At 38.7% G+C, this 72,089-nt stretch overlaps 1 protein-coding gene across 2 annotated transcripts; it reads left to right on the forward strand.

The window, feature by feature from the left end:
- Positions 1–13,310: 13,310 nt before the first annotated feature.
- On the forward strand, positions 13,311–43,584 carry SP3 (Sp3 transcription factor). Of its 2 annotated transcripts, XM_083864707.1 has the most exons (8): positions 13,311–13,332; positions 13,667–13,791; positions 13,969–14,085; positions 24,181–24,271; positions 24,377–25,546; positions 34,019–34,211; positions 39,857–40,053; positions 41,817–43,584. In XM_083864707.1, the coding sequence occupies exons 1-8, from the start codon at positions 13,326–13,328 to the stop codon at positions 42,131–42,133; spliced, it is 2,217 nt and encodes a 738-aa protein (XP_083720833.1). In that variant the 5' UTR covers positions 13,311–13,325; the 3' UTR covers positions 42,134–43,584. The 2 variants fall into 2 exon arrangements, with proteins under 2 accessions (XP_083720833.1, XP_083720832.1); XM_083864706.1 differs by having other exon boundaries at positions 24,181–25,546.
- Positions 43,585–72,089: the final 28,505 nt, after the last annotated feature.

Genomic DNA, 72,089 nt, shown 5'->3' on the forward strand with positions numbered 1-72,089 from the left:
CTGTAACAAGGATCCTGCTGAATGCCCCTTCCTAGATGCAGGCAGGCTGCTGGAGCAGGGCATGCCCGCATGATCCGTCACACAGCCTGCAGAGTGGGAATGCCCTGGCACCCCTGGGAGCCTGGGTGTATCTCAAATGTCACCCAGGGCAAGTGAAGAGAAGGTCTGTGTGGCCACCAGCTCAGCCTGTGGGGGCATTTTGATTTAATCACATCTCATATATGGCCAGGGGTATCATTGTATTTTTCAGCTTTGCTTTTTCCAACAGTTTTAGGTACCTCATGTGGGGAACGTAGTATCTTTTAAAAAATACATTCTATATTTGGTAGTGAGCGAATCAAGGCATGAATGTGTCTGAAGGAGAAAGGCTTTTCAAGCAGCATGCCACTGGCTCAAAGGATCCCACAAATTCTGCTGGGCCCTGCCTCTGAGTCGTGCTGCCCTCTCACCAGCCTGAGCCTCAAGGAATCAATTCGGGAACTGCTTGAGACTCTGCATGATATTCTTCAGTGGTCTCTTTCTACTCTAAAAGGAAAATACAGGGAAATGTCAGAGAGAATTAACAACTTAGATGGGCAGCTGGCAAGGCTTGAAAATCATACAGAGGTGATTGAGAGAGGAGCACTGTCCCAAAGGAAACAGCCACTAACATTGCACAGGTGGTGGGCTTGGAAAAATTAGTTTTGGGGTTTTATTAAGTACAGCACAACCTTAAATAAAAAGGTGGAAAGCCAGATCTAATTTGTCTTCTGTCAGTATATTGGCAGTAGAATTAATTGACAAAATGTTGGGAATGGCCTCTATTAGCATCCATGCTGAAAATCTCAAGTTGGCTCTAACACCATGGGGCTGTCAAGAGACACTTCTTACACACAAATCTGTGTGAAACGGTCCGAAGCAGAGAGCAGGAGCAGGATCTGTGGGAGCTTTGCAGGATTTCAGGCTCAGGCTTTGAGGCACTCGAGGACACTGAGATGCTGCTAAATTCAGAGCCTTTCTCACCATTAATGCCTCAAGTTGCTCTTCTGCATAACTACAGGTGCATGGTACGGGCAGAACCTGGGCTGGTCGAACCTGGGAGCTGTGTCTGCAGCTGGTCTGCTGCTTCCAGGAATGCCAACTGATGCTGTGTGGCAGCATTTGGCAAATTGTGAAGGTATTTGGAAAATCTACAAGGGAAAGGAAAAGTGTTTTCAAAAGAGCAGAATGGTGCACTAGTTAGATTCTCAGTCAGAAGAGAGGACAAGGAAGAATGTTGATCCATTCTTCTTCTTTAATATAGAAAGAAGGTGAAATAGAGGATGGACTGGGATTAAAAAATGGGAATTTATTTCTTGGTTCTGCCATGAGATTTCACATGTAACCTCTGGCAAGGTTCTTGATGCTCTTGCACATCTCACTCATATCTCTGAAATGGGGATAATCTCTTCCACGATCAAAAAAGATTTTTATGAGGAGAACATCCTCAGTGGTTTGAGTCCTCAAATGGGGAGGTAGAGCCTGAATGAAGATTCCTTCTATTATGGCCACCGCTGAGTTAGATAAGAAACAAGTGAGGATTTCAAACAGTTTTGGAGTTGAACAGTGTTGGTATCCAACAAAGAGCAAATGTTTTTTATTGAGAGATAAGGATATTTTGTTTCTCATGGTGTAAACACAAAAATATTGGTCTTTGTAGATTAGCTGCAGCAATGAAAATACTTTATATAGTCACTAGTTGGGAGTTCTCAGACTTGGTTATACATCCTAAATAGTCTGGTACAGGCTGGAATAGGGAGTTGAATTAAACACAAGATACTGGGCAGTGAGGCTTTTTCACTTAGGATAAAGCCAGTTCTGTTCTCTGTGAAGCCTCTGCTTATAACCCTCACACTGATGACCACATAGCAAATGTGGACAAACCAATGAGCAAACAGGAGAAAGGACTACCAGCTCACTGTCACGTTGGTTGCCACTGACTTTTGATGAGAGAGTGACTACCTCTCTTCCCCCATGGGAAAACCTTAATGTACTTTAATTCCTATTGCTTTCTATTTGACAAAAGTGGTATCTAACTCATAGTTTACAGAAGTCAAAATTCGAGGCCCTTTATTCTGACTTTGACCAATAAATTTCTTCTCCCCATGGAAAGCCTGGGGGCAGATTACAGTTTCACAGATAATTTGTAAACCCCTAAAACTGGTGTGGAATTTTGGTTTGGTTTTGTTTTCCTGTGGCCTTTAGAAACCTGCTTCCCAGCCTGGCTCCTCCATTGCCTGAAAATCATGGGAATAAGGAAATGCTTGCTGACTTCCAAATTTGAATTACACCAGAACTGTGAGAGTCCAGGTCCCAGAATCTCAGAAATCAAGCGTGTGCTTAGCTTTGAGTTTCTGCAGGGTCCTACTGCTCTGGGGCCTTGACTCTTTAGGGAACAATAAATAAGAAAAAGGCATCTCTCTCTCTCTGGACTAGAAATAACTTGCAGATTTAATTGACTTGTTTTATTCTGGATGTTTATGCTGAATTGTCCTACTACAGAAATTGTATAATGCATCCAGGAAATAGAATTGCTCCAATGACCAACTTGAGTGTCACATTAAAAAAATCAATGAGTACTGCCAACTTTCTATGGTTTTATAATACTGTCCCTTAGACTGTTAAAACTGGAGTCAACTTGTTAAATAGTTACTTATTTAACAAACATGCTGTTTTAACTTCCTCCCTATACCCTTAAGTAATGAATGACAAAGCACAAAAAGAAGTTTACTCACCTAGTTTATTTTAGATTAGGAAAAACAGGGACTGGCAGGTATAACATACTGAATAGAATGGGCATTTATATTCCCATAAAATTGCAAAATGTAGCTAGTTTAGATGACTGTAAGACTTTAGAGTAGTAAAGAATTTAGAAGACTTTATTGCTCCAAGCCCCAGAGATTCTTATTGCCTTGCTAGGTCATTATTATTCTCTTAGCAACAAAAGATTAAAAAAAAAGTTCATAAAAAAATCTCAGGATAAGATCACAGACATAGCAGTAAGAATAACAACGCTACACATATCCCTTTGTCACTCAGTGACAAGAATGGGCACCTCTGTTTTCCTGGAGTTAATATTTTTGGGAAGAAGAGGGGAATTGCAGGATTTAGCTGTTGAATCCTTTAATTGCCTTTCCTTTGTGTGGGGCATGAAGGACAGTGAATCAGAGCAGTGCTAGATATGGCCACAGGCATCCAAGGCAGCCTAAGTGCATCGATTGCTTCAGCACCAACAAGCAAGATTGCTGAGCTTGGCACAAGTTTCCATGTTACACAATACGAAGAATAAAAAGTTCCTGGATTATGTTTTTAGAGATGTAAGCATGCTTAGCAAAGGAGGGTCTGAGGTACACGGTGCAGAAGAGAGGGACAGATAAAAGCTGAGTTACTGTGACTAGAACATAAAAAGTCAGGCAGTCATCCAGAATGGACTGTGAACATTGGAGTGCCAGAGTTTGTCCCTGGATGTTTTACTGATGGGTGACGAACACACAATCCTGGGGTGAAGTAAACAAACCTTGTCAAGCACTCCCAAGCTATGAAGGGGGAGAAATGTGGCTGAGATGAGCACTCTAGCAGGTAAGTGGTATCTGGAAGACTGTGTGCTCATTGATACATGGCGCAGCACTGGGCTTGGACTCTCACTATCAGTTTCCTTTAGCATCCAGAGAGATGTGGCACTGGCAGGAGTGTGTCTGGCAGAGCTGGGGGCTTTGAGAAGGGTGAGCAGTGCCAAGAACCCTGACTGAACTTCCCTCAGCTGTCTTTTGCATGGATACCACACCTCTATTGCAGAAAAACCAGGAACATTTAGAGGCCCAAGATGTGTGCCACTCACCAAACTTTTAAGAATGGCTAGACCCATGGACATCAGTAATGTGACAGATCAGAAAGTGGGATGAGAGGCTTTTTAACAGCACTGGTTCCTGCTACCTTTAGATTAAGCTCAAGGCTGCCAGGGCATGAAGTTTGTCTCTACTCTGCCATGAACTGGAAGATGCTGTTTTCTCTTTGTCTAGTGTGCTGCACATGTAGATTCTTGCAAGGGCATCCTATGAGACCTTTAAGAACAAAATCTGGTTCTTCCTTTCATGCTGGGTTTCAGCTCATTGGGTTTGAGAAATCTGCATTAAAAAAAAAAAATCATTTTCCTCCAAAGTCAAAGGGCAAAAAATGGAGTATGTCATCATCAAAGCTGGACAGCAATGGATTAGAAATCCAGCACAGACCAGCAGTCCTGTGAGCTGCAGATCTGATGTGGCTTGGCTTCCCTTGGGCAAATCTTGTTTGGATTCAACTAGGTCTATATAGCTGGAAGCTCTGACTGCAGCTTTTCCTGTGGGTGGGTATTCACAACATCTTTCATCTTTGCAGCTTTCTTGGTGTTTAATAAGGGTTTAACTCAAACTTCAGTGGGTCTCCTTTTACTTAGCAGCTTGTTCTTATGAAACATATAGGAATGTAGCATTTTCAGCCTTTTCTTGCTCTGTCAGATGTGGTTAAAATTGGCTACTGTTTGTTCTTGTTCCTTCTCTCTTGCACAACACACAAGTACGTACATGCACGTCTGTGCGCACGCATGCGTGCACACACAGATTTGTTATACATATGAAGAGATAATGATCTCAACCCCATTTTAATTTCTGTAGGAATCCAGGCTAGGAAAAAAAGTATTGCAATGCTACTTCTTTGGGAGAGGAAAAGGGGAATGAACTAATTTTTTTTTTCTATGCAGTAGACAGATTATTCAATTACCACTTTGCTTAAACGTGTGTTGCTGAAAATCTGGCACTATGATTGAAAAGTAAAAGATGCAGTGGGCTCTGTGTCCTGCGACTGCACAGTCGTGCTTGTGCACGGCATGCACGCTTTGCCTCCAGTGCCAGAGTGGTCCTGCTGAGACTGGAGGAATGCATGGGGAATGGAGGCTTGCCACAACATCCCGTCTCCATTATGTCTTTTGGACCTCTGCCACAGAAAAGAAGGAATTTTATCCTTCATTTGTAAGTAATTAAGATGATAGTGGAGTTTGAATTTTCCAACTTTGTGAAAACAAACTAATAGCAATGATCCACTTCAATAACTCAGATACTAATTGACACAAGAGACAGAAACAATACATTAAAAAATAATTAACTTTTGTTAATTAATTTTTAGGAATAGGAAGGACACCTGCAGCATGTGCAGATGTTTGCAAGTGTCATTAGACTGGGAAGGTTGTGCAGTTATTTGAAAATTAAAATAGGTCAAAAGGACCAGGAATGATCTGCAGCATCGTTTGAGATGTAAAGTATGTGACTGCTAGTGAGCTGAAATAAAGGTGATGAAGATGTGCATTTTTAAAGGATGTTTATAGAAGCCAGAGGTTAATTAGCAGTTAAAAAGCATCCACTGGTGTTTTATGTGAGCACCACGAGTGTGTTAATTATCATTTTCAGCCTCAAATATGCCTCTTTCAGGCTTAAGCTGAAACAGATTGATGATTCTTTTACTGAGGTATTTCTTAGATAAATTTTAATTAGTAAATTTCCCCCCTCCCTCCAAACAGGTTTCTTCTATGACCAGAACTGGAATTTCATCTCACTCGGCTTTTTCTTCCCTGGTATTTGTGATGCAGTTTGAGTATTACCTGTGGTAGAGCAGGAAGGTAAAAGATAAAGGAAATATATTTGTTACCAAGTCTTGTCCAAATTACAGATTTGGACTTTGCAGAAATGTAGACACAGAAAAATGTGAAATAACCCCTAGAACTTTCCAGCTCAGTTTTTAAAGTTAGTGAGTAGAAAGGCACAAACCTAATTTGTTCAGTTCCCCTTAATGCTTTTGTCTAATAAAACGATGCTTCTAGGAAGACCACAGAAGTTTTATGTGCCACTGTGAACATGCCAGAGCTCTCTTCAAAAACTGGGGTTCCTCACAGGAAGAGTGGATGGACCAGTCACCTTGGGGGCATTTAAGCCCCCAGACTGAGATGTGCGTGTAATCCCCTAGCACTTAATTAAAGCAAAATGCTGAGAACCTCTATGAGGTCTGGTTGTTCTTTCCATCAGACACCTCTCAGAGAAGGTTCTCATGTCACAGAGTCTGCGGTCCAGCCCTATTCTGTAGGTTGCTACCCACAACTCCTTTTTCAGAGATCCTGTCAGGGATTCTTTTTTTGTTTTGTTTTCCCCTGAGAACAAAAAACCTACCTCACCTGAAGATATCTAAGAATTCAGAATTTACATACAGGTTTCCAAATGACCTTACAGGGACACTCATTTCATCTCTCACTGTTCAGCCCACACTGTGGCCTTCTGGCAACTGGAACTGAGACTTACCAGAGAAAGCTTGGGATGTGGTCTGCACTACAGCCCTAGACTTCCTTCTCCTAGAGGGAGCCACAGAGTCTTGCTTGCTTTTGTTTTGGGAATGCGAATTCAGACTGAGATTCAGGAAAGTAAAGTCACTTCATTCCTCCAGAAGTACTTCCTTTCAGAATTTGTAACTCATGCTATTACGTTTTCAATTTTTCAGCAAACATAACGTGCACACATATAATTTGCTAGTCTCTTTCATTTCACTGGCCTACTTTTCTATCAGTACTATTAAAAATAAAATGCCAAAATGTGAGAAAGAATCACACTAGACAAGAAATACACAAGATTTTTTTCCATTCAGGTGACTTTATCTATGTATCTCTTTAATTACTTCCATTCCAATTTTGTGATGAGTTATGGAGGAAGATTCTTAGATGCTATATTACTGATTCTGCAAGTTACAGTTATGCGGCCTCTTCCTCTGAACAATTTTTCTAACCTTACCTAATGGATTTACAATTTCCCCCCAATTATTTCTGATTAGATGTTATCTGTTGTGATGACCTTGAAGGGCAAGAAATAAGTCTAAACAAACAGGATAATGATGGGGCCCAAAGACTGTAAGTTTTAGGAAGCTTGAAAAAAGACATCTATTTCTCATTTAGATGAGCTGAAATGAAAGAATGATTAACTTGCTAAATGGCAAGTTTTCAGCTATGTACTTATCTGCTTTTTCCTGTTGCCTCTTCCCCAGTGGGAAGGAGATTAGATGACTTTGTTTATTCTTCAGAAATTTTGTAAATTAAATATATTCTTACTTAAATGGACTGTGCTGCCAGTTGAATAAAAACCACACATTTTACAAGGAAGATTTAACTAATATACACTTTATTTAATTCTTTACACAGCTAAAACCAAGATAATGAAATAATTGGGAAAAAAAACCCAAACCCTTGGGCAGTTATACCAAACTTTGTTCCCTATTGTAGTGACATAGTTTAACACGAGGAAGTTTTTTCTAACATTATTAAGAAGAACCTCTTTACTGGTCAAATACTAGATGTCTCTAGTGAATTTGAAAACTTGCAAAACATATAAAATTTAATCACCTGGGGAGAGTTACAGCTGTAACAAACAAAGAAGAATTTTTGATAGAAAAGAAACATGAGTTATTTTTGTCCCAATTGCTCAAAAAAATCATAAATACAATGACTAGGTTGAAAGTGATGTTCCAGAGGTCTGTCCTCACATACTGGTGCACGTAGAGCTTGAACAGGCTTTCTGTTGTCCCCATTCCCTGAAGATCAGTCATCTGTGCTGGTGAAGAGTCACAGCCTTTAGATTTGTGCACTGAGTTGTTAGGCTACTTATTCACAGGTTCTTCCTCTTACCGGACAGCGTGTTTCAGACCTCCAGTGAAGTGCACGAAGAGCCTGGAGCTGGCACATTCCTGCTGTGGCTGCCCATGAGTTTGCTAGGCCTGCCTTTATCCCATCTACAGCTTCTACTGGATGTGAGCAGACCAAATGTCAAATGTCTCCCCTGCTAACAGCTGGATCCAGGTACCACAGATTTCTCTTTGACCTTTCTTTAATGGAGTTGTTTCAAGCAGAGACCAGTATTTTTAGAATTGCTTCCTCATTTGAAACAGAAAAAATGCTCTCCTAAAATCCAATTTCGCTAAATATTATTTGTCTTTCATATGGTTACACTTGGATACCATCACACTTATGCAGCAGACTATACAAATCCCTTGGTATTTTAACATGCTCTCAGGTACCATTTGTACACAAAACATAGCCAAAAGCAAGTTGCTGTGCTGTCCAGTAAGTTTGACACCCTGAATTAATCTACTTGCAGCTGCCGAAGGGAGTCTTATATCTCCTCATCTACTCCCACCCATGGAGCTCTGTTGCTCCCTCTGTCTAGTTTGACTCAATTTAGCTTGCAGTATCAAAAGCATATTTTTGCAGGATTTATTTTCTTGTAGTGATGTCCAAGAGCTGTCAGGTTGGCTCAGGTTGTGGGTAGACCACACCTACTGCTAAAGCCTGCTTCCCTCCAGCAAGATTTGTGTTCTTGTAGCCAGAAGAACAAGAAGGTGCTTTCAGAAGGATGATGACACAATGCCAGCCAAGACTTTTCTCTAACTACTGCTGATTTTATACCAGGCAAGAGCTCATTTCTCTACTTGATGAACTTGAGTCATGCAACTACCTCAACTACTATGTGCTGACTCACGAAACCTCGCAGGTCAACTTCCTGTCAGTCCTGCCTGTGGCCCTATGTAAAGATGACCCAATATTCTTAATGGACCCATAAGGGATGTAGAAATTTAGAGTGCAGTATCCAGGACTGGTAGCTACACTCTTGTTCTTATCACTAAGACTTAAATTGCAAAAGCAGGCTGAAGTTCAGAATGAAGTTGAATTCTACGAAGTTTAAGAGGTCTGATTCAAAACCTTGTCGTTATCCTGGGTTTTGTAAATGTAAATGTACCATGTAAATATTTAGCACTTAAAAAACATATGGCTTTCCAGATTCTACTGGAGTTTTAAACGGACTACTAAGAGAGAAGAAGGTACCTCATATTCAAAAAGATACCTCTCCTGAATGGTTAGATTTTTTGGTGTTCTAGTTCTTTTCTAAGGTATGAGATTGACAGATAATCCTGCTCACTGTCCTTCCAGTAAAGGACACATTTTAAGGTAGATTGTTGAATGGAATCCCTACTGATTCTTCACAGGCATTTCAGACCCAGCCTTTCAAAAAGAAGTGACCTGAGCCTGAGTCCTCCTGGTGTTACGTTATGTCACGGCAGAATGCATTCCTGTCCGTCTTGTCCAGTTGCATTCTAGGCTTCAGCATGGCAAAACCACCACTTGACAGTGGAATGGGGTACCACAGCTGTGAAAATTGAACTGGACCACATACCAACAGGCCTTCAATAATAAATTCCTTTAAAGAAATACAGGGCTACCCATTGCAGGGACCACTAAAGACGGAAATAACACGTCATAGCTCAGAAGTTTCCAAGAACTACAGAGACAGAAAAGCTATTTCCAAGTATAGCAGACACTGTGCTGGACAGTTGTTGCGTTAAGACAGTGCACTTCCTTCTGAATCTGTACTGAACTGACACTGATCTCCAAGATTTAAACCAATGAGATATGAGATGTAAGTTACAGTGGACAAATACAGCATTGAGCTTACAACTGAAATACAGGGCAGGTATTAAGTTTTAGCGTTCTTTCCAAGTTGCACATTGTTTCATCTGTCAAAACATTCTCTCAAGTTTCATCAGAAGCTGGTAGACATTGTTTCCTCTCCCATACTATTTGCTACTTACCCCAAAGGCTTCATCTTAGTTCTGAAACTACCACATTTTGGTATCTGGTAAGGGTATTCTTATTATTTATATTATTATTTATTTATAAATATGTATTATTTTCTTTGTATCTACAACACAGCTCAAATGACAACACACCATTTTCAGCAAACTGATTGAGAATTCATCCCAGGACCTGCAATTAACCAGGAATTACCTAGAAGCAGGAGGCAAGGTCTTAAAGAGAGGAGGCTCTTTAAGAATAAACTGACTATGGTTAGTTTATTCAGATCACATACAGATACAGTACATCTGGTGGGCAAGCTCAAGAAAAAGAAAACAACGGCTCCTCTAGTTGGGCATGGAGCTCAGTCCCTGGGGATACTGCCAATCCCCACTCTGCAAGAAAACCAACACTTACAGGAACTCAGATGTCCAGTTCTGATACAGTATCTACTTCACGTATCTCGGATTTTTCTAATTAGTGTCTTAATGCTAGTACATTGATAAGCAAAAAAAAACCCTACTAATAATGTCTTTTCTCATTTTCTTTTTTTTTTTTCTCATGTGTTCTTAATCTCTGCAGGGAAGTGGTAAACACATAAACACACGTGTGATTTCTATTACCAAGCAGTTTCTATGTAACAATTCTGAGTCTCTTTACAACTCTTTTTCATATGAGCATAATTTTTTTGCAACTTTCTTGTAACTTATTTTTTTTTGTGTGTGTCTACTTTTAAAATAGTCTATTAATATTCTGGTTTAGTTCTTTATCTGAATTTAATATATCATAACAGTGTCCCCCCAAATTTTAGACACTTGACCAGAAAAAGATGGTCCTCTGCTAGTGTTAAGCCTGATTACATCTGAGTTTTATTGCATTGAAAAACTCTTTTATAAATAAACTCAATCCCATTATTATATCTTAAAGCACTGCAGTTACAACTCAAGCCTGCAATCAGATCCATGTAGGTAAACTACTCTATTGACAACATCCCCCTTAAGTCAGACAGCTCCTGACATGCACCCACCCAGCTGTAGAAGAGAGAACAACTTTCATATTTAGATTTAGTTCCTAGACAACATGATCTTCATAAAGCAAAATGCCACTGATAGTATTTGGCAATACTCTGCTAAATAGCAAGTGCCAGTTTTTCAAGATATTTTTCCCTGTCACAGCATCTTAACAGGAATTATTTCTCTTATACATCAGTCTTTAAATGAACAGCTCAGTTATTGAAAGTCTAAAATAATCAGTAATAGTTCTGGTTCCAGGATGACAGACTCTCATGTTTCACTAGCAACTTCTGATATTGCCAAACTAACTCCAAGTTCTATACTAGCTGTAGAAGTCTTTTTCTAAAATACTGCAATAGTCAGGTAATTTTGCATTTTTATTTTTTTCCCTGAAATGTCCTTATGTATGTATATTGATGCATTTTTAAGGTTGTCTTTATTAGCTTTCACTGGCTAAAAATTAGTTCTGACATTGTTAAAAAAACCCCCTGACTTCTGTTCCTAGTTACAACTTTTGCTTGTTAAAATAAAAAATACAAATTGCAAAACAACCTTCTTCTTTATGGCTGTGTTATCTGCCTTGCCAACAACTGATTCTGAAGTAGAATTACAAGAGACTATGTAAACAAATACAGACATTTAACAAATAGAAGGGTTTGAGTGTTTTTAAATTACCTTGGAAAAAATTAATTCCGACAAAAAGATTGGGGATTGATATACAACTTACTATTAAGTCATCCAAAGGTACTCTTAACATACCAGCAAAAGTAAATTGGCTAGAAATAAGACTAAACATCACATGGTAATCTTCCACTGACAGTGAAATGCTGCAATCTTCATCCATCATAGCTTCCTGATATTAAATTCACATTTTCTGAGTGTTTTCCCCTGTTCTGCAATAGTTTCTAAGTTAAGCTTGGGCAGTTACAGCAAGGTCATAGTGCTGGGACTGATTAAAAAGCACTGTTTATTCTCTGCTCAGAGAGGCTATTGAAAATCCTGGCCGTACTTCTGTGTTTCCTAGTTACTCATTTTGCCATGAGTTTATCTCAGGAGCCTGGGACTCCACATCCTCAGCCCAACTGTGGCATATGAGACTGTGCTCAGTGTATCTCCTAGTTAATCCTCAGTTCTAATTACATTAAAGATTGTAACAGGAAAGTAGGTTTGAGGTTTTTTGGCCTTATTCAGACTCCTTGGAACACCACACTAAGGGTAACCATGAAAAAGTCTTTCTTTGGGAGAATCTGCAAGCTAAGGGTCACAATCAGTGCCTCAACCTACACCCTGCACTATGACCCTGCACATGCACCCAGATGTGAGGGAAGGCCAAGCCCAAATTGTTCCCAGGAACCCTTCACAAGCTAAGTGGTGTTACAGAGAAACAGGCCCCACTAATAATAATTCCTGTACCATCATATACTTATGTAACGTTTTAAACATATTTCCTGCCTTAGTTTAACAATCCGAGAGCTCCCAGTTTCCTTTGTGTTGCGTAACATGAGCAGACCAGCAAACTGACGTTGAGGGGAATCTTATTAATTCTCCTTAACGTGATGAAAATAAAGCCTGCTGGCACAAATGCTCGGCCGTGCCGAGGCTCGGGTGCCCAGCTCAGGGCAGGTGCTCCCGCTGGGAGGACGCGTCTCGTTAAAATCACACCCGCGGCCTTATCCCGAGCGCGTTTTTTTCTGCCTTAAGAGACAGCGGAGGTTTGAGGTTCCGCCGCCCGGGTCAGGCAGGTGCGAGCCCGCCACAGCGCTTATGCAACGGCGGCACGGCCCCGCTGAGGCGGGCGCTGCTCCCGGGCTGACCCGGCGCCCGGTGCGGCCGGCGGGCGGCCAGAAGCGGCTCCGGGCAGCGCCCGCCCGGGCGGACCGGCTCCCCCGGGGACTGCGCGCCGACATCTTAGCGCCGGAGGGACAAAGCGCGGCGGCGCTGTCTGTCAGGAGCTGTCCGCCCCGGAGCCGCGGCTGTCGCCAGCCGTGAGTGACAGCCCCGGCGGGGAGACTTCCAAAGATCGCAGCCCTGGCCCGGCGCCCCCCGGGCACAACGGCGGCGGGGTCGCGGGGGGGGGGTGGGGGCTGGAGGGATAGCGCCACCGCCGCGGAGCTGTGCCTGTGCGCTGACCCCTGCGGGCGGACGGGCCCCGCCGTGTCCGGGGAGCGCGGCAGCGGGTCCCGGGCCGGCGCGGCCCGCGGGCTCCCGGCGGGTCCCGCTCATTGTTCCCCGCACTGGCCCTGGCAAACAGGAAGCCGCCCCGGCATGGGGCGCCCCCCCGGCCCCCGGCGGGTGACTGGCAGCCCGGGCGGCCCGTGCGAGCGGCGGCGGCGGCGCGGCGCAGCCAATGAGAGCTCGCGCGCGCGAGCGTGGGCGGGAGTTCCGGGCTGGCAGGCGGGCGGGCGGGCGGCGGTGTCGGCCGGGCCCCCTCTCCCGCGGCAAGCCCCACCTTTCGGCTTTCCCGCACCGTCAATCAAAATAGGAAAAAAAACCCGGAGTAGGCTCGGGCCGCCGCCGCCGCTTCAGCCCGCCGTGAGCACAATAAGCATGTCCCCGGCGGCAGCCGCCTAGCCCTAGCCAGCAGGGCCTGTGTGCGAGCCAGCCAGCCTGCCTGCCTGCCTCCCGCCCAGCCAGCCAGCCAGCCGGCCGCTCGCACTCACACCATGACCGGTACGTACGCACCGACCGAGCCGCCCCGGGGGCTCCCCGCTCCTGCTCCGGCCCTGCGCGTCCCCGCTCCGGCCCCCGAGCGTCCGTGTGCGAGCGAGGCGAGAGCGGCACTGAGAGCAGCAGCAGGAGGAGCAGGGGGAGGAGGGAGAAGAGGGGCAGGGGCAGCAGCACGGGGAGGAGGAGGAGGAGGAGGAGGAGGGCTCCGTGCGGGAGGGCGGGGGGAGCGCTGGGGTTAGGGGGGGGGAGAGGGAGGGAGGAAGGGAGGGAGGGAGAGGGAGGGGGGTGATCGCTCCCGTCAGTGACTCTCCCCTCCCCCTCCCCGCTGTGCCCGCAGCTCCCGAGAAGCCCGTGAAACAAGAGGAAATGGCTGCCTTAGACGTGGACAGCAGCAGCCACAGCGAGTATCTCCAGCACGGCAACGGCGCCGCCTCGGCCTCCGCCGGGGCTGCCGCCCCCCAGGTGAGCGCAGGCCCGGCCGGGCCCCTTCCCCCCCTCCCCCGGGTGACACGTTGTGAGCGGGTGCGGAGCCGGTGCCGCCGCCGCCGCTTCCTGTGTGCGCGTCTGCGAGGAGCCCGGTCGCCGTCCCGCACTAACCGCCACCCCCCTTCTCTCCCTGAACCCGCCCATTGTGGGTAGGACGCGCAGCCGTCACCGCTCGCTCTGCTGGCGGCCACCTGCAGCAAGATCGGCCCGCCGTCGCCGGAGGAGGATGAGGCCGCCGCCGCCGCCGCTGCCTCTCACTCTGCCGGAGCGGTGAGTGCCCGCCCCGCCGCTCTCGCACGGCCTGCCGGGGGGAGAGACAGCACAGCCAGCCCGCCCGCCCGGGGGGAGGGACGGGACACACGGCACTGCCCGCCCGGGGGGAGGGACGATAGCAGGGCCGACCTGCCAGGAGAGGGGTCCCCGGGCTCCCCTGCCTCTCCAGGAGGAGCCGGGCTCCCGGGAGGAGGAGGGAGCCAAGCTCCCCCCTCCCCCGCCATTGGGAGCGGCGCCTTCATTTACTTTCAAAAACGGGGGGAGGCGGGAAGCCTCCCTCCCCCGACCTTGGCACCGGAACGGCTCGCTCGGAACCCGGAGAGGCTGGGAGGCATCTCACCTCCACCTGAGCGCGCCCCCGGTATCCTCGCCGGGCTGTCAGCCGGGAGCCGCGCGGCCAGGCAGGAACACAAAATGAAGGCTGGCTGTAGGGAAGGATGTAGTGAAGTAAAATGGCTGTTTAGAAGCGAACGCGGGTGGTGGAAGGCTGCTTCCTGTATCGCGCCGTTTTTCTAGGGAGAGTTATCGTGCGGTTCCTCGTAGCATTTTCTGCCCTTATCTCTCATGCGCCGTCGCCTCTGAAAGGAGCCTTGATGACCTCGGGACCTGGTGTGATGAGATGGATCTTACAGACTAGAAGCGTATTCCTATTGAAGCTAGTTTAACAATCCCCTTAACAAAAGCCTAGTGAAAACTCATGTTCTTTAATTGGGGTAGCTAAATCTCCTGTTGACATATGCTCATAAAATTCAAAGAGATTATGCATTTCTGAATAACTGATACCTAAAAATATTGGTATATTAAAAGAAAGTTCTAAAATATCTTCTAAAATGACATTATGTAATATTTTGGCCATAGCCCTTGGAAAATTGCACATATTACCACTATTTTTATTATTATTATTTTTACAAAAACAACTTTAAAATTAGCAAAAAAAATCCCACGCCTTTTTCCTCTTTTAAAGCAAATCTTGTGTTTTAAACTTGCTGTACACCAGCCTTGTGTGGTGTTAGGATTTTGTGAATAGGAAAAACATACTGCAAAGGGTTGTACGGATGGCTGAAGGGGGTTTGGCAAGCTTTTAGCAAATGTCAAAGTGTTAGTGGTAGAAATTTCTAAATACTTGCTAAACTTTAAAATACTTTTCATCTGTGCATTGCAGCTTACTTTACATAAAGGGAAGCTGAAGCAAGATAGCTGTCTGAGGTCACACAGCAGGTTGTAGATTAATGACAGAGCTCAAAATTCTATTAACATTCCAACCCCTTTCAAGCATCCTTTCCGCCAAACCTATTTATTTACTCAAGCAGTATGCTTTTAAAAATCTTTCTAGATGTTGTAAAGTGCCTGATACATCTAAGATTTGTTTCATAATACTGGATGCATACAGTGCTGAAGAATATAAACATACTAAAAAATAGTGATGTTTAAATGATGGCTTGTTTTCCTATATCCACCTCTAAGGTTGTTCTCGTTGTACAGCTGGAATTGCGTAATTTGGGGGTGGATTGATTGATTAGGATGAGCAGTAGGTTTGACAGGATACTAGAATGTTGGGGCAGGACAAATGGTTCCCCAGCAGTTCAAAATGGGCAAAGCAATTTCGATGTGGTATTTCTTTACTCCTGTTAAATTATTATGTTGTTGTGTTAATGTATAAGAGGTTTTTCAGGGGAAAGAAAACGCAATTCAAGAGAAGCCAAAATCTTAGTTAAAAACTAAGTGATTATAAGCTTACTCACTACTTTCCATACATGCAGATAGGCCCTTCCTACATATCTTCTGTGAGTTAGGTTATAGCATTCTGGTAATTTTTACACTCCTACAACATAGCTCTTGAATGATGCAGAATATTTTGGGTGGAAACTAAATATAAATTGAAGGAGATACCTAACAGTAGCTGAACTAGACACTGGAGTTAATTAAGATGACCTTAATAAAGAGAGGGGAGGGACTAAAGGCCCTGAAATACATTCCTTGTGAAAAACAGAACAAAAGAGATTCAGTGCAATAAAGATTCTTTTTTTCTGGTCCCTTCTGTTTATCATATTGGAAGATGGAAGAAGGAGGAAGAAGCTAAAAAGGCTTAATTTGAAGGTACCTCATAAGTCATACAGAAAATGAGATCTCTATGCACAGACCAACATAATTGTCTTCCTGCAGTTTGTGATGCTCATCCTTTTCCCAGGAGTATAGCTCAATCAGTTTGAGACCTGTGCATGGGTGATGATGCCTAATGTAGCACTGGGAGGGCAGCTCTTTCCTGTTACATTCTATACCTGGACTGCAGTTCTGCCTGCTGAACATCTGCTAGAACTCTCAATCCACACAAATGGATGATAGAAATCAAGCTAGGTATTTCCTCATAGAAGTGCTTGAAGAGTCTGCATATAAAAGGGAGAGCAATGCTGTTTCAGGATTGTTTCGTTACTGTTTTACTGACATTTGCTTGGTAGAGAAACTGGCAGGGCTGGAGCCAGCATGCTGGGCTAGCATACTGCTTTCCTGGCTGAAATGGTATGCTGCAGCTGCTCCCCAAGAGACCAGCAGTATGATTTAAAAGCAACAGCAGAACTCCCATAGGAATGCAGGGAATATTGTGTGTCTGGGATTTGGGGAAGAGCTGAAGCAAATGTGATTGTGTTTGTAACGATCTAGTTTGCCCTGCTTTGAGCCCAGGGGTTGGACCAGGTGACCTTCAGAGGTCCTTTCCAGCTGAAATTATCCTGTGATTCTGTATCGGTATCTGAGTCCAGGACTACTGTTTGAACGGACATTGCTATTACACCACTGAAAGGATTAGTGAGGAAGTAAAAAGACTATGTAATAAAAACCAAATGAAGAAGGCAACTGACAGAACTGAACTCAATCCTGGTCTCCTTTCCATCCTGTCAATGACCTGGCAGGCTGTCTTTAGATAAGGTTTTCAGCTTGGCTGACAGTTCTGGTTGGAGCTGTGTTTCCTCTTGGATGAGGGGCACTAGAGGCATTACTGCTGAACTTGTCTTTGTGCATTGATGAAGATTGCAGTCGTCTTTCAGTTTTAACACCATGATTTACTCTGCCTAATGATCAACCAACACCAATAGGTTTCCTGATGGTGTTTGATATTAATGTAGATGGCCTTGAGTTTGTGGCTTGCTTACCTGAGAATCTTCTTGCTTGCCATACTGCTACATCTGTGGTTGGTTCAAACACTTGCCATGGGAACTTTGCCTTGAATATTGCTGCCTGCTGGTTTGTGTGAGAGCCTTTCTGGGATGGTACGTGCTACTGCCTGACCTAGAATGACTGCTCACGTTTTGGCCCTCAGAATGTCTTTCTCTCTCTTGGGAGTTTAAAATCTGAGAAGTTTTAGTTTGGGTCTCGCTTTTTTGCAATTTATCTGTGACTAATAATTCTATTTCAAATTTTCATATTTAGAATTTTTTTTCATTTAGTTATAAATACTCCAGTTTCATTCTAGTTTAAACATCTGCAAAGATTTTAGCACTAGGTGAAAATGAGAAGCAAAACAGAAGGTGGTAAAGCTCAGCATAAGGGAGGAAACAAAAGAGCAGACAGATTTAGGTCAAACAGAGCTTGATGGTCAGCTGTGTGGTTGTAGCATGATCAGATGATCGTTTAAGAAGGTACAAAGCTGAGATGATAACCAGTTGTTTATATTCTCTTACTTCATTGTAATGCAAAGCTAAAGGCTGTCTTGGAACTCTCATGCTCCCAAGGGCCATGCTTATGGTTGTGCTGGGTTGGACTGGATAGGTGAGGATGAAGGTGCAAGATTGATGGGAGGTTTTGTGGGAGGTCTGGAAGGCAGGTGAATTGGGAAGAGTGGCAGGCTGGCTGAGAAAACTGTTGGCTATGACAGCTGCCAAAGAATGGGAGCTGTCTGGGATGACTGCCCCAGTTGAGGTGTGTAGTTGCATTTTGTGTGAAGTGGGCTGCACTGATTCGCTAGTCTGAAAAAAAAAAAGGTTGGGAGGAATGATATATATGATTTATTTGTGTTGTTGCTTATCAATAAGATATGGAAAACATTTGGACAAGTTAATAATTAGCATATGTGGGGAAGATAAGTATCCTTTCTCTGCTGTAGACAAAGGATTTCTGTGTATCTTTTACAAGTAAAGGTTGGAGTGTTTTGAGACTGCTTTGGCATATCTTGAACTTTACAGTTGAGTATCAGTGCCTCACAAAACTTAATGAAAGTCTGGAATTCTAGTTGGTTTATGCCTCAGAAGATTAACCATCTGAGATACACCTAGTTTAAACTCAGTTTAGGGGGAAATAGGAATAATGCTGACAGGATGGAGAATGAGGAAGGCATTTTAAATGTCATGTTTTCCACTAGGCAAAAATATGCATGAATACCATGTGTCAGAGTTAACCATACTACTTTGTTTTCTGGCCTGTATGATCATTTTGAGGAAGTTCAGAATTCTTCTGACATCCATTTTTTGCTTTTGTGGGTGACAAGATAGCTCCCTGATTCTAGGTTTCTGGATGTAAACAGATTCACCATATTGTGTTCAGCCACTATAGAAAAGTTTGCCTGGAATTGTCTTGCTTCTCTCTGTTCTTTAATGTCTTTTGAATGCTGTATCAGAACCAAGTGTTGAAATTCTTTTAGAAGAAGGTGCTTTAGGGATGTTCTGAAAAAAAATTGTTTTATTTCTGCTAATAGTTTTGGAGAAAGTAAGGAAACAAATTTATGGTTTGAAACATTTCCATATTTAAACACAGTATAGACAAAGAAGTTCTCTAATATTAAACAATAATAATAAGTCTAAGATTTAATAGAAAGTTGAGGCTGGTAAGGATGTGTGGAGAATGTCTGATCTGCTTCTCCTTGCTCAAAGTAGAGTCAGTGGGAGGAAGTTGTTCAGAGCTGTGTCCAGTGGATTTGAATACCTCCAAGGATAGAGACTCCAGTATCTCTGGGCAGTGTTTGATAACTCATATGATACTAAAAAAAGGATTTTTCTTATATGATAGGAGACAGAGTCAAAAGCCTGACTACTGTAGTGATAAGTGATATGCCTTGCCTAACCTCATCTACCAAGGTAGTCTTCTCATTATACATAGGGCATTGTGAGGTTATTTATTTCAGCATTATTTTCCCTTCCTAAGTGTAGACAGACTACTTCTGAACACTACTTTTTTTTTTTTTTTCCCACCCTCAAGGTTATTTGAAGGTTAATTTTTTCAAGGTTGTTTTCAAGGTTATTTGCTCCATTGCCTTCCCAAAGATCAAGTTGTGGGTGGCTGATCCCAGGCCCTCTTTCTTGTTCGCTTGATGATTTGATACAATCTTCAGCACCTGAGCTGAAAGCAGGAAGAAAACAAACCATTTCACAGAATGCTAGTTTGGCATGTAATTATACTGAGATTCATATATACATATGTAGATTTAATAATGAATAAATAAGTTACCTATGATCTAGTTAAAAATGTCTCCTTGATGCCATGTCTCATTTCTTAATACTTCAGCTTCCTTGTTTCTACTTAGGTCAGGGATATTGTATTGTCTTAATTTGGACAAGTTCTGAACTTCTGCTGATTGATAACAAACTGTTGAAATTTTGTCCATGTCAAGCAAAAAGATACACATATTCTTTAATTGAGACACAGTTGGATATATTTCACCAGATTGGAATTTCTTCTAAAATAAGATTTTAAGCAGCCCCAGAAAATACGTTTTTTCCTGAAATGCTCTTTGTTTTACCAAACATTTGATTTGGGCAGAAGTATTTCTCTAAATTGAGTGGCTTCATTGGCAGAGGGGTGAAACATGCAACAGAACTAATTTGCCTTAACAAACAGCTTTGTGTCAGCTGAACTCCAGTGACTGATGTTGAACATGTTTTTAACCTATGGCAAATACAAGATAGAATGTATTAGCTCATACTTTAATGAAAGAGTTGAAGCAAGTGCATTTTATCTTGTATTTGTAATGACCTAAGAATGCACAGATAGTTTACTGTAGCTTGGTAAACACATGGTATTATTAAACCCATGCATTAGAACCCTAACTCTTTCATAAAACAACAATTTGGATGAGGCAGTGTCCAATCCTCTTCATTAGGTGTGTGATTTTTAAATGTTTAGGAGCTCGTGACTCATTATCTGTCCACCTCTGGTTGTTTGGCTGATGTTTTTGCTCCAGGACTAAATGGGGCAAAAGTGACTTTCTGAAAAGTGCAGTAAAAAGCAGTTCACCAGCACAGATGAATGTTTGTTAGACCTTAGTAATAAAATACTAATGGCTAATGACGTGCCCATTAACATGATGAGATGCAGGTGTCTACAACAGATACCAGTTCTTACAGGGGTATTTCTCCTCTTTCCTCTTCTCTGTTTTACTTTGGTGAAGCATATTTAATTTTTTTTAAGTATGGTTTAGATCGCTTCTGAAAGGTATTTTATCTTCTGTCTTTGTCTCCTTCCACATTTCACTTAATTTTGCTGTAATTTTATCTGACTATATTGAACAAGACATTTACTAGATTTTTATTTATCATGGCATGTGATTCTTCAGGGATGAGACTTTTCTCTCAGAGACATCTTTTTTTTATCCACTGGAAATTATACAAGGACTGTTAAAGAATCAAAAGACAAGCTGAACAGTGGTTGTTGCTTTCACTCTTTGTTGGTGCTTGACCTTTCTTCAGGTGGACATATCATTTGATTTTAATTCCTCCTATGCCTTGTGTCAGCTACTCTCTTTGCTCTGTTCCTGTCTGTTTTTCTTGTTTCCTGATACTGCTTCCAGTGAATTCCCCGTTGCTTCCTGTTCTCTCTCCTCCTTGGCTGAGTAGTGCTGAACTTTCCTCAGATCTTTGTCCCTTCCTCTTGAAACAGAGCCTTTGGATTGAAGCAATCCAGCCTTCTCTTAAAGGAACAGCTGCCAAATAACTGCTGCCTGAGTATCAGTTGATAAGGAAACTGTTGCTTTATCTCTACCCTCTAAATAATTTTCACGGATGGCTGAGAGAGCGAACAAACTGGTGTATCTTGAATGTAAAGCTCAGTAAGTGACTGGGCTGCAGATGTTGCTACTCACATATCAGTGGCAGAACTTTTGAGTTACTACAAAAGTGCTTAATTGCCTGAGAATGTAAAGAAAGATTATTACTCTTTAGTTAGTAGGAGAAGAAGTCCAAGGAGTGTCTTGTCTAAACAGCCTTTGTGAAAGACCATAACAGTCAATCTTGTTATGACAGGCTGATGACCATTTGAGATTAGAGAGCATCCTCAAATACACTTTACTGTATGGGTTTTTTTCATGCTTTAATGCTAGTAGTTTTGATAGCTGCCTGATAGCTTCTTGAAAGCCTCACCCTCTTTTTGCTCCTCCCTCCACATGATTCAGCTGGTGGTGTCTGATATAGGCAGCTGTAAGAGCAATATGAATAACAGGCATTTTATGTTGTATGTGTAGCATAGCTTCATATCCTCATGCATGGCTGCCCTGAACTTCTCCATGGACTTGACAAGTGCATCTACTAAAAGAGTAGCTCTATTGTGCTAAAATTGTTACAGAGCAGGATTTGAGGGAAGATTTCACTAGATCATGAAAACGTGAGATGTATGCCCAACATGAAAATGCCTATATGGAAATCAGGATAGGTTTTGGGAGAAGAATAAAGTAGGTCATTTCCATATCATGAAGGAGACAAGTTCCCTTTGAAGTATTTCTGTAGAGAATATTACATATGAGTAGATACAGGCATGTTACTTACTGTGTATTAGATCAGTCCAGTTTAACCTAAGCTTTCAACATTTGCTTGTACATAGTTTTCAATCAGTGATAAATTATATCAGACTTGTAATGGTTTATATTACTTTTCCTTTCTCTTTTGTTCTAACAGCTATCAGCACATTATATTATACATTTATTTTATAATGACACACTTTACACATAAAACAGTCATGTTTTTGCTTCTCGTATTTTCTGACTGATATTTACCTATGACTTCTGTGGGTCCTTTGATATTTTATGAAACCTTCAATTAATAGGTATTTATATGCTTGTGAATTGAGTAGTTATGAACTTTCTTATCATTTCAGCAACTGGTATCTATGTGTAAACAATATTAAACACAAGTGTATAAAGCTAATGTGGTAGCAGAGGAAAATAGAATTTGTTGCCTTCTAGGTAAGATATGTTATATGGAATATTACATATTTGTTCTTCTAGTATCATAAGTTATGAGTTTGAAAGACTAAAAATTTTAAATATATATTTTAAATGAAAGGTTGATCAATATAAGAGGAAAAGAAAATAATAGAGAATTACTGTTCTCCTTTTTCTGTTTCTTTTCCTTGAACCATTAAAGCCATAACATTAGTTTTGTTCTGGTGATGCTGAATCTATTTTATAATATACTACCTGAAGAATTATGAATCATACTTATGAACCACAGAATATTTTGAGCTGGAAAGGATCCCCAAGGATCACTGAGTCCAACTCTTAATAAGAGTCAATGGTCTGTGTCTTTGCGGGCTGAAGAAGGCTGGCATTCTTTTGTTTTTTGCACAATAATCATTTTTAGAGTTCTTGAGACAAATTTAGGATCATGATATGTGTTTTCTTATTGCAAATGAACCTTAGTAAGCACAGTAAAACTTCTTCTCATAAGTACTCAGACTTAAATACAGTGTTTTTCCTTTACATGTAAATACTGTAGTGTTGTGGGCTGGAATAGGATAAGAGTATGAAACTAGCAAAGTCCCATCTAACACTGTGGACTAAATTCACTCAGGTGTGTACTGCAGGAGTCTTTCAGACTTGCTAGGTCTCAGTGCTATGTTAGGAAGGAATTAGATGTGTGTTGTATTTTGAATGTCCTGGTTTTGTTCTAAAGGAAGTCGGAATGCAGCATCAGAGATATGCGATATGTTGTGGTAACTTCCCCACAGGAGCGATCACAGGATGCAGTGCAGAAGGACAAACCAGAGCTTTTCTTTCTGTATCCTCTGGACTCTGCCAGAGAGATTAGACTTATTTCACAGAGCTGAACTGGTTGTAAAACAAGTTAGTTACATGTTGCTAATATCAAGTTATTCCATTGGCTTACTGTAATATGCTAAAACAGATAAGGAGAAACTTTACTTCACATTTTTTAGATTGATGGTTACTTATAATACCAAGCTGGTTGACTATGCAAATCTGTGCTAAGCATTGCAGGGTGTTATATCTAATTCTTAATACTCTATTCTGAAAAAGCTTGCTTTGGTAAAGAAAGGTAAGTGCAATTTACCTTTTCTTTACTGAATAAAAACCAAATGCATGATAGGCTCTTTAAGTATCTGAGGTCTACTCTGAAACACCGGCCTTTTCTATTGTTCCTACTTAATGAAGATAGATTTTTTTTTTTTCCCCCTCCTAACTGATGCATATGACTAATCCAAACATGATTTCATTGTAAAAGTTCTTAGTCTAGAAGTCTTCCTTAGTGAAACTAACTCCTACAAGCTTTTAAATACTAGAGCTTTGTGTTATGTGTAATAAACTGAGGTTGTCCTATCTTTCCAACTGTGTGACTACTTTGCTCCTTAACATTCTCTGTACTGCTGGGAGTCAAAACATGTGCAAATATAAAGGCAGTGGAGCTCCAGGAGATCTAGGCAACACTGGCTTCATGGCAGTTTTTCCACTTCTTTGCAATAGGTGCCTAGCTGGGCAAAGAGTGTTTCTGAGTCCCAGGGTGAGTTGGTGATGAGAACTCCAGCATCCCCTGCCAGCTCCCTCCTTCCCACAGCCAGGGTTTGGATTACCCAGCAGCCCTGCCACCAGAATAACCCTGCTGCTGGTCACCTGACACAACCATGACATAGGAGCTGCATTTGACGTGTTCGCAAGCAACGTGCAGCTCATGACCCACAGCTGGCTACCCGGACTTAGGCATTAGATCACTTACAAAATCTGTATTTCATAGTTTTGATTCAATTGCTGATGGTTAATATGAGCTGTACTGCATGTTTTCCCATAGTGTTTCAATATCTAGTGTTGAATTGCATGACTGGTCTAACACATAGTCTGTACAAAATTTGTTTTAATTTTTTGTTTTCTTTTTTCTTTTTATTCAGACAGGGGATTTGGCTTCCGTGCAATTAGCTGGAGCTCCAAACAGATGGGAGGTCTTGTCTGCAGCTCCTACCACTATAAAGGATGAAGCTGGTAATATAGTACAGATTCCAGGTGCTGCCACAGTAACGTCAAGTGGGCAGTATGTCCTTCCAATTCAGAGTTTGCAAAATCAACAAATATTTTCTGTTGCACCAGGATCAGATTCGTCGAATGGTACAGTGTCTAACGTACAATACCAAGTAATACCCCAGATCCAGACAGCGGATGGTCAGCAGGTTCAACTTGGCTTTGCAGCCTCCTCTGATAATAGCAGTATAAATCAAGAAACTGGTCAAATTCAGATCATTCCTGGCTCGAATCAAACCATCATTGCCTCTGGGACATCTTCAGCCAATATTCAGAATATCTTATCTGGTCAGTCTGGTCAAGTCCAGGTTCAGGGAGTTGCAATTGGTGGTTCGTCTTACCCTGGCCAAGCACAAGTGGTTGCTAACGTCCCTCTTGGACTGCCAGGAAATATTACTTTTGTACCCATTAATAGTGTTGATCTAGATTCTCTGGGACTTGGCAGTGGTTCTCAAACCATGACAGCAGGCATTAATGCAGATGGGCACTTGATAAATACCGGACAGGCCATGGATAGTTCAGATACTTCTGAAAGGACTGGTGAGCAAGTTTCTCCTGAAATTACAGAAACTGCCACTGATAATGACTTATTTGTGCCAACGTCATCTTCATCACAATTGCCCGTTACCATAGACAGTTCAAGTATATTGGAACAAAATGCAAATGACTTGACCACAACTAGTGGTCAAGTTCATGGTTCTGATCTTCAGGGAAATTACATCCAGACTTCAGTCTCTGATGACACACAGGCTCAGAATATTCAGGTCTCCACAGCACAGCCAATTGTACAACACATACAGCTACAAGAGTCGCAGCAGCCAACCAGTCAAGCCCAGATTGTACAAGGTATTGCGCAACAGACAATCCATGGTGTTCAAGCAAGTCAAAGTATATCTCAACAGGCTCTTCAAAATCTTCAACTGCAGCTGAATCCTGGAACTTTCTTAATTCAGGCACAAACAGTGACCCCTTCTGGGCAGATAACCTGGCAGACATTTCAAGTGCAAGGAGTTCAGAACTTGCAGAACTTGCAAATTCAGAATGCGCCTGGTCAACAAATAACTCTGACCCCTGTGCAGACTCTCACTCTTGGTCAAGTTGCAGCAGGTGGTGCGTTGACATCAACTCCAGTTAGTCTAAGCACTGCTCAATTGCCAAATCTACAGACAGTTACAGTAAACTCTATAGATTCTGCTGGTATTCAGCTGCATCAAGGAGAAAATGCTGGCAGTCCTGCAGGTATTTATTTTACTCTTTTTGCAAAAGGTTGTTTTTTATTATTGCATGTTGTTGGTTTAACTGGTGATAATCAGAAAATCACTGTCTTTCTTTTGAAGCCTATGGAACACAGTGGGTTAAACGTGGTAATGCTAGATTTTATTTGAAACTGCTGTTCCATTAGAAACTGTAATTGTAGAACATACCTCACTCCTTTTAGTATGAGCTCATGTAACTCCCAAGTAGTCATATTAGTTAACACCACTTCAGTGTTTGTGCTTAAAGGTCTTACGCTGGATAAGATCTGTATACTGAATTGAAAAGGGGGAAATCTGGCTATCAGCTGCCATTCTGCTAAGGCATCAGTATCATTGACATACCCATTCTTCCTAGTCCTGAATAAATGAAGTTTCTATGAAAAATCCAGATATTTCTGTTTATGCAAATTTTTCCCTTTAAATTTTTCAGATCCCCTGAGGTGCTGTTATTCATCTGCTTTTTGTTAAATGAATTTCCTACTTACTTACTATCAGTGTTACTATGATGTAGGAAACTCATGTAAGCAGCAGTGAAACAAGCATGCAAATATCAAAATGGAGGTTGTGCTTAAGAATATGTGTGAGTTTTCAGTACTGCTTACTTGCATTATGTTTTAAAGTACAATCATTAATTATGAGTATCACACTGTTTTATCTCAGTGGAGAAGAAATATTTTCTTAAAATAGGTGTTTCTTAATGTGAGAAAAAAATAAACATTCCTGTTTATTTTTGGTAAATTTGATACAGTGCATTCCAAATTTCAGGGCATAACTACCTAAACAAAATGAATAAGAGATGATTGTGGTTCAGGAGATTTTGCTATAGGAGAAGCCATTTAAACACTTTATTGGATTGTGCCCAGGCTAGTTATGAGGGGCAGAGTGAGCAGTAGAGGTCATTTGGGAGGGAACTGTTGTACAAAGTAGCTTAAGAATCGTTGTTTTGCTATAATCATGTGATCCAGCCCTCTGATTCATCAAGATACTGGAGAAAAAATATTTAAGTAAAACATGCATGGTTTGTATTGTATGTCTATTTAAGGTTGTGAGAAGAATGCAACGTTAAGTGAAACATGCCTAGAAGACCTGCTGAGTTCTGTTTCACAAGGCTACTGATTACAATACCTATATAGTTACTGATACGGCTGTATGTATGTCAAGAAGCCATTTGAAATCTAAAATTTGAATTGAAAATAATATGCTGGGATGCTTTTTAGTTCATTTTGTTTTGGAATTGACTTCTGTATTATGAACTTAACATCCAGTAAAGTTATTCAGATCTAGATAAGCCTCCTCTTCATTGCCTGGTAGGCGGCAGCACCAAAGGGATGTGCTCTGCTCACAGCAATTGCTCTTCTACCTGATCTTGATTCTTAAATTTATTGTTTACAGTGACCACAGGAAATCTTGGTTTGCCTCCATCGCACATTGTTGCCTGTGAGGGTATAGACATCAGTAACAAAAAACATATAGTCTGCATGTTAATACAGCTAAATTCAGATGTCAGAATCTAAGTCTTGACAAATAAGACCATAACTAATTATTATTAGTTCTCTGGCTAATACAAGAAGGATTATTTCTGCAATTTATATTTTGTATAGGATCATGTAGCTAATGGTATTGCTTGTGACGTAATGTAGGAGAAGCTTGAGAAGGATAGGGAGGAAAGGGAGAAAGCAAGCAAAAAACCTCCAAATCAGCTAGGCACATAAGAAAGAAGTTGAGTCTGATCCGTACTGTGTATCACTTTGTCTATTGACGATTTGTGAGAGTGTTTCAATGGTATTTTATAATAAAATACAAGGGAGTTCCATCAAGCATTCTTTTAAGTATATTCTCCTGTAAGGAATTTCACATGGGAAGGCAAGAGACTAAATGGGCTATATGAAATGTGATTAAATAGGCGGAAGTACTAGATGAATAGCAGAAACTATTGCCTGAAGTACATAGCTATAAACACCTGGTTATATTAAAGATAAGATGGAGATTTATAGTGACGTTTTTCCTACTTGTCTAGGAATAATAAATGGATTGGAAGGTATTAAAACTGCCATTCCCTAAGTTTGGGGAGAATGTAATTGGTCCTTCCTTTATGTTAGAAGAAGCTCACTTTTCCATGGTAATGATTAATGTGACACTGCTGCTGACAGAATCAGACTGAATTATCTTGATTGAATTTTACTGTCTTTTCCATATGCATCTGGTATTTTGTCTGAGAGAATCTTTTTCAGAGATGTTCCTCCCCTTCTTATTTATAATCTCTCACAACCTTTCTTCAGATTGGAGAATAAATATGCAATTAAAAGCAGATTATGAAATCATAGGGGTTTTTTTCAGTCAAAAGTATATTGTTGTTTTGCAAATAAGGAGAAACAGTTAAATTTTAAACTGAAAGAAGAAGGTAAGTAAGAAAGTAACTGAAAGGTGGTAAGGAAGAGGCAGCAGAATGAGAGAAATTAAAGGGTGTGAAGCTACTTGATTCCTTTTTTTTTGCCAACTACCAATGAGCTTTGAACAAGATAAGAAGGCTTTCCCTGTATTTTGTCTCTCAAAGCTGGATAATTCCTTTCATACCAATTAGAGTCAGGCTGTATTTTCTGTTTTCATTTAAGAAAATTTGTCTACTTGATGCAAAAATAAAAAGAACTTATTCCTAGTTTTGTGTTAGAAATGGCTGGTAATTATCTGAAGTCCAAATAATGTGCTTTGTTCTGTTAGCAGTGTAGCAGCGAAAAGAGTTATATTTTAGATTTTCGTTGTTACAGCCCATTGTGTGAGAGGTGTTCTCCAAGGTTCACTCCCAAGGTAGGCAGCAGAGGACATCTGTACTGTGCTTGAATGTGTCTGAGGAAAAAATGTCTTTAACTAGGTCCTACCTTTTGTTTACATAATGAAAAGCCATTGAAATCCTAATACAAAGCTAGTAGCTTTGTCCAGTAAATGTATAGTTTTCTTTGAAAGATGTCCAGTAATTATGCTTCTACCAAACTGTCCATTCTACCTTGCATACATATGCATAGACCTACAGTGCAGGGAATTTGTTCTGAAAAGTCTGAGCCCAGCTTGTTTTGTCTTAGGGTGTTTATTAGAGCTCATATTCCTCCTTGTACTTGGTGTTGTGGTGACCAAGGGAAGGGTATTGGTTAGTCACAGCTGAAACTCTTCAGTATTGCTTTTCTAGCAAAAAGCTGTATCAAATAGTATCTATATATTAAGTACTGGCAGAGAGATACCTTTCTCACCTGTGTTTTGGCTTCAGTCTTCTGGTCTTGAGAGGAAATTAAACCTGAGAAGGCTCTCTAGTAGTGTACTTCTTTTGTTGGCAGTTTGTAATAAAATACTGTGTTGTGTATAACAAGAAGAGCCATTACATGCACAGTTCACATTACTCTTTAGTGTCTTGCCTAGTCAAGAAAGGTGGAGTTTTTATTAGCATACTTACATAGATTTCTTCTTCAAATATTTCATATAAGGTAGTGTTTATTTTGGCAAACTATCAGGAACTGAAATCTACCAACTTGGCCTTCATGTTTCTGATCCTGTAAGTTTCGTGAGCTTGGAAAGATTTTTAAGTTACTGGATTTTCCCCTTGTTTCCAAACCATTGTCCAGCTGAAGGAAACTTAATGATGTTAATCAAATTCTAATTGTAATAGTGTCTCAGCTAATTTATTAATGTACTGAATCAGTTTGGGATTGATTATTTCCTGGGGAAAAAAAAAAAAAGGCAATTTTGCCAGGTCTTGCATAGGTTGCATAACTTGTTATAGGATGCTGGATATTTTTTTATATATACTTCTTTTGACCATTGCAGTAGCACCTGAAGACACTAGCAAATGACCTGAAAGAAAGTAGCATTGGCTTGAGAATGGACTTTACTGCTTATCAACTCAGACACACTCAGCTGGAAGATTCATTTATTTAAATAGAGAAAAACCCCTGCCCTACAAACAGTTTTCCAGGTTGGTCTGCAGCTGGAATCAAGTCAAAGGGATTCCTTTCAAGAGTTGACCAAAGTGTCTCTCCAAAACTGAGGTCTTCATTTCTACATCTTTCTTCCCAGCTCCTCTTCTGCAGGAGTGTGCACAGCTGCTTAAAGGCTCATCTGCCTGCTGCCATTGACCTTAGAGTCAGGCCTGTTGCTCACTTACAGGCAGTTGGTAGTGAGTGGGAGTGGTTGGCTGTTTGTGGTGGCAACTTCATTCCATTCCTGCTGGAATCTGACATCTTTGTCATGCCGGAGTAATTTAGCTACTCTAAATTTGACCAAAAAATTGGCTGACAGTTTTCAAGGTAAATAGTTGCCCAAGTGATGGTTTATCTTTCATCTGCCGGTATCTTGTGAGGCTTTGGTTTAATATCTGTTTCCTAAAACAGTCTAAATGCTCAAACAAACAAAATTAAAAATGAAGTATTCACCGTTTTACTTGCTGGGATGGTTGTTGCAATGTTTTGGTGCTTCTGATGAAGTAGTGCAGAATGCTACTTAAAGCATAGCTTTCTTCCAGCATCTAGAACTTTAAAAAAAGTTTTGGCTGGTTTTCAGTGTTGCACAACTTAGTTTTTTCTCTTTAAGTTTTGGATTTTAGCCTTATTAATTTTTATTTCAATTATGCAATTTTTCCTTCTAAGACATTCTTTATAAGAAAACTTTGAGACAAGGCCATGGTGTCATTATGAAACAGAATTTAATTTAAAAATCAAATAATCTTATGAAATGCATGAAGTAAACTGAAGCGATGATGTTAAGTAAATATTTTCATCTGACAACATCTGTCTACGGCTATCCAATTTTCACTTGAGGCATTTAGTTTGCATGTTATAAAATCAAAACAGTTAAAAACAATTCTCCCCACTGCTTTTTAATATGAAAATTAAATTGGAAACTGATGAATTTAAGTTAGTGCAGGAATTAGAGCTATTTATGTACCAATCTTGTGTAAATAGTTTGCTGTCTGCATGCTTAAATTACATTCCTTATTTTAGCATCATTTTCAAAGGAAATTAATAAATTGTGGAAGAATTAGATGATCATGCTTGTATGTGTTTCACAGTCATGCTTAGCACACAGTAAATTATCTCAAAGTTTGCAGAACTTCATTTAGTCTGGTTAATTTTTTTAGTGCAATATCTTTTGTTGTGGAATAGAATCACATTTTTTCCTTCAAATTCTTGAAAATGTTGAGTTGTTGCATCCTTCCTCTGCATTAGTACTTCATGGGCTATTCTCCTCTTTGTTCCAAAACAGCTCATTAATGAATTTTCTTACAGCTGGTGGTGGTGAGGTGAAAGTTTGTTGCATGTATGTTCCTCCAGAGTAAATATATATTCTGTATACTGCGTGTCTGGGAATGCAATATAGATTTTCAGAGTTTAGCTTGAGTTACCTTAGTCTCAGATATCTCAGGATGTTCACAAAAGAATGTGTACCCAGTTTCAGGTGCACGTTCCTTTTGTATTTTTCAAATACCCTTTTTACAAGATACTCTTGACAAAATGAAAGCTCTCATACACCTGTGGGGCTGTGTGGCAAGTATCCATGAAATGAAAGAGGGAAGGGATTTTATTTCCAGTATTGCTACAACTTAAGAAGAAGACTGGAAACTTGTCTTCTGTCTTTTTGCAGTCTCAGCACTTTAGGGCTATTGTTTCAAGTTCTGTGCGGTTTTCTTGCCTTTTGAATCTCCTGGTAGGAGATACTTTGGTTCTGATCTCTGAGATCAGAACAAAACTTGTCAGTGCATCTGGCTCATAGACAGTATCTGAAGTTTCTACCAAGGACAACGACAGTTTTCTTATAATGCTAGGAGTACTCACCAGGATCCTAGTTGTGATTGCCCTCTTGAAGATCAAGCTGGGTTGTAGGTGGGTTGTCTTTTACTGCTTGTAGAAGGCTCGTATTTTTTTCAAAAGGCAGTAATATCAAGAGCAAGAGGAGATAAAAATACACATTGTCAATGACATCATCATAATTTATCATAGAGAAGTGGTAGTTCTCAACCTGCATCTAAAATTCATGCCAGTATTTAATTCATGTATTCCAAGTATGTTTTGTACTTCATTTAATCAAAATGTTTTCCTGTATCCTAGTAAGACACTTGCTGTGCAGAACTCTCAAGTATACTACATCAACAACAGTGTCATCATTGATTTAAATAAAAAATTTAGTTTTTAATCTAATTATTCACATAATCTCATTTTGAGTGCACTAATTCTGTCCCTACTTCTTTGAATCTTTGTTTACTCCTTCTCAGTATTATCACAGTATTAGCTTTTTTCTAACCCACTGGAGCATTCACATGGCTGAAGGCTCAGAGCATTAAAACTGCAGAGAGCTCTTCAGCTTTCTCTTAAAAAGTGCCAAATGAAAATTATCCTAATCTGTTGATTTATTAAGTGTTTGCTTCGGTAGCTGTTTTTACATATTCCTGAATTGCTGTCAGTGGGAAGCTTTTCATTGTTGTCTAGTAATAGGACAATTATCTGGCTTTTACCTAAATACAGGACAGAAACACACTGAACAGTTCTGTCTTCCTGAATTACTGCTGACAAGTCTGTTGTTTGACTTTGCAGACACACTATATGCTACTGTCTAATATTAGTGAGGTCGTACTGAAATTACCTTCTTAAAACTGTGTTATTTTATTAAAAATAACAGTACTTTAATTCTTATTTTAAAGAAAACCAGACTTTATGCAGTGTACATTTTGTGCTACATTTGATTGGTAAAATAATTTTGAGTATAGCATGTAACACGCAGTCCTAAAGAACTGGTTGGAGACTTGCATTGGCCTGTGCTGGCAGCCTTGTTGCTTTGCTGTATTTAAATTCCTATAATGTGCCCTTTTATGCAAGAGTGAATCAGGCTTTTGCCTTTTTCTAAAGTTGCTCTAAGTGAATGCATTAGTATACTAAGTAGTTATTTGAAAGATAATTCTGAACACTTTGTTTTATAGTGGTTTAATATTTGCTTATATAGAATTAATTTTATATATAACATACAGATAATAAAGTTATTTTTTTACTGAGTCTCAGAAAATAGCTTAATTTGGTAGGAAAGGTAGTTTGGTGGCTCATGCAGAGGACCTGAAGTCACTACAGGTTTTCTAGATCTTTACATGAAGGATATTTATTATGGTGCTGTCTGAACATGTGGTGGTAACAGTGAAGCTCAGTGTGCACCTGACTTTGGGCAAGCTTATCACAGTACCACATGTGTAAAAAATCAGCAGATGTGAGTATGCTTGCTTCTGGATTCCCACAGCTCAGATCCTGTCATATTCCTGCAAACTTAATTTCTAACACTGACTTTTACAGCCAAACCAGATAAACATTCTAGACGTTCCTGGTTTTGACCTGGAATTGTCTTTCCAATGCAGCGATTTCCTAGAGAATTACTTTAACTATAGTTACATCAGTGAAGTAGGGTACAGGACAGTCCTGCCTATGGTTATATGTGTGCAAAATAAAGGCAAATTGTGGTGTTGGGGATGACTGGGCTGAGACTATATTAGCATCAAGAAAATTTTTGTAGCAATATCCTTTGCCTCTAAACAGATGAATGCTGGAGATGATTTTGAAGGTAGACTAGGTAACTATTACTCTTTACATATTATGTCATTGGTTTCTTTCCTGATCTCTGCTGGGTCAGGATGCTCTTCATCATGTGACCCCACACAGTTTTTATGTTTTATCACGCAGTCTGTGCAGCTTTGTCTTCATTACAAAGATATAATGGTTGATGCACTGACTCCCATAAAGAACTTAGAGTGGCCACAGCGCTCAGTTAAGGTTTCAGTCTTTAAGGATAGAAGTCTACATGATAACTGAGTTTGTTCAGCTGAAAAAGCAGTCTCTTGAATGTCTCCAAAAAGATAGACAGATGGTAGTTGGAAGCTTCAACAAAATTTGTTTCCTTATAAAATAAGTTTTCCTTAGGTATCTTGGTCTTTCTCAGGTAAAAACCTTTTACTAAATTGATTTCTTACAGTACTTTATATATTTCTCTGCATACCAAAAACTTCTGAAGACCATTTAGGAAGGCTGTTGCTACCTGTGACACTAATTCAGAAACGCTGTGAAAACAGAAATGGCTCCTCAGGATCATTTGAAACATATGTTTACATTTTCTTCAACCTCTGTCCCACCTCTTGTTCCTTAGTTTTTCCCAAGTTTCAAGCAAGCAGTATTCTCCTGATGACAGCATTCCTCACTAAGAACAGTTCAAACTTAAACTCTTATATTTATTGTAGCTTATCTTCAACTTTGAAATGTATAGTAAGATAAACTTCTTAATACAGGTTACAGGGGTACAGAAGCAATGTTAGAATGCACTTAAGGATGTTGATTTTTGACTGATATAGTGCTCTCAAGAATAAAAAGATTTGATCTTTATAGTATCCTTTCTGTCTCTTTTAATGCGCTGCTTATAGATCTGTGTTTGTTCTTTTTCTCAGATATTAGGATTAAAGAAGAGGATCCTGATCCAGAAGAGTGGCAGCTCAGTGGTGATTCTACTCTGAATACTAATGATCTAACACATTTGAGAGTGCAGGTCGTAGATGAGGAAGGGGACCAACCACATCAGGAGGGAAAAAGACTGCGACGAGTAGCATGTACATGTCCCAACTGCAAAGAAGGTGGTGGAAGGTATGTAAAGTTCAGTGTCATATCACACATATAATGATGAAAAATGAATAATAGGCAAGAAAAAAAAATGAGCTTTTGTTAACAGCAGTCACCTGCATTTAGAGGAAGCTAGAGGCTTATGCAAAAGAGTTTATGCAATAAAGGAGTACCACTTTCATTTTGGAGTTTGCAGATGAAAAAGCCTTATTTCGTCCTTTTTGAGTTACTCCTTTGAGATTAGCTGAAAAAATGTGGAGTTAGATATCACCTAGTACAAGTGAGGGGGATAGAACATTGCCCTAAAAATATGAAAAGGAAATATTTTGGAATATGCACATCTGTGATTGGGTCCCTCTCATATGTCAAGAACTTGAATAAATCCTGTGTTCCTGCATTTCCTCAGTGACTGAGCATTTTTTTCACAGTTTAATTGCTTTAGAGTGTTACAAAAATACAGTTTTCCTACTTTTCTTATTCACTGGTTTCCTAGGAAAAGCAAGGTTTGTATAATATAACAGGGTTTGTATAATAACAAATTTTGAACTGTTTTCAGTCAAAGTTATTGAGAGTTGACTAACAAAGAGGTACTAAGTTCCAATTCATTAAACTTCAGTATTGCACTGGAACCTATGCTTTAGTATTGTGCATCTCATTCAAATATTACTAATTTTTTTATTCTGAAGATTTTATTCCACTTCTAAACACTTAATTTTAAATGTCTTGATTATGGATATAAAGGGGGTAGGGTAATAAGCTGCCTTTTACAAGTGAAAATATTTAGTTGTGTTTATGTTTGAGAGAATTGGGCAGGGGCTTCTTTGTCCATTTTGATAATAGTTTCTTTGCTAAATGGAAATCTTTATTTGTTTGGGAACTACAGTGTAAATCAGTAAAATGTCTTGAACCTGTCGGTGTCCAGTGATACTAAGAGTTCTAAATAGCACTGTCTGAGTTACATCTCCTGTCAAGTCTCTTGTCAATTCTTGTTGCGTATTTTAGATACTTGGCCTTGCAAGCACAGGGAGGTAATATCTCAGGCAGCCATGCTGAGTAAGTAATAGGTGTGTTTAAGAGAAAAAGACTCTGATACATTTATATCACCAGCAAAGCTAGTCATAATGTCTGCAGGTTATGTGGCATCTTTGTCCATCGGATTCCTCTTGTTAAATTTCTATGTGTAGTTCACTGCAACATGGCACAGACATTTCTAAGTTCTTGATGAACTCTGGCTCTGCTATGAAAATCTACCCAAAGTACACCCTGGGTTGAGATTTGTTTCGTTTCAGGAGAAAACTCTGAAAATGTGATTTGCACTGCCTGTGCTCTTAGGAAGCAGAGATTCCAGGTGTTTGTTCTTCCTTGTGCTCTGTTCCAAACTACCATAGTTTTAATTTAGAAATCTGTACTGTAAAATCCTCTTCCTTCTGAGTGGAGTTGCTATAAAATGAAATTTTGGAATTTCAGCCTGAGAGAGAATCTTTTTGAGAGATGGTTTGGGAAGTCTGGAGGAGGTTGTAGTCTGACTGAAAATTCAGATATGCGATTTTTGGGAAAGAGTTGAGATAAGAGCTATGACAGAGTTTAGATAGATGAGAATCCTGAAATCCTGTAATCTGAATCTGTAAAGGAAGGCCTGGACACATCAAACATACAAAGTAACTAGGAAAAGTAGGACAAGAAGTCAGGATGTGAGAAGAATTAGAACTGGAGGAGAAACAGGATAATTAAAGAGACAATGGTGGGGAAACAGAAAGGAGTGAAAGTGCTTACAGTTGCTAGAGTAACTTTCCCACCAGAATGTAAAATTCCTATAGAGTTTAGGAGAAAGGAATAAGCTCATTTGAAAGCATATTTGAGTGTTGATAATGTGCCATAGCCACTAGTTACCTGTTTATCCCTAGTGCTAGAATTCTGAGTTCTCTGATTTGTCTTTCAACTCTGCTGGTTTGCAGAGTTTCAGATAGTAAGACATTTGCTTTTGTAAATTCTTTCAGATAGCATTCATAATTCTTAAAATGATGTTAAAGTTGCAAAATTTAAAATTGGGCAAATGCTTAGTTAAGATATCCTGGGCAACTTTAACTTAATTCCTTGTGCATATACATTATCACTTGGTTCCTAATTACTTGACTGTGTACTATGTTTTTTGTATGGTGTCAGTGCCATTCAGTGGATGGGATGGCTGATACACAGGGCATGAATCAGGCCTGTGTAATGATTGTCACCTGCTTCACTTATTGCAGAAACTGGGAGGTGTTTAGGGAAGGAGACACAGGACTGCAGCAACAGGGCTCTGAAATTTTGGAGGTGTAGATCTATATACCCCACCTTTTCCACTACAGAAGTATTGAGTTCATTCCTGTGAGAAAGCTGAGCACACTTCTGCAGTACTCTGACAAAATATGCTTCTACTACATTAACCTTGACACCTCAAGCTGGTGGGTGTTTGACAATTTTGGCCTTAATCTCTTTCTACCTCATAGTTGGATGTACAAAGTGACTGTACTAGTTCAGGTTCACCATACCAAAATGTTAAGATGATAAAGCCATTAATGTTTGTGATTTGCTTAGAGACTGTGAGTGTTGTCAGTACCCATGATAAGGAAAAAAAAAACTGGAGAAATTAATAATTGTGTATTTAACATAGTACAGAAATCATATGTAACTAGTAAAACAGAAAAAGTACTTTAAATCAGCGTGAAAAAACTGAATAATGTTTCACTCAATACTACTCATTCTATGCTCTGAACGGAGAAGGAAAATGGCTTCACATATGCAGACTTCATCGTAATTTCATCTATCGTTTAGTGTTGGTTTTGGTATTTCTTGCATTGTCTGTTTTCTGGAATCAGAGGCAAGTTGAGAAGTTCTTTCTGGTTTTTGTTGTTGGCTTTTGGGATTGAACTACATTACAGTCTTCAGATTTGTACCAGTTTTGTGAAGTGGGAAGCCACTATTATTTTTCCCTTACTTGATGGGAAGGAAAGTAGGAAAGGAAGAAGATGATGTATTAGATTTGTAAATTAACACCTTTTAGCCCCAAGATGATATAATAAATGGGGAATAAGCAAGTGGACAGAGAGGTACACATGCCTCAAAGGATGACTGTTCTCAAACAGAATGTATTAGGCTTTCTAGTTAAGGTGTCTGAAGTTAAGCAGAAAGTTTAGTCTCCTCTCAGTTACACTTAGAGATGTCACCCTCCCTATGATTACATCTGGAATTACATTGAGATAAAATGACTACTGTCTGATATATAGATGAGCTGTGCTTCTGAGCACCACTGCAGGTATGTAATGCTAAAAAACACATTCTTAAAGTAACTAATTATGTGTGTTTTACCTTTGAAATACTTAATGTTATTGCTGGAAATACTGCTGAATATAAAGTCCAGTTTCTCAGTGGATGAAGGTGTTTTCTGCTGAAACTGTGGCAGTCTGGTTATTTAGAAACACCATTTCCAATCTTTGTAAAGCTAAAATGTACTATGGAAATACTTTAATATTAATTGTTTTTAAGACTCCACTCAGGGAGTAGTCTGGAGTCATATACTTCTATTCAGTGATGATCACTATTGGCCAGTGCAGCAAGAAAGGCCTCTTAGCATGATGTGTTAGGCCATAGTGCCAAACTGTCACAGCTGCAAAGTATCCAGATAGAATTTGTCTTGTATCCTGTCAGTTTAGAGCACACATGAAGCAAACATGCAGATGCCCATAGGAAGTTGTATAGAATAAATACACTTAGTTGCTAAATCACAGTAGTCTTGTGGGTTTCATTCTGTGGATCCTTAAGTTCTCCCTCACTTGGAACTTGGGAGTTTGCTAAGGAATTCTGTCACCAGTTATGTGCTTAAAATTATGTGTTACACCTGTGCAGACCAATGACCTTGGTTTCCTTCAGTCTAGACTAAAGGTGCAATGAAGCAATTTCAAATGATTGACTTAGGAATATTAACATCATTATTGTGAGGGATTTTTGATGTGATTTCATCCAATTAGTGTACTATATCATGCCAAATTACAAAATATTTGTACTAATTACTGTGGAAGGGAAGACACTGGAGTGTTTTTTGGAGAAGGTGTGAGGATGAAGTCCTCAGATGATTATCCTGCTGCAACAGGATCAAAAGCCTTCTGAACTCTGCTTCTGCTGCTATTGAATTTGTTCTGAAATCAAAACTTGTATTTGTCATGAGAAATAATTAGTAGGTACAAGTGATGTTTTTATCTTCTGAGACAAAATGACTAAATGAAGCACTATGAAGATTGCTCTATATTGAGAATTTGTAGAAATATTTTCTAGGACCTAATGGGATTTTATCTCCTTGCTTTTCTGGACTGTCTGTAATGTTTTAGGTACATATGTAATTAGGATGGAATTCCCTTTAGACACTGAGGTTTTAGAGTGAGTTCCTTTTTGTGCACTTTCAGAAATGCTTGTGGCAATTGCTAGCTCCTTGAAGCCTGTATGCGCTTTAGGCTGAACCTTTGTTAAATGTAAACCTGAAGCTAAAGTACCCAGTTTAAAGAAAAAAATTGCCCTGGGGAGGCAGCTGAAAATTGTATAATCAGTCATGGAGGATGGAGCACCCAAGACTGTGATTTCAGAATCCACTGAAGGTATTCTAAGCTAACATTGCTGATGAATAAGGTGGTCTGATGCCTGGCTGCATTTTCCAATCTCCGCCCTTGTACTAGCATTTACCATTCATATAGCAGTGTTGTCAGCCAGACCTATTCCCTCAAGTGCCCTTTCAGCAGTAGCAAACACTTAAATTGGCTAAAATCAATCATGATGCCCTGCACTGGCCAGACTGATCTTTCTTGGGGTCTTCTCTATCTATCTCTTGTGATTTGATTAAAAAAAAATAAAAAATTAGGCTGTTATATCAGGTGCTTCCCCTGATCACCTGCCATTTCAGTGAGACAGCATCTTAAAATAAATATCAAGCTTAGTCTGGATTATACTGTCTATGAATTCTGTGTTCATTGTGATGGATTTTTTTTTTTTAACTGAAAAACCAAGGAATTTATTTAAATGTCAGCAAGATCAGCTTCCACCTCTTTTAGTGAAAGCATTCAGATTAGTATGCTTGTCTTCAAACCCCAAACTGATTCTCAGGTTTCCCCGAGATGCCAAAAGTCCCATCTGTTCTCTACCCAGTTGCCAAAATCTCCAGTGTCCATTTTGGCAGTTGCAGTAATTTGTGTTTTTCTTTGCCAAAACTACCTTTGATATGGTAAAACCCTGAAACTTGGAGAAATGTAAAATATGGGCACTTCAACACCAAAGTGGCACAAACTGCAGCAATAACTGTATTTCCAACTTCATATATATGTGTACTTCTTAAGGATTATGCCTCTATCACATAGGTTTCACACACAGCTGAATTTATTGTTTTCTGTGGAGTTGGGATGGCATTATAGAATTTATTTGCAGCTTCTTATGGAGTGTACTGGAATCTAGTTGTATTTGAAACAAAAACGTGAAGCTGCTTGGGTTAGTTTGCAGATCCATTGTGATATGTAGATTCCCATGTACGTATATGACCAGTATTTAGGAGGAATGTATTAGAATTAATAACTTCTCTCTCTCTCTTTTTTTTTTTTTTCGTTGTTTGTTTGTTTTTGTTTTGTTTTGTGTTTTTTGTTTTGTTTAAACAGGGGCTCCAACTTGGGAAAAAAGAAGCAACACATTTGTCACATACCAGGATGTGGCAAAGTATATGGGAAAACTTCACATTTGAGAGCTCATCTCCGCTGGCATTCCGGAGAGCGTCCATTTGTTTGTAACTGGATGTTCTGTGGCAAAAGGTTCACTCGCAGCGATGAGCTCCAGCGACACCGAAGAACGCACACAGGTTTCCAGTCTTTGATTCTGGTGTATTTAACTGAAGGAGTGCTATGGGCTGAGCTTCAATAAATAGCTTTTAAGAGGAGAACAGATCTTTGAATTGGATTGGTTTTAATGCAGTGTGATTTTTCTAAAATCAGCTAAATCTTATTGATACTTATACACTTTGGAATCTTTGGTAGGTCTGAGGAGATAAAACAGCCACCTCTTGATTCAGAACTGACATTTAAGCTAATGTAGCTTAATCAGAATACTTTGATTCAGGGTCAGCAATGTGTTTCATTTGTTTGAACCAGATTATAACTCTTTTTCTGTCTTAAAACTTCAGTATGAAAAAAAGAGGACTAGGTGGCCTGGGGATGAGATATCATTCCTAGAACCAAAGAAGAGCATGTGATAGTGCATCATTCTACATCTTTTAGTTTCATGGTTAGACCACCAGTCAGGTTCACATTTCTCCTTCTGTCTATAACAAAGAAATGAATGTAGATATTCCACCTTATCAAGGAGCAGTTAGTTTAAAATCTGGTGTCTGTTTTATCTGTTTCCTTACAAACTAAATCCATATTTGCATTCAACAGGATGTTTACCTTTTAAATCTTAGTATTTAAAAAATCCATAGATAAATAATTTTTGTGCTTATCAGCATTTACATTGCTTAGAAAAATGTCATTGATGTCTGTGAAAAATATGCCATGTTGTTCTTAATGGTGTGGTTTTGTGTAGGCATTTTGGATGCTAAATTCAAGCTGGGATGTTACAGTTTGTCTGATGGACAGGCTGATGGTTGTTAAAAAAAAGCGAGTTGAATGATCCAGTTCAGGGAGGGTGTGGTTAATAGCTCCTAGTGTAACTGCCTACCAGTAAAAGGTAGAGAACTGCAGGGATCTGTCCTTTGACCTCTTTTAAAATCTTTAGCATTGACCTGGAGGAATCAACAGTGTTCTTCTGTTAACTTTCTTATGTTTGTGGATGGCCCCAAACTGGGGTGACCAGGAAGCTGGAGCATTTGCCTTACAAGGAACGGCTGTAGGACCCAGATGCACAAAGAGAACAGTAATGGCAGGGAGGGGCTTAGTATTGGTTCTCTAGTTACCTGCAAAGGCAACCCTTAAGAAGGCAGTTACTATCTCTGGTGATGTATTGGATGAAGGATATTAGACAGCAGATGTATGTCGAAATAAGAAGGGTTCAGAACAGCTATAAATAAAACCTTTTTAATTGCGGCAATAGCCAGGTACTGGAAGAGGATGCTCATAGAGTTCCTGCAGTCTCTGTCCTTAAAGGTTTTCGAGAAAACTGGGTAAATTCCTCAGCAACCAGATCTGACTGCTTAGAAAGAGATCAGAACACAGACATTCAGAGGTCCTTTCAAACCTGGATTACCTTTTGATCTTGTGTGTCAGACTCAAGTGTGACTCTGCTCTAGTCTTCCCTGTCCACCATTTTGTAGGTTTTGTTCTCCTCTTAGAAGTTATTTACTGGTAGTAATTGCAGTTAAACTTAGCAGCCTGAGGATATGAGATGGCTATATTCTCTAGCATGCCTGAAAGATCTCCCCAAACTCAGTGACACACACAGAAGATTAAATCAGTTCTTACATAAAGGATTTGTATGGGTGTCAAGAAGTGTAAACACACAAGTTTATCATGTTGGATCACTTTCTTCCTCAGTATAATTCTTGTTAGAATTCTAGCCTAAATTTAAACTCTAAAAAGCAGTTTAATTTTAATTTTTAGTGTTCTTGAATTTTTTTTTCTTCTTTGGCAGGTGAGAAGAAATTTGTCTGTCCGGAGTGTTCAAAACGCTTCATGAGAAGTGACCATCTTGCCAAACACATTAAAACACATCAGAATAAAAAGGGTATTCACTCTAGCAGTACAGTGCTGGCATCAGTAGAAGCAACATCTGATGATACTTTGATTACTGCAGGAGGAACAACACTTATCCTTGCAAATATTCAGCAAGGTTCTGTTTCAGGAATAGGAACTGTTAATACATCTGGCACCAGCAATCAGGATATTCTTACCAACACTGAAATACCTTTACAGCTTGTCACAGTTTCGGGAAACGAGACAATGGAGTAAATATTACACAAGATACCTATTAATTGTGGTTATTTTTATACAGTAGTGAGAAGAATATTGTTCCTAAGTTCTTAGATATCTTTTTATTGATGTGCAAAAATTTTTGGATTGACAGTAACTTGGTTATACATGACACTGAAATGCCTTACTTTGTATGATATTCCATAGTATATTAAAATGGTAAAATTGCATGGGTTTTGTAGGTACTTTTGGAATCTAGAAGAGAAGAAATTTTACCAAGTTATATTAAAAAAAAAAAAAAAAAGAATTTAACGATGGAAATGGTAGTCTAACCAAATGCATCAATCCTGTGTGGTTTAGTGTAAAAAAAATGAGAACATGTTGGTATTTATCTATTGTAAGATAAAAGAAGTTGATGGGTGAAAAGAAATCACATTATGATAAAAGAAATTTTGTAATTTTCTTGATGACTGGAATTTTTATTATGCATAACTGACAAATCAAGTTTCCAAGCAAATGTTACATAGTGTAGGCTTTACTTAGCTCATCAACTTGTCATTTTGAAGCTAATTATTTTAATTAGGTTAACTATGTACAATATTTTAAGCATTACTCTTGTAAGATTTTGCAAACTACATTTTAACATGGAACTCTAGGGATAGTCACCTTTTAAATCCTATTGAAAAGCCATGTTTAAGATTTAATTTGCCAAAATGATGTCTTGTTAATATTCTTTCAATAACCAAGGTGGGCAATATAACCAATGTTTAAAAAGCTTAAAATGTTAAGAAAAATAAATATGTATAGGTTGAAGCATTTGGGTGGTAAGGCAGATGTTATAGTGAAGTATATCCCTTCTTTTGAACATTGGAGGACCAAAAATAAGGTGTATTGCGTCTCAGCAGTGATTTTTATCAAATCTTTTTTCCAAAAAAACATCTGTATGCCAGGGCCTTAAAAGCCATCATGTAAATTACCAGTAAAATATAACATATGCAAATACAAAAGAAAAATCACTTCCATATTGACAGTACTCCCAAACATATGGATATAGTCATAGTGAACTAGGGGGGTTATGAGGTTTTTATTTGTTTGTTGTTTAGTTTTTGGTTAGTCAATCTGCATTTAAATATCAGCCATCTTTCCTTTTTTGCTTCTTCCCTTAAAAATTGTATGTATCCAGTACATTTAACTGATAAACATATATGTTTTTTATTATGCTGAATTTTCTTTTTATTTTTTAATTACTGTTTATATTTTCAATTATAGAAATGTACAAAATGAAGTTATATAGCCAGTCTGTAAGTGCTATACCATTTTCAAAAAATGTACAACAATAATTACTGCAGTTCACCTATTTACAAACATTTGGAAATCTGTTCATTTGTTATTCTTAAAACCACCTCAAATTTAAAGGCTACCTTATTGTACGTTTAAAGTGTATTATAACAGTGTGGTAGTTAATAAAACACTATTTTTTTTTCTTTTGACTTGAGTTTACTGTGCTTCTTGTTAACTAACAAGTTGTAATTTGTCTTGATGCCTGAGATGTTTTATTATTTTGCAGTAGGTGGTGGGAAGCAGAAATGGTGTTTTCTTTCCCTATGGACACAGAGATGGTAATTTTCCACCTCCTTGCTCACAAACCCCCGTCTTTATGTGCATGGACACAAATGTGCTGTGTTGGTGTAATGGGGATGTTTTGCTCTTGTGCTGAGCAGGGCATGAAGAATATGTAGGCCCCATCCTGTGGGTTGTGTTTAAGTCCTCTGACACAATACATGGAGTATTAATAAGGAGCTGTGACTAAGTGAGAACTATGAGGTTAAAGAGTGTGATGACTGTATATAATGCTCTAATGAAAGTGAAAAGTTTTATTTGTGAAGTCTAAAGTTTTGGAGTATCAAATGACAGAGGACAGACTAGGATAATTTAGGATAAACCAGGCAAAGTTCAGCCTAGAAAAATGAGAACTGGAAGTCACGTAGGAAAGATTTTCTAAATTTGCTGTTAGGTGGGAAAAAAATGAATGCAAATCTTTTAGAGATTCAGAGCAACAGGAATTGGCAGGTACAGAGAAAAGGGAGTTAATTCACCATCAGTTTAATCATCTGTTTAATAAAATGAAAGGATGAAATTGGTTGGGATGAGAGCAGCAACTTGAGGGAGGACAGTTCTGCTTAGACTTCCAGTGTTCCATGGATGTTGTCAATATAGTAACATACTCTGAATCCTCTTCCTTTAGGCAGGTGAATGGGCTGGGTTTTCAAAAGCCGTTTTACTATATGGAGCATATTGTTATTTTTCTAATACTTAGGTTCTGTTTCTCATCTCTTAGCCATCAGTAGCTGTATTAGTGCATTATTTTAAGAGGGAGGGAAGAGGGCTATTTCCTTATTCAAACGGCTTTTCAGAAGTTTTATGGAATGACACTTTCGCTGATGTTCATCTGTGGATGAAGGTGTTTTGGTGTCAAGGATTTTGATGTCTCATTGCTGAAGATTAGATTTCTTTATTTCTCAGTGCTTTTATGCTCACTACATCAAGTGGTTACTTTAATTAGTGTTTAGGTAGCACATTTTATAAAAAGATACGTTGTTGTTTAGCTTCAGAAGGTAGACATTTTGGAAGAAAATGATTCTGGAAGTCTCATGGAAAGCCTGCAGCCTAAGGGCTGTCTGCCTAATGGCACATAGCCATAGTGTTTGTGTTGTGGGATAATAATTTCTGAAAGCTCCCTGCTCAGTTCCAGGGCAAAGATTGATGAGCTCAAGATCTTTGGTATATCTAGGATTGTTGCTACCTCATGGCCTCTTTTCTGGTCCTCTAGGCATTCATGTGATACCAAGACAAAAGTGTGCATTTTGTAGAATGCTATCCAGTTCTTCATGGGTTCCTGACAATGGTTGCTTGATGTGCCTCTTACTGGTACAGTCTGTATCATTTTACATACTTATTTTCATGTCAGGCTTGTATGGTTTCTTGGTATGGTAGCCTTTAGATCCTTGGTTGGTTTTTCTTTCTTGCAGTCTTGTGTAATGCCTTAATTAAGAAGACCTTAAAACTGGGTCTGCAAGAGAGCATGAGTTTGAGAGCATCCTGGGTTACCAATTTCAGTGGTTCAGCTTTCAGTAAGTACAAGGCCTGTACATACACTTGCTATAATCTCAGTATTGTGTTCCTTCCTGGATGAACTAATGGTTTGATCCTTACAAGTTGCAAACTAACACTGATTCTTGCAGAGAACAAGAGCTTTTAATCATTGTTACTTACCAGGTCAAGGAGCAATATGATTAAGGACAATATGATTGTAACTGAAAGACTTGTGTGGCGCTGGATTTCTGGTCTGATGATGCAAGGGAAATCTGCAGAGCACTTCTTTTGGGCTTGTCTGTAAAAGAAATATTAGGCCTTGGTTTTAGGCGTTTTGAGCAGCTGGAGTCAGTAAGATAATGATGCCATTGGCTTCATGAAAGCTCTGATGTGTTCTCTCACAAGTTGTTCTGGGTGTTGGGGAGTGAAGGATTGAAGCTAATAGTCACCTGTCAAGAGTGGTTCTTGGCTTCTTTAAGTGAAGAACTAATGAGCAGCTGGCTGTCTTTCCTCCAGATTTTTACCACTACCATTAACACCAGCTGTGTAGAGCATGTACTGTAAAAAAGGGCAGAAGATGATATGGCTGACTTAACTAGACAGGAATAGTAGCCATTTTCCACAGCAGTGGGATACTAGTGGTGGGCATCAGGTTGTTCTGTGCTCTAGTTTCTAAAAGATTGTATCAAAAGGAAGCATTCTTTACAAACCATTTTACATACAATTCCTTTTTTTCATCCTGGAACTAAGGAAAAAAAAGCCATTTGTGTCTCAAAACAGATCCTCTGTAATTCCAGAGCCCACTTTTGCATCTTGACACTGTACATGCCTCTGTTTCGACAAGTTGGTACCCTTCTCAAGCCCTATTATTGCTGAGTTGGCAGAAGAATGCTATGAAAATTACCTGCAAGGAAATAACCTTCCTTCCCCAGCTATGCATTCTTTTCTGTCAGAAGACTCACACAGATTTTGAGCTCAACATGAAATGGACACTACCAGGAAAAGGTTCCAAAGCAAGTTTTAGAACTATTTGTTGCTTGAGCACTGCTTTTCTTACAGCCTCCAAAAGTTCAAATCTTGACCACGCTCCTGGCATGTCTGTAGATATAACAAAATTTACTTCTGTATATATTGTGAAACATAGCTGCATTTTCCACCAAACTTGTTGAAGAACAATACTTTTAGAAGTATTACAGGCAGACAGATCACCATAGCAAATAATTTTCAAACAGCAAAAATTAGTGGGTAAGTGGTATCACATAATCCAACACACCTTTCTCTGTAAAGGTCTTTCAGGTAAGAATCTTGACAAGAGAACTCATGACAAGAGAAGAACCGTCAGAGAGATAGTTGAGTTGGGTACCAGGCATGGACAAAATATCACTGAAATTTTACATTATCTAAAGGAGTCCCTGACTTTCACATATGCTGGGTAACTCACCCACATTCTTATGTTCTCTTTCCTGTTTCTATGGAACCTACTCCTCTATGTAAGGTATTCACAGAATTTTATTTATCATTTATGCACAAACACCACAAATGGCCACTTGATCACAGTTGCTTCCTAACTGGGTGTTTCTCTTCCATCAGGACATGTTTTGATTTGACAGACAAACACTGGGGAATGTAACAGTCTACTCCATTATGTTGCTATCTGAAGAAAAGACATCAGGTTTGCAGGGAAAATCAATGGGATTCTGTGCATGGGATTACCCTGTGGTGGAGACATCACGATGATATTAGATGGGACTGTTCTACATTTGCTGCTTATATTGATTCTTAATTTCTGTCCTCTGTGTAGGCCACTGCTTGAATCATTATCAGTACATCGAGAAAATAGTAGAATACCAAAAGATCTTACTGTTTCCGTCATTGTGGTTTTGGAGACTTTTCTTTTATTCTGTCAGCCATGCTTCAGTCTAGAAGAAGGTACTAGACTCTGATTCTCATACTACAAATGGTACTCCTGGAAGGTTTAGGGGTGATGGCTCCTGAAAGGGTAGTAGCCATGTCTTATGCTGTTAGCTTGGCTGCAACCTGCACTGGGACCTTTTACTTTTCTGAGCTCCTGCTATTTCTGATCATATTCTTTTCCTGCTTCAGAGATGTTGAGTACAAGCTAATCTGGCACAGCTGTATCCCTTAGTATGTAAACACTGGCTCTCTGTTGGGACCTCAGCTATAGCCTTGTCTAAAGAAACTGTAATGTTCAAGTGTGGTTGAGACAGAGACACAGAGCTGTGTGGCAGCACTTTGCCATACTTTTCAAGAGCAGCATGGGGCAGTGGATAAGACCTGAGGTACATGACCTGGTAAAAAGCAGCTTGTACCAGACACAGAACAAGCAGGTAAGAAAAGAGCGCTCTTGTGGACTTGTAGGAAGACTTGTGAACTTGAGGACAAAGTGAGGATGGCGGGAAAGAAGTAGGAACAGAAGGGCTGGATAAGTGACTTGGAGTAGGGTTGCAGAACACTGTGGAGACACACAGTAGTAAGAGTTAATATAATTTATGGATCCTAATCCCTAGTGTTCCAGTGAAACCTGGATTATGGGTTCCAGACAATTGTGACTATAGCCTTTTTTTTTGTTTTTTAGGTAGGGGGGAGGGCGTTGATGAGTCAGACAAGGTGCAATAAAGCCAGGAAAGGGTACTAAAAAAAAATAAAAAATTGAGAGCTGCATAAAGTTTTTTGACATTCATGATGCTTTCATAGCAGTCCTTACTGTCTTTTGGTTCTTTACTGACCTGTGCACCTCTCTATCTTGTAATTTTCCTGCTAGGTCATGTATACCATAATCCTAGCAGAAGCCCACATACTATACCAAGATTTGCCATAATATGCACTATTGCTTGAGGACTAATGAAACTTATGTCTGGAAATGTGCACTACTATAGGCGATTTATGATGGAGAACAACAGATATGCATTGAAGCTTGAACTGTGCTGCTCAAGCCACATTTTAGCTGAATCCTTTCATTTGAAGTACAAGGATATTGTGTCTATCTTAGGAACGAAGTGTGGGAGAATGGATTGGTCCTGTGGCAGTGTCAGGCTTGCTTGCATCTTCACTTCTGTGACTCTTTTGCATGTTGTTTTTGTTTATTGTCTGAGGAAAAGGTTATTTCTCATTTGCCCAGCCCCACAGGCCTTGTCTCCCTGCTGTGGAGAGAGCTGGTCCCCACAGCTCTTGTGGCTGCCCTGTGACAGTTCCAGCCTTGCAGGACACTGGAGGTGGGTGCAGGGCCCGCGGGCACTCCCATCTGCACGGCTGCCACAGGTCTGTGCATGCTGACACGCACACAGGGCACACTCTGAGTGACATTACTGCTTCTGGGGACCATCCCTAACAGCTGCCACGTCCTGCTGAGAAGGAAAAGGGCAAGCAGGTAGCAGGCTTTGGCGTGGGTGCAACCGTATGGCATTGGCAGCCTTTTTTTTTTTAAAGTGATGTTTGGCCAGCGTGCTGCCATGCCAGTGAGACATGAGGCAGTGTCATTGGTGTCACAGCCTTGTGTTCCTGACTTGCATCAGAGTTCTGTCTGGGGTTATCTGTGCCAAAGCTGCCGTCTGGGATAATGGGATTTAATCATAATTTTCCCATGTACATTTGTAGCTGTTTTTACTACATCTAATGTGTCCTAAACACATAATTATTTAACAGCTTGAAATGCTTCCAAAGGAGCTATTCAAGTCTTTTCTGCAAATAACACACCTTTAAAAACTATATTAATTCTTAATATAATTTTGGGTCTTTTCTTACATTTCCTAAAAAAAAAAAAAATACCTCCCCAGCCATTATTTAGCTGAAGAATTAAAATAGTTCCATTTTCAGTTGTGCTAATTAGCTTTTTATGTGATTGATTTTGTATTTGCTCATCTGGTGTATTTGCTGAGATTTAGAGGGAGGGGTGTTTTCCAGATTCCCTGAAAGTCTTAACAATCCTTAGAGGAAGAAGTAGCTATAAAAAATATTTCAAATGCAGGGGGATTGAAGGATGTGGCAAATTTTACAGTTTTCCCGTATTAGTACAGTACTGAACATGTACGTGTACAAAACTGAACAGCAGTGAGTGGGAATAATCATGAACAGCTTCAGGAGCAGAGTAAGGGAGGTGAACTGTCACTTTCCAGTGTTAATCCCTTCACTGCCTTCATTTTCAGCCTGCCTTAATACTCGTCTCTTCTGCAGCTCTCCAAATTTCTTAGAAGCCTCTTTGTTCCTCCTGCCTCTTCAAGCAAGAGCAACAGATGTTTCCTGTCTGTTTCTGGAAGGCAGAGAGCTTTGGGGTAGAAATCATCAAAACTTTGTTCTGTCCTGCTTATGAGTGAGATAGTGTATGAGAAAAACTGAAGGCCCTGTTCTTGAATGCTGAACATGTGAAAAGGAGGCAGAATTAGCTTGCCTCATGTCACTTCAAGGGATCTTTACATCTGGGAATGTTAAGGTAAAAAAAGCTATTCGTGAATCTCTCTTGTCCAGTCATTGCATAGGTTTCAAAATTTTTTCAAGACTGCATTATCCCATCTATATAATTTCATGAAATAAAGCCTATACAAGTAGAGAAAAATCTCACTTCTATAAAATATATATAATAGGGCTTACAAATTCATAAATAATTTATTGCTTACACTCAAGTTATATTATTTTGTTTTAGCAAGTTCTATGACAAAAGTCACAAAGGGATTGCCACATTAAAGCTTGGTTCAGTGTTATACCACAAATAGTCAAGTGAAAAACTTTTATTATTTTGAGTAGGGGCTCTAAATTTTCTCTCAATGCTCATGACTTTTCTCACACTTTGGAAACAGACTAGTTTTAAAATTGAGCACCAAATACTGTAAGAAGATTGTAGGTTTCAGAACCAGAGCATGTAAATAGCTGTGAAGGATTACAAATTTTTTTAAAAAAAATTAATAGTTATCTAAGTTATTAAAAAATTAACACCAACCTCTCCCCCCCACGCTTGGCAGGTCAAATATAAACAGTTTGCAATATGAATGCTTAAAGACTGGTGTGTGTGCATGCAAAATGTGATTTGTTTTTCAAGTGCAGTGTTCTGTACATATTAGTGATCCCTGCAATTTAAACTGATGTTTCTCTTTGAGTATATTTTAACCTGTGCTTAATCTGAGGAACATTTGAAGCAGCATAACTGGAAAATGCCACAAATGCCACTCTTTCCTCATTTAATTTCTGTTTGACAGTACACTTTTTGGTATGTTCATTTAGTGTGTGCAGATGACTTGTGCATAGCAGCCAAGTGAAATATGAATTTACAATCCCAAGACTTCAAAAGTAAGTTGAGAAACAGGTACTGTATATTTGAAGATTGTGAGGTGATGTGGGGCTTTGTTGTTTATCATTGCTTGTTAACTTAGATCCCTATTTCTTGAACCATGGAAGTTTTGTATGTGGTAAAGAAGAAAAATTGAAAGGTCCAAGGCAACCTACAAACAAGTACCTGAGCTAGGAGTATAACTTTCCTGATTCTCTTCAGCCAGGTAAGCATAAATACTTGTATCAAATTGTTAAACTTTTCAGTTCTAGTCTCTCTCATTCTTTTCATTTCAAGAAGCACTACAGAAGGCATGCTAATGGCAGTCTTAAACATCTATACAGTTAGTTATACAAATGAAGCCATTCCATGTCCAGGATTGTAGTAGAATCTTGTCCCCCTGGATGTTTAGGGATGCAGAATTTCATTCAAGGTGTTTATCAATTTGAGACAGCTGCTTATTGGAAGCATCCACCACATTTGGATCAGAAGTACACTGTTTCTGACAGTCATCTCTCTGTCTTAACATTTTATTTCTCTATCTCTTCCCTATTATTTATTCTCCCTAACTTTTCTCTCTCTAGAGTCCTGTCTTTTCTCTCTCCCTGTTGTAGTAGTATAAAGAGGATATTGTTTTAGCCTTTCTGAGAAATTTTTATATCTTCTACATAAAAGCATTGCACAGTACATTATTGACTTTTGCTAGATTCCTTTTAATAAAATTTCTGCTGCTACTATCCAGAATGTCACCAATTTCTTGTGTAGGTGTCTCTTCCATTTTAAAAGATTTTTGAACATCAGAATATTACATGAACATGTGGTCATATTTGAGGATGTCATGGTTCAAAATTTGGGGTTTGCTCTACCAAAAAACCAAGTGTAATCTGTGAAAAACCAGAATCCATCTCAGGCCAAGCTTCACTCTCTGAGTACTCTGCTGTGTAAAATGGCCATTAATTTGAAAGTTGTGCCCACCTATGAAAAAAGAGATGGCTTTGACTGCTACAAACCTTATGACTGGAAATCTGTTAAATAAATAAAGATGCATAGAGGAGCAGGGAAGTACTGGCTACAAACTCTGAGCTACCATCTTGGAGATCTGCTAATTACTGTTGCAGAATGAGACTGTTTCTGAAACTATAAAAGCACAATTACAAAAGCACAAATACAGCAAGCAAATAATAGATTCAGTACTCTTTATGGAAATAGAATATTGCTGTAATGGAGGCTTCTATATCCACACAGAAGAGGATGAAAAATCTGGAAAATACAGAAGGATACTAAAAGTTTTAGTTCAGTTTGAAGGAAATTATACAAGAATCCTAGGCTTCCCTGACAGAAAGAAGGAAAAAAAGTTTCAGGAATGTTATGTGGTTATTAAGAAAGAGAAAGAAAGTACTTTTTTCTATAATTTTGAATTTCTCATATAATAAAGTTTTTTGGTTTTCTATTTTGCTCATCCTTTCTCTATCTAGAATCAATTATGTTCTGGCTTCCTCATACTCAGTTTGGCCTTGCTGGAAAGAAGTTGAATGGCATGGTCAGCCCCCGCATCTATTACAGAGATTCACTTAGATTGGAGTAGAGGCAAATAGAAAAATATCTTCTGACTAAACTTTTTTTAGGACATAACTTAATGGACTTTGAAAGGAAAGGTGGAGCTACTTAAAAAATAGTGTTTCTTCCAAGAACACTGATGGAGGGGAATGCTTACATTATGAGAGAAAAAATGTAGCAGCTTTGGCAGGAAAAATGGAGAAAAGAGGCTGATAGAAACAAATTGCTAGATGAAATTAAAAAAAAATTGGCAAAGAAGCAGAGGAACACAGATTCTGAAAGAACCCTCAAACAGTTTACTATCCTTAGAGGCCAATTAAACCTGAATCAGTCAGGAAAGACAGAAAGAGCCCTCCACAAGCTTAATAAAAATTTGTATCAGGCAAAATAAAGCCCTGAGCTTATTGTCATGTAAGGTGTAGAATGCTAAGAGAAACAAGCTAGCTTGGCTATTAATGATACCAGAGTGGTATTTACATTTAAAACAAAATATATTTATAAGGTCTTTGAAGGTTTTGTGTGTCCATCTGTATGTTAACAAAAAATCAGCTCCAGCTGACAAAATACTGCATGTAATGAAGCAAATATGCCCTCAGGTTCCAGCTGCCCAAATCACCATTTAAAGCTGAGTAAGAAAAAAATTAGAAAATATCTTCAGAAAATTGCCAGCTAGCCTAGAGGTTGTGTCTTTAAAATACTTCTAAACACCTTAGTTAGTACCTTGAAAAGACTGGTTGGCTTTTGCTTTTGGTAGCTGATACATTGCCTAGCAAGCACTTGCTAAAGCATCTCTGTTAAATGTCAGTGTTGTACATTATATTAGAAGGATATAACCACCAACATAGACACAGGTTAGAGCAAGGTCACCAGTTACTCAAAAAAATAGACAAAGTTATGTCTCTTGCCTTGTGTCCCCATAGCTTGGACCTCTGGCAGTCATTTAAAGGTGTGGCAATTGAAGGCTATTTTACTGCCATACCACTTTACATTAAAAAGTTTAAGTAGGAAATTCACGTTTTCATTTTCCCTATAAGTCTCCCTCAAAAGTCAAATACAAAAATTAATTGGAGAGATTTGTAACTAAGACTTAAAATCAATAGTTCTCAAATTTCCACTCTTCAGTCACACAATTTTAGCATCTTCAGATGAAGCGTATCTCAAACTTCTGGTGACTGCCATCTTAGTTGTCTTGAAAGTCAGTTGTATTTTAGGTTGATAGACACTACCAGCTCTCTTCTTTCACAGGGTGCTCATATCATAGTGAAAATTTCACACGGACTCTTAATTTAGAAAACTTAAGAGGCAAGATCTAAACTCCACAAATTACAAAAGGAAAAGGAACCAAGGACTAATTTATATATGATCTAGAAATAAACATCCAAATTGTATTCCGTATCTCATTGTTTAGCTTTCTTAAGGACAGACAAAAACCTCTGGATATAGGCTCAGTAGAGAAGATTAGTCCTCATCTACAGGTTTTTTTTCTATTTGCATAGGATTTCACATATTTGCCTTCAAAATTCAATTGCAAAATTTCAAAACATTTCTGAACCAATTTCTGCATATCTTTATTCTTTTTTCTCTGTATCTATCTGTTGAAGTACTTCCTATGGATATACAATGCTCTAATTACTTTTCATGCTGTACAGTTTCTGATTCTCTTAAAAGTAATCTATGATTTAAAAATATTTTTAAAGCTTGAGAATGTAGATGTCTATTTCTGTATACAAGTAAAAAAAGTTATAATTGGAATGAATTTTGTTGCTTTATTTCTCTGTAATAAAAACTGTTTTTCCAATAATTTTAACTTTATTGATTGATAAGGATTCTCAACCACATGAAATTTCAGATGTAGGCCCAGGTGCACTTTACTCCTGTTAGGATGTCTGATGATCACCAAAACCTTGCTGTTCCTAATAAAGGAAGCTGTTTCTCAAAATGTCTTAAGCCCTTATGGAGAGTACTGAATCGGCTTTCTCCTTTTAACAGCTGGCTTGCCTTATGTAAATACCCCAAATAGGTGCAAGTCAATGCTATCCCTCATGGATATTTTCACTGCAGCCCCAAGTGCTTCTTTCCTTGTGAACCCTTTGAGAGTACCTTGGTCCTGCAAGAAGGTGTATCACCTGATTGATGACTTTGTAATATGTCCTATCACAAAACAGACACAACATGCAGACCATGAATTGACTCTTAATATGTGAACAGCCAGAGGGTGAGGTGGGTTTAAACGTGTGCTACCATTTTATCCTCATGTCTGTACAGTCATTGTAGACCTCCTGCTGCTGGGAGGTTTCTTTCAGAGGTTTATTTTACCCCCATTGTCTCCCAGATTCACGTTTTTTAACCTAAATTATGTCCCTGCCTTTGACTTACTGACAGATTCCACTTGAACTGAAACAGTTACAATGGCTGGCCACACACAGTACCTGAGGATGTGAAAATACATTTTGAAAAGCAGCAAAGTAAAGCAACCCTCTTGAAGAATTAATGGCAGCAAGAACTTTTTTACCCTTCCTCTAATAAGAGGGAACACAGATGGAGTTGAAAAACAAGTTCTTGTTCTTGATACTGTGTCTGGTTATGAGTATGACAAGAAGACACATATGAAATTCTTGTAATACTTTTTTTGTTTAGTTTAGTGAAATCAAAGTAAGGCTTTCTTCTGTTTTTATAGAGAAAAAGGTTTTTTTCCATGACTTTGTTCTCATGATGACCAGTAGCACATGGCAGCAGTACTAAGGCTGTATCTGCTTTTTATACATTTACCAAAGCAGCAGTTTTCCTACAGAACTATAATAAGGGTGTTTATATCCATATAAGTATGAAAAGTATGGATAGAGTAAGAAAAAGTATGGATAGGATATATATAAAACTTGGGTGGCAAGGAATAATTTTGTTTCTGAGATATAAATTTGAAAGGGAAATTCTTAAGGCCTGTTTGTCATTTATTTTTATGTTCTCATTAGAATTAAAATACCAAGTGATTGCAAAATATTCAGATCCAGAAGAGATCGTTATTTTTATCTTATTCACCCCTCCAGAATTCCCATGCTTGAATTCAAGGGAAGAAGATCCCAATTTGGGGGTTATTTATTTATTTTACTCTGCAATCTAAACAGTTCACCTTTTCTCTTAGGCCTCATCACAGAGTTACATAAAGACCATGACATGAAATTCCTTTGGAAAAGGAGGATGCAGAGGAAGACAGTATTTAGTAAGGGGAAGCAAGGGTTAAGGGCTGGGACTGCAGAACAGCTGGAATATGTTAGTTTTACAGGAAGTCAGCCTGGAGAGGGAGTGTGAACTGCCAGCAGGTGGCTGGGAATGGCTGGATAAGCAGTGGTGGGACTGCAAAAGAGCTCTGCCTCTTACTGAGATGACTCGGCCAATTTTTGTTTTTCTTTGTTACAGGGGACTTTTGTCAAAGCCCATTACAGCAAATTTAGCATTTCCTTTAAATATAATAGGTTCTGGATCTGCTTGTTTTGACAGTTTTTGTTAGCTCTGTCTCCTAAAGCTTTACCTTGTTCTTTCTCAGATGAATAAAAAAGAGTTGGTTGGTTGCTAGACAGGTTTCAAAGGGTGAGACACTGATGTGTCCCTTGGAGAAACTGCCTCCAAGTCAAGCAGACACTGTTTTGTTAAGAGAAGCTGCAGCAGACAAGTGTGGGAAGAAGGGTCTGCTGGGGTTTCTCTCCCTTCTGCAGCAAGGAGAGTTATGCTGACAGAGACAGCTGCTCTTACCACAATGATGCTTTGCTGTGGTTTGCAGTACTGGTCCATGTCCTCCAGAAGTCCTAGTCACAAAATGGGCTTTGCTGTGGATGGCACTGTACAAACACAAGAAGCTGGCTCTGCTCCAAAGACCTTGCCGTGTAGGTATAACCAGGAAGCAGAAGACCCAATAGAAGTGCAGGTCTGGGAGCATAGCACAGCACTTTTCTCAGCATTTAACTGACACAGTGGTAAAAAACCAAAAAAGCAATCAACCACAAAGAAAGTTTGAAGGAAAGAATTGAAAATAACATGATCCTGCACAATTATTTCTGAAAGTCTCCTCCTGAGCATGGAAAGCAGTGTAGCTAAGATATTTGTGTTACTATTTAACCATCCAACAGTATGGCATTTGGCAGAATTTGAAGAAACCAAGATGATAAGAGCTTGGAGACGACTTTTATCTATATGGATGGTTGGGGAAAACTTGACCTCATGCACTAAGTCGCAAGGCTCTGTAATTGTTGCATATAGCTATTAGGAGAGGACTTACAGAAAAGTCTAAGTTGAAGATATCTGAATTATGTGTTTGAGAAATTGGCAGGATGGCTGTATTATGACAGGAGTCCTTGTGCAAGGTTAACTTGGAGAGAAAGAAGGGTGAGGATGGTAACAGCTCTGTTTCAGCCACAATGATATTCAGCTAGTGATCCAGAGAGAGCTGTCAGAGAAAGGATGAGAATGTGTGTACTGAAAGATACAGGTGTTAGAGAACTGAAGTACTTTGTGTTGGCATGTCTACACTAAAGGGTTTTATTTTTGAAGTCAAAAGAAGTGATATCTAGGGCTGGGGGAAATGCTAACCAAAGACAGAGACCAAAAGAAAATGCAGTGCAGGTGTTAAGATTAGAGACCTGAGATGCAGACAGAGGAGCACAAGGAAACAAAACACCTGACAGAAAGCTGGCAAACTGGAGGGCATAATCACAGGAATTTATCCATAGAGTCCCTGCAAAGGCAGGAAGATATTAGAAATAAAAGAAAATGTTAAATCCTAGTCAAGAAAGACCAGTGAATCAAGAAGAGTGTTGCTGACTGTTGAGGTCAACTCAGATGGTGTAGCTCAGAAAAAAATCAGATAGAAGAGATAGAAACAAGTTTACAAAGCACATCCCAGCATCATACAAAGGTGAACATATTGAGGGTTGGTGGCGGTTAGGAAAATGTTCTACAGAGAATTTAAGAAGGCTTTTTACAGGCGGAATATCTTAACATTTTAAGGAACAAACTGCAGCCGGAAATCCAATTCCCTCATAAATGAAATACTCATCATTAAAGTAGTCTTCTGTATATCGCTACATGGCTATATGCTTGTTGGTAAATTTTGTTGTGCCTTTATTACTCTTCCAGAGTAGGATGTCAAATGTTCAGACTTTTGCCAAGACTCAGCACTTATTAATCTTGGTGTTTTGCTAATAATAAATCCACTTTTTTCCAGCTTATATTCTTATTAGTGGACAAAAACTATTAATTCTGAGGATTTACAGAGGTGCTAAATAGAAAATATGGCTGAGAATTAGTAGTTGTTTTCATTACAACTAGCCCAAATTTTTATTCCAAGATATGTTTAATTGAAACAATAGCACTGTACTCCAAGGAACTGTACTAATCCAGTAGAGGTATTGGCTATCTAATATTTTAAGAAAACATTCAGTACAGATTGCTTTCTAAGAGAAAAACCCAGTGACCTATTACAAAATAATTTTGGCAAATATGAAATGATAAACTGCTTGGCACTTCTGATCAGGCAAACTACTGCTTTAAACTCACGTATGGATAATGAAGTGGCAGTCTGCATAGGAGCTTTCATGACAGTAAGATAATAAATACTGACATGGATAAATTGTCATGAGTTGAACAAAAAAATCCCTGTCAAATTATCATTTTGATGAGGATGGTGCATTTGATTATAATGAAAACAAATGTGCTAGTGGCTCCTTGCAGCAGTAATTTTGCTGTCCAAGATGACAGAGTTAGTTCTGAGAAACTTTTTAATTGTTTTATCCACATAATGGCATACTGATCACTTTTATGTCACTGGGCAAAGAAATAATCTTGACAACAAAAGCTAGATTTCATGCCAGAGGTACCACTTTTATATTTAATTCTTTATTTGTGGCAGCACAAATGAAAATAGTTGTATAGCACAATGACTGGCACAGTGGGATCCACATTGTCCATGTCTTGGAGCTAGATAGGAGCAGGTATGAGAGTATGTACAGATACATGTCTTGTGTTTAATACAAAAATGCTTGCAGGACCCCTAATAGTGTGGCTATCTAAAATATTTTCCTTGAACTGCTCAGAGGGTCTGCAATTGGTAACTGGTTTCACTGTACTTCACCAGGATTGCCCCCAGTGCTCCAGCAGGTGCTTGTTGCATTCTTCACTGCCACCATCTCCATGACCACTGTGGATGCAGTTGTAGCAGTTAGAGCTTCATTCCCAAATTATCAACCTTCGAGAGTTATTCAAGTGGGGAGTAAAAGTGGCTGGATGATGGTTCCACATCAACATTTTGTGTGTTGTTTGAAACAGAAGCAGATCTGCTTGAATATTTGTTTAGTAGCTTGATTAGATCTGGCTAAATCTTTTTTTGGGGGGTTGCACTGGGCATCCCTAAGCTCAGTGCATGAAACATGAAAGCAGATCATGTTGGTCTTGGATTTTTATGAGCAGCACTACATCAAAGAAAGAGCAGTGGCTTGAAGGGCACAGCCTATTGATCGTGCACCTGAACTAAATCTGTCATGTTTTTATCAAAGTTATGAATTTGAAACTTACTGGTGGTCATGCAGTTCATAAAAATTATAAGAATCAAATCACCCTAGTTTCAAAAACTAATGTTAAAAATTAAGGTAGCTAAGTGACATTTTTATACACTGCATACTATTTTGAAAACACAGGCATATATTTTAGATTACGTGTATCGAGAAAAATTTACTGTTTGATACCTTATTTTACTGAATATTTCAGATAATTTTCTCAAAACCACAGATGTTTATATTTATTTCTTTGCATATTTATAGTTATATTTACACTTAATATAGAAAAATGTTTTGCTTATGCTATTCCTTTGTTTGGTTTTAGTAACATCAGAAGACTAAGAGACTGACAAATTTCTTTGTCATTTAGCATGTTACATTGCTACTGAAACTTTTCAACATCGAACATTTCACTAATACCCTTTTCTCTGCCATCTGTCTCATCTGGCCTCTTTCCAGATAATGCTGCTTTCCCAGTGGATATGTTTGTCCTGGTACAAGAGTTTTCAGTCAGGGTAAGGAAAATTCACATTAGGTTCAGTTGCTTCTTTGATAGTGCATATAAATGTTGAATGGCCATATACATTTACAGTTTGTAGATCCTAAGATGCATGCTAAAAATACCTGTTTGTCACAAACTCGGACTTGTGCTCCATTTTATTAAAAACCTGACACTCTCTGTTAGAAATATTTGGTTTTCTGTCATTATGTTCTGTGTAAATTTGCTTATTTTGACAATCACTTTATTACAGTACCTGAAGAACGGATGATTTGAAATTTGGTTGTCTGGTTAAAAACTGTAAAGTTCCAGATTATACACAGCATTGTAGAAATATTAATTCAGGATTTTGGAGATACTTACCTTAGAAGTTCAACATGAAATGTCTTAGGAAAGATAGTATATTTTAGAAGTTGAGCACTTAGGCATGTGTCATTTAATGGACTGTCAAGTTGGGCACACAATCACAAATCTCTTCTTGACCAATATCCTAAGAAGTCTAGATTTTTAAAAATTATATATTGTGGTCATATATTGCTTTAGGTATTACATCATATCCAGGCATATCAACAGAGAAATTACATCCCGCAGATCTAAGGAAATGCAATGTATCATAAAAAATGCATTTGAGAAAGCATTGTATTTTTACATGCACAAGTGTATTAACTGTCAAAAAGCCAGAGAGGTCTCATTTCACCTTCTACCTTTATATTAGAATCACTTTCATGTTAGTAATTAAATAGTGTGCTTTATCATGAGCAATTGTAGTAAAAACCTACCATATATTGATAACTTATTTTCTTAGGAGCATATTAAATTTATTCTGAACCATGTAGATCATCTCTGAACAGTTTTAGAATTTCTTGTTGAACAATTAACTCTGGGTATCCCAGAATATATTTCACAAGCTTCACTTTTTCTTTAAGAAATGTCTTAGGTTACCTGTAGTCCTGGTTTCAAGAAGAGTTTTTCATCCATTCAACTGAAAGAGTGAACCTTTGGCTTTCAGGATCTATTGCTGTGTCAGAGTCACTTCCAGCTCTCGACTAGTATCTTGAAACAACTGTCTTCTCAGGTAGTGAGCTCCAGGGTTAGCACTGAGCCCTGTGCGTGCTGGGACAAGACGCTGGGAGTTCAGTCCATGGTTTGAGAATACACATGGAGGGGAGCTGAAAGGTGTCGGCACTATTGAAGTCTCCCCTAGGCCATAACTTGAAGACTTGCATTTCATTTATATAAAGGCCCTTTTCCAGCGCCCTGGCAGTACAAATGGTGCATTCCCTCAGCCTGTTCTGAACTGCCAGTGTGGGAGTAGTGAATGTAAGCATATCCTCATCTTTTGACCTGTGCTGATACACTGAAAGATTGACTGGTACCTGGCAAAAGGAGAGTCAGGAGTGGCTGAAATCAAGGCAGCCAAGGACAGCAATTTCACTCCAAAGGCAGATAAAATTGATAAAACTGGCATGTTAAAAAGTTTCCTACTGAGTTTCTACCTTGATAATTCAAAAAATCTCCCAGGAGAAATAGAAAAAAATAATTTTCTGGGTTTCATCTGCCATTTCAGAAAGTGTATTTTCTACCTCAGTGTAGGTTTCTATAATAAGAAAGCTCTTTCTCATCTTTTGGGGGCAATCGAGTTCAGCACATAATGTTTTTAGTTTATTTAGAAGTTTTTCATTTTTCTAGTGTTGCTGTGAGTTTTTATTACATATACATTTGAAAGATTTCCTTTTTCCCCCATTGATCAGCATTCAATGTAACTATCTGGAATTGTACCTGGATTCTATTTTGTCCAATTATGATATTGGTTTACCATATTTTCTTTACTAAGCAGACACTCAGCACCTAACTCAGTGCAGGGTGTAGCTTTACAGCCACATGATAGTTATTACTCTGGTAAGCTATTTGAAAAAAAAACCCACCAGACCTTAACTTGCAAGAAAATAAACATATTCTCATGTAAATTCCTGAAGAGAAAACTGGCAGATAAACATGTATGAAAACAAGGAATATGCTCTCTTCACAGAAGTTTCCCCAAAGGCTGGGAAGCAGCTGAAATACTGGATAGTATTAATACCTCTTTTTTTACTGTGAAACAGCTGTATGCTGCCAGCTCTTTTTCCTGTGGGGGGAAAAAAGAGCACAAAATGACAACAAACACACTGACCCTCTCCACACCCCAAACGTAGCATGTTATATATGTTAGATATAAGTAGAGCATGATTGTTTTCAAACTTCAGCCAGCAAATTTGCCATCAATTCTTGTGAGATGAGAATCAGCCCTTGTATTTAATGATTCACAATTATTTAATTATGTGAATGTTGTCAGAAAACAGTGTTTCTGACCAGAACATAGAAATAAGGTTGTGATGTTAAGTATACTGTTTTGTTGCAAGTAGTGTTTTTTGGATTAACACTGTTGACCCTGAGCCCTGTTGTTGTAGATGGTTGCTAAAAATAGACTTATGCATGGAATTTATTTTAAAATGTTTTGGGTTTGGGGGGTGGTGTTTTTTTGTTTTTGTTTTGTTTGTTTGTTTGTTTGTTTTTGTTTTTGTTTTTTTCAAGAGGGAGAGGTGTTTGGAGAGGGCAAAATCATAGTACTTGTAACAAATGAAAAATACTATTGCTTTTTGCTTTTGTAGACTTTTAATTTCCACATTAATCTGAGAACTGATTGGTCTGTAGCATTGGATTTATCCTATTGTTCTATTGTTCCTGGCAGTGTTTAAACCATCACTCCAAATGGCAATTGGAAGGAGGACAATTACTGCCAGTGATTGCCATCTTACTGCCTCTGCTAACCTGGGTGAGTATGTTTGCTCCATGAGGAGTCTAGGTATGAGGAGCTACCCTTTGCAGTAGGGTGTTCTAGTAGAGATGTGCTTCATGGCAGCTCTGATAATAGCCCCAAGACTGTTGTCTGAGTGGTTGTGTCTCCCTGTCCTTTTCCTCCCCAAGCCAGCATCACTGCTATTGGAGGTCTCTAGAGCACAGCTGCAGCACGACCCACAGTCCCTGACTCCTGTGGTCATTGGTGCCCCTCCACTGCAGAGCTGCTAATCAGTCTGAGGTGCCTCGGCAAAGCTGCCCTACGTCCAAAAATCCGGCCATACAACCGAGCCTATGCTAAATAATGTAACTTTCCATATGAATGGCCCCTTCAAAGTCAGTAGGACCACTCAGAGAGGCTGAAGCTCGGCTTGTGGATCAGCAATTTTAGTATGTCTTCCTCCTTTGGAAATGGCTGTGTTGATTTGTTTTTTCAAATGCTGTGAAAGGGAAGGCCCTCCCACATCTAGAGCCATCCGCAAAAATTTTTGGATAGCAAAGACAGCAGAACATGTCAGTCATGCTATCCCTGCACTACTCAGACATCTGTGAAAATTTCATGCTTCTGTGAGCAGATTCTCCAAAAGGCTGGATTTGGCTGCGTGTCTTTGAGCACATACTTCTATTTTGCCTGCTGTGCCTGTCTGTTGTATGTTTTTAGTTGTCCTTGGTATTTGCGGAAAAAAGAAGAAAAAGCACATATTAAATAAAATGTATAAATAACAGGAGACAGGAGGCTTAAAATGGCAAAAAGCAAGAAAAACAGACTAGCTGTAAACCTGGAAAGACTGTTCCCAACTCCTAGTGTGTGCAGGAAATGCAGCACATATGGCACATGGAATCACCTGGAGCTGGGCCTCTCTGTTGCACCTTGGCACAGGAGAACAGGAACAAAGCAGAGATGCAGATTGTAACCCTTCGTGGCCTGGTGTCTGGTAAGGATCAGCTTAAGCCTGTTCTTGTACTCGGCTTCCAGTTCACAAATATGAGATATTAAAAACAGAATCATTACTGAATTATCTCTTTTGTACTTAAACATGGATATCAGTGCATTTTTGTTGATTAGAAACTTTCAATATCATTCCTTCTAGTGTGTAGGAAATACATATGAATGTAATTGTACCCTTTCTTATAGAAAAGTTGAATTTTATTATAATGACACTTCATTTATGATGCTACTTGCAAAAGCTGTTTCTGATATTATGCTTTTAAGTGAGCTTCTCAGTGTTCCTTACAATCATTAATGAATCAGACGTTAGATAAAGACAGTGTAGGTATGGCAGCATATCATTATACAGGGGAGTAGAGTGAAGCATAAGGATGTAAATATTTACTACATCTTGCACAATGTTAAGGAAAAGATAGCTCTAAGGGTGGGATGATGTTTTTTACTGTTCATAGTGTACTTATCATCAAAAGAACCCTTGAAAAATTCAAACCTTTCCTCACTTTTGCTAAACATTGGCAAAGGATTTTGTCTGGGAAAGAATAAAAGAAAAATAAAAGAAAAAAACCTCAGAACATCTGATATCGAGTATTTGTCCTGGGTTTGTTTGGTTTTAAATTCTATTTTCTTAAAATGATTACTTCTTTTTTTTTTTTTCTTTCTTTGGTTTTTGTTTGGTTGGTTGTGCTTTGGGTTATTTCATTGGTATTTTTTGGCATTTTTCATTTATTTGGAAAAAAGAAGGATAAAAGAGAATGGTAGAAAATTCTTGCAGATTGATGCCAGTGCAGGGGATTTTATTCATACAAGAGATTCTCTTTAAACCTCCAAAAGGTGCTACTTCTGCCTCCCTTTCTGCTCTAGAAATCTGTGTCTTTCAGTCTGCTTACTCTACCACAGATGATCTTGATACCACTAAGTATGTGCCCTGTTATACTAAGGCACATGCATCTCTGCTCAGTTTGTCTGTATAAACTTAAAGGTTTTTCTGTATTTCATGCATTTCTAGAACAAAATGGGTATTAATTATCATGCATCAAGCACTGAAAAGCAGAACAATTTTTACTCTTTTTTTTTTTTTTACAGGGGCATCTTCACTATCACAGGCTGATATTGTACAGTTACATTAATAACAGGGATCTTATGTTTTGAAATACAGAAGTGCCAAGATTTCAAACTTGTGAGTATAGTTATATGTATTTTTAGAAACTGAAATGAGCTTATGCAGAGATTTTCAAAATAGACCTAGAAGAAGGAACAGAAAATGTCCTGCAAAGTTTATGCATTCAGAAGTTTTAAGAACATTTTTTATATTTAAAAGACAGAAATTACTTGTAACCCTAGAAAAGGCAGCAGCTGTTACCCAGTGGAACTTTTCTTCTGCGCTAGTATATTCTGTTTAATAAAATTTCTGAAATGTTGCTCTGCACTGGGATAATAGATTTAAGCTGTATACACAATTAAATACAGTTTTATGTCTTACAGTTTTTAAAAAGTAGTGGACTTAGGAACATAGTGTAGTCTGTGATGCATTTATTGTCAGCAAAACAATGAGTATGCTCACTGGAGCCACGGAAAGCTAGAATGTTCTGGCTGTAATTAGCAGTTATTGAGGAGAAGGACTCTGCTTTTCAAAATGGTTTGTTTGCAGTCATTGAAATTTGATTAATGAAAATTATCCTATTATCATATTGTGACTGTTGAGAAAAAAGTGGCTTCAGTACAGTGGAACTGGTTTCAAAGTTACCTGGAAAGAACGTTTAACTATAAACACACGAATCGATGTGTCTCTCCCTGTGCAGACTGATTTTAGCCTCAGGTTCTGAGCTCTGCACAGAATGCTTCAGACCAAAAACTCCTACAGCTGTTTTAGTCCTTTTCCTCCTCAGCTTATATATACTGTGACAACGTAAGGTTTTTGGATCAAGACTGAATTGCATTTGACTGCTCTGAAGCAGAGAGCAGAAGAATTTGCGCCTAATGCACTTGGATTTTCAGTGAAGGTGTTGCAGTGAGGACTTAAATTCTTGAGTGTGACCCAAACTGTTGTACTCTCACTTCCGTGTCTGCTCTGAATTTGTGACCTGGTGCCAAGTAAACCTCTCTTGAGAATAAAGTCACTACCCTGTCAGGTTTGTGTTCTATAGCACTCATCTTTTTTGCTTTTTGTATTTATTACAATCAGGTTTACATGTTTTAAATGTTTTGGAGGTTGCCTGAATTAGGAAAAGGAGTTTTGATGGCTTAATGGAAGAAAACGAAGTAAAGAACGACTGATTTATTGAAATTTCCCACCTGAAATCCCAGGGATGGGGGTGAGGGAAAGGGGGGGATCTTCTCAGAGATGCCACTCTGAAGGGGGCAAATAGGGGACAAATGTGTGATTTCAAATACTCTCAAATTCCTGACTGAGTGCTCTAATTTTTATATGATAGAAGATACAAAAAGTTGCCAACACTAGTGCTCTTTTAGAAACAGAATTTACAGAAGTAAAAAAGTTTTAGCTAGCCTAAATTTTTCTCAAAGTGGGCAGTTACTTTTTGGTTGTCTCAATCTGCAGTTTTTAGCACACCTGTTTCTTGAGTGAAAAAACCCAGTAACATCTTTCAGCGTTAGTGACACATGAATGAATGAAGCCTCTGTTACTGAAGGCACTTTTGCTGAAGTAGCCAAAATTAAACATTTTATTGGTGAAAGAGGATAGTAGCAGCTTTTATGTCTCAAACTCTTTTGTTGTGCTTTAAAGCTTTTCACACCAGCTACTCATCTCAGCTGGAGAAAACAGCACTTGGAGTCAGAGAGCAAGTGTTCAGTGAAGAAGTTTATTCATGAGGGAAGAGTTTCATTGGTGTTGGAAGGCAAACACAGAAAAGTAAACACAACCCACTGGATTACAACAGGTTAGTAAATACAAATGCTGTAACATTCCCACAGAGCTCTTTCTGTAGAGGCAACTGTTATGTGCAATTGTGTTATTTTATTATGATCACATTTTTCTAAGTTATATGCCTTTTTTCATTTTTAGTGTGCCCTACTTACAAAAGTTGTTTGATGTTAGTGAATAATAACACTGAGGGACATCAAAGTTTTAGAAAAATGTGGAAAAGAGGTGTTACAATTTAGATGAATCAGTCATTATTAAGGTGTTTTGGGATCTGCTGGTTTGGCTTCTAATGTGCATTCAGAACACCATCTTGTGGCCTAAGTTTCCAGTAATGTGTTGCAGTTGTGAACCATTTTCATACCTCTCACAACAGTGCTGAGAATTGAGATACCTCTAACTCCGATGAACACTGTGGCAAAACTCCCACTGAGCTTTATAGAAGGGAGAGGATGGGTCATTAGTGGCTTTTGTGAACTGCAGTGAGGTACTGATGAAATGATCTGTATTAATCTGAATTGCTTTGTTCATTACACATGGAGCAATCCCTGAGCAGAGGAGACAGAATCTAAATGAAGTATTTATTTAACATCAAGGTGCTAAAATTTAGGTGGCATATTGTAAGTAAAGAACTGGCCTTTTGCTAGGGCATTGACATACCACCTTTTGTTCCTCTCAGCTTGTCTTTTTAAACTTTCTGTTGTTTCTTTCTATTCATGCAAAATGGTCAAATTGTAAACACTTTGCTATTGACAAGATACACTTATGTCAGTAGTAAAAGTGTTGGTGTGAAAGGCTAATCTAACATGGACAAGCATTTATGAACTGTTCTAAAATATCTCTTTTCTGACTATTCACAGCTATGGGCTAACAGACAAGTTCTAATCATTCATGGACAGCAACTTCTTAGTTCTTTTGCAGAGAAGTTGAGATGAGAGGGTTATATTTTGCCGTATGCTCTCACTGTCTTTGAAGCGTTTCATTGTAAGTGTCTTGTTTGAGAGTTTCATAAGATGGAGAAAACCAGAATTGTTCCTCAAAGAAAAGGATGGTGCAGTTTTCAGGCATCACCTTACTTGTCAAATTTCTTGTGACTATCTCTATACAAGATGATATACAAGGACAAATGAAGGAGGTGAGGTAAAAGATTTATAACTGAAATAATGCCAGCACTCTTACTTCTACCTATACCTGACCCTGTCATGCATTAATAACTTGGCCTTAACTTCTTGTAATAAATAGAACCAGGTTTTTCTGTTCTTACAGTTTACTCATAAGACTGATAGGTTGACTGGGAGGCCAGTCAAACTAAGAGATAGATGATGAATGGATAGATAGATAGATAGATAGATAGATAGATAGATAGATAGATAGATAATGTTTTTATATATGATGTGAAATACAGTGCTAAGTTTTGCTTTAACTGAAACATGAAAAGAAATATTTTTGATTTATTTGTATTTTCTTTTAGCAACACAATATTTATTTGTTTTTCTCATTTTGATTAGCTCTCATGTGACACTTCAGGCACTTCTGTACTATCCCTGTCTTTTTACTTTAGTGAGAAAAAGACTTGTTTTAGCAAGGCTAATTTCAATGCTTGATCATATATGAATTGACAGAACAACCTACATCCTATTTCTATTCCTTTTATTCTGTAGATTTTTGCCTATGCAACTTGCAGTAATTCTTTTGAAGCTGTCACAATCTGTTCTATCAAAATTACTTACAGATCCTGTTGTTCAGGGATCATTGAGATGATAGATTGCTATGGTCTCTCTTGTTAATGTGTGCTTGGGGAGTCCTTCATTTACACAATAGACTTATTCAATTTTTGGTGAAATGTGATTATTACTCTTGCACAGAAGACACATGCTCCATCTAGACATGGCTTGCTTATTTTTAGGGAAATTGTATAAAAATAAGATGTCCCTCCACAAACCTCTGCTTTTAACCTTACAAACTAATTGCCTTTACCTTGCCATTTGAAGAACTGACAATTTCATGTACTGGACTGTTAATGACAGCTGGCAAGAAGTCCAGCCACAACAGAGACAGACTGAAGCATGACTGATTTCCAGCTCAGGGTGCTGGAAATGGTGGAAAATTCACTGAGAAGTGTATTCCTGTCTCCATTGGCTCAGCTATGTGGCAGAAGTATAGTTAGAATAGTCTGGTACTGGTTGTGGACTTGTGTATGAAAAGATTTTAATATTTGAAAGTATCAGTTAGCTTGAACAACTGCAGTATAAACCCAACTGATTTTATCTACAGAAGTTTTATTCAGCCCTTTCTAATGAGAATGTTGTTGAGTTTTAAAACTTTTTCTTACTCATATGCTCCTTTGATGTTCTTATGTTAGTTATAATGCCATTTCTTGGTAAGTCATCTGTGCTGTGACTGAGTAGTGGTGGGCTGAGGATCTAAAACTGAGGCAGGAAAATACAGAAAACAATTCTAAGTATAATCTGTCAGTGTTTGTTTGTGTCTCACTTCATCTGATGGGACTGTCGTGGCAGGAGGCTGTGCCCGCTTATGTGCCCCACTCATAAGGCTGAGCCCTCTGCTTGAGGCAGGAGCCTCCTAGACTATGAGTATGTGGGAGAGCATGAACTGAGCAATGCAGGGAGATCCTGGGAGCTGCTTTTTCCATAAGATCAACAGCTCTGCTGGCTGCACCTTGTGCAGTATCTGTTATTTAAGTTTTTGTAGCCTCAGTTGTATTTTTAGCTTTGACTGCACATGTGAAACCACGTACTTTAGTGAACAAAACTAAATAAATGGATTATATAATTCAATTTCAGGGGTTTTATCCACCCTATCTTGTAATTTTTACTGACATGAATAATTTTTGTTTACACATTCTTAATTTGAATGGGATTACTTGCATTAGTGATAATGTGAGTAGCAGGTACAGGATTAGTTCCTGTATTTGTCAGTGGTGTCAAAAGCAATAGAATATACGGTAATTTGGTTACATTTTCAATTATAATCTGAAATTAAAGAGCTTTATTTTGGAGCTGTTGCTCTGAATAGCAAGTATTGATATTTGTAATTGAATTCTGAGATAGAACTTTCCATACATTTGTAATGCAGAAAGCTCTCTCTCATGTGAGATTCACTTGGCAGATGAATGGTCATCACTTAGTAACAATATTAAATCCTGCATTTCAAGAGTCAAAAGGACTGGAAGCTGCTTCTAGGGTAAAATATTTAATCTGTTTCATATCTCAAAATTCTATAGTGTGAAATTACTAGGTTGAGAAACATTTTGATAAATATTTGAGTACGTGCTGTGATTAATTTGTATTGGAATTATACTTTGAACTAGAGTAATTCATGTTGGTAGGACACCTGATGAAGCAGACCTTGATCCTGAAAAAGGCTTCAGGCAAACCTCCAATGAAAACTTAGCTGCTTTGAGCAATTTTCAGGACTCAGAGGTAAAATTTGATATAGTGTGAATGGGTGGCAGGATGAAAATAAATCATGCTGCAGCTAGCCTGTTTTCCACAGCTACAGGTTTGGAATTTTTCTCTCTACTTTTTTATTTTTTCTTTCTTTCTTTTTTTCCCCTCTTTTTAATTTTTTAATTGTACAGCTTGATTTTTAAAGATTTATTTAAATTTGGTTCATGTGCAGGTTTTAGCCTTTATTTAATTTAACAGCAAATGTTGGGAATGAATAATTTTGGCAAATATTCTTTTTTCAACGTCCGGGACTTTTATTGCTTTTATATAAACCATTTTTTCACATGGAATAGATGTCTCCTCAGTAAAATAAAGTGGGAAAAGAAAAAGTTTTCAATAGTTTGAATACCACATAGATGTAGATCATACCACTCATTGTGGCTGCAAGTCACTTTGTATGCAGGGACAGACAGTTACCCTGGCTCCAATCACAGCTTATTTGACAAAGAGGCAACAATAGACAGTGAATATAATCCTGTTGTTTGCTCACAGTAAGCGATGCTGCAGGAGCTACCTCTCTGAAACACAGGATGCAAAGTTTTTTGCTTTAAGGTACTCTGGCCATTTTGGAATCTGAAATATCTGCTCCATGGCCAGCTTCCTTACCAGTCTGAGAAGGTGACTCAGGACTCTGACAGCTCCTTGATCACTGGAAGTGTTCTGGACCACAGCAGCAGTTGGCTGATAATATATATATGATATAAAATACGTCCATTATTTTTTCCCTTGAAATTACATAAAGGATAATCACAGTCTGGCCTTGAATAAAGGGCTTCATGTTCTGATTTAAAATAGGTATTTCTAACATTCAGGTTTATGCTTTGTAAACTGCTAGATTTACTTTAAAAGCAAATATAACAAACAGTGAAAACCTGCTGTCATCAATTGTACTAGAGATTGTAGCGACATGAGAATTGGCTTGATGTCAGGAATGAAAAATGGGTACACAAATACCCAGGTTTAGAAAATCTGCCTTTAGAGTTACAGGAAGAAGGAGGAAAATAGGGACATATTTTTTAGATGACCAAAGAGTAACAGCAGAATTTAGTCCTGTTGAAAAGAAGATTAAGATATAGATTAAGGTGTTGTGAATCTAAAAGCTTACCTCTTTTTTTTAGTTATATCAGATAGTCTATAAGAATATGTTGCTTTTTCAGACAAAGCGTCCTTGTCTTGTAGCTGTAGACACCCTGGCTACTACTTAAGACACAAAAAGACTGGGAAATAAAAAGGAAATTATATATGAAATATTACAGAATTGTGAAAAAAAGAGGTTTCTGCTGAATGAACAATAGGCATCCTGGTAGAGTTAGATAATTGTCTTAGCATCATTAATAGCTTGAGTAAGAAGAGAGGATTTAGGAAATTGAAGTTATGTCCAAATACTGAAATGAAGAACAAGATTTGCATATTTTTGATCATAGACTCATTCATTATTCAAGTTGCGTTTTCATCTGCAATAGACGAGAGAAGACCACCACAGACTGCAATGATAAAAGCAAGGGCAAAATTTGACTGTGACTCAGGGGGAAATGACTAATCTTTCCTAATTTGTTCTGAATCTTGACATGTAGACCTCAAATAGTCTAATTTATGTGAAAATGTCTTCTTTAGTCCCTCAGCTATTAAAAGTTGTAATAATGCAGGACCACAAATCCAGAAAAAGCTTTTAAAAGCTTATTCTTCTAAATAAGTGATTCTAAACTCAGATTATACTCACTAGACCCTGTACTTTCTGAGTTGCCAGGGAGTTAGCCACAAAACTCACATTAAAGTCAATAGGAGTTACTAAAATCGGTGGGAGTTGTGTGCCATGATCACATTTCAACTCTGAAAATTTCTAAAAAAATAGCAATCAAAGTAGTGTTGGAAAATATAAAGTATCAGAGTAGATAATATATGAGTGAATGAGCCAAATATCTAACAAAATGAAAAACATGATGGAAAAGAGAAGATGGATGAAAAAGAGGTGGTTGAATACATTGAGTTTGTAAGACTGTAAAGGAGAATTCATAAGGTTTCTAGAAAAAGAATTTCTTGAGAAGCTAAGGGAAAATGAAAGAAAGCCATCAGGCGGAATTGCTGTGAGGAACAGCTTCCTGCTGAGATAGAAGAGGTTTACTTTCAGCACTGTGCAAATGCATCCCAACAAGTACAAGAAACAAAAACAGATGCATCATAAGATCAAAAATAAGGAGAAGGAGTTTATATAAGCATAAAAACATACCACATGGAATGGAGAAGAGACAGAACAAAGGGAGAACTGTGGGGGGAAAGGAAAATACGGGAGAAAACAGACATTGTACTGTGGTTGAGGAAGAAAGCAGTTGATAGAATATGGCTGCCTGAGAAACATGGGAAGCATGTACTCAACTCCATTGAAGAGGGTGATGCTGATCAAAATAATTAGTGCAGGGAGAAACCAACTGGTCACAACATGGATTTTTTTACCCAGCAGTCATGTTCAGCAAAATAAGTCTCTAGTTCTGTAAAAAGTATTACAGTAAAACATAGGACTTACTCTGATATAAATGTTCTAGATTCTCTAGTTCATTAAGATTTCAAATCTGTTAGAAAGTTTCAGAAGAGAGGGCCACTACTACCTATATTCCTTTTAGTTCTACAAGATGCAAGTGCTTAAGACCCTTATAAAAGCTCACCCAAATAAAAATGGAGAAAGCCTCTCTCCTCAAAAGCTACTATTTAGAAATGGTCTTCTACAGAGACAGGAAAATAAATAAAAAGTTGTTGATAAAAAACATCTTTGAAACATTAGGGAGAGGGCAAGGTTTTGCAATTTATATGGTAGAATTATAAAGCTAAATATCATTAAACAAAGCTCACTGACTATTCATATCCATGCAACTGTTGAATAGAAGAATATTATTTTATGC

This window comes from Zosterops lateralis (genome assembly GCF_965231275.1).
Source record: "Zosterops lateralis genome assembly, chromosome: 7".
Lineage (NCBI taxonomy): Eukaryota > Metazoa > Chordata > Aves > Passeriformes > Zosteropidae > Zosterops > Zosterops lateralis.

What these genes read in the sequence shown, in the direction of transcription:
- SP3 (XM_083864706.1), top strand. An exon ending in AAATGCTGGCAGTCCTGCAG is followed by an intron (nt 25,547 to 34,018) that starts GTATTTATTTTA and finishes TCTTTTTCTCAG; the next exon opens with ATATTAGGATTAAAGAAGAG. An exon ending in ACACCGAAGAACGCACACAG is followed by an intron (nt 40,054 to 41,816) that starts GTTTCCAGTCTT and finishes CTTCTTTGGCAG; the next exon opens with GTGAGAAGAAATTTGTCTGT.